The sequence below is a fragment of the Papaver somniferum genome, chromosome 1, assembly GCF_003573695.1.
Source record: "Papaver somniferum cultivar HN1 chromosome 1, ASM357369v1, whole genome shotgun sequence".
Lineage (NCBI taxonomy): Eukaryota > Viridiplantae > Streptophyta > Magnoliopsida > Ranunculales > Papaveraceae > Papaver > Papaver somniferum.
Window position 1 is genome coordinate 169,683,779 of NC_039358.1, and position 72,089 is coordinate 169,755,867.

Here is a 72,089-nt window from a genome sequence, read left to right on the forward strand (position 1 = left end):
GTAGCATGATTTGGCTTGGTTGGCATCGCAACTTCGCCTAAATTAGGGTTTGGCAATGCCGAAACCCTAATTAGTGCGTGTGGCATGCGGCCGCGGCATGGTAACGCTTTTTGTGCAAACGGCGCCATACTCATGCCAAAGGAACTATAGTAAGGCCATAATGTGGAAACGTCCACAGGAGCAAGAATTGCTATGAGAGACTATGATATGGCGCCATTCCTAGGGTTTCCTGGGTCCCGCATGGCTCGTGGCATGTTGTGGGGCCCAAAGTGGCGTAACTTGAGCTACAGTTGGAAATTATGGTTTTTGTTAATGCACCTAAAGCAGAGTCGTGCTTCTGACTAGAAAACCCTAATTTAAGCACATCATGGCGTTGGCCACGAACAGGAGGTAGGTTAGTACGTAGGGCCCTATTCACAACACGTTGGAATGTTTCGGCATGTTGCACGTTTGGCGTGGCAGAGTGGTATGTTGGCATGCCGTTCAGTCTATTGGCGCAACATGGCACGTTTGGCATGTTGGCTCGGTTTTTGGAAAACCAATGGCTTTGTGACCATTTGGCGTAGTTTGCCTCTTTTAACATTGTGGCAAATTTGGAGCAACCTGATTGGTTAATATAAGAGAGGCCGTCCAAGCATGGGCGTGGCCACACTTCTGGTGTGTGTGTGGCGGATTTAAAGCGACCTGATTGGTCGATGGGAAATAGGGCCTGCAAGTATGGGCCCAGCCAGCGTGTGGCGGGTTTAAGGCGACCTGATTGGTCGAAGGCAAATAGGGCCAGTTGGGCAGCATGGGGCGTGCCTAAAGCATGGCCACACCTACCTTTGTTGCTGCTCCTATTCTGCAGCTCCTTTCTGATTTTGGGTAGGATTTTGCACCTACTAATCCATGGCGGATTAATTGCTTAGTTCGCTTAAGCTTAATTTCGACCAACGGGGTCTAATATATTGTGCAAGGCGCAAAACCCTAATTTTTGCAAATTAGTCAGGGTAATATTCGAATCTTGTGAATTATCACAGAATTGATTGAATTATATGTGTTGACACAGAGTTCTTTAAGTTTATTGCTAGAAAGCAGTAGGCTTTCTGATTGAGTACTTTATGTAAGGACCTTAACCTTGATACTTGGAAATTCGTGTTACTCTGCTGCGAGTGAATACAAATTGTCATGCCATATCAATATTAAGGGTTCGGCAGGGGAACATAACACAGAAAGCATTCAAAGAAACTTATAATAAAGGCAAGGCAAGGTGCCAAAATTTGCAGAATCTCTGGGATTGTTGCTAGATGCACCATTCTGGATAAATTTCATTTGAAAATATTGAATTGCTCAATAAATGCGCCAGTGAAGAGGTTGAATCACTCATCACTTTTATAAGGCTATGTTTCTTTGCAGAGTGACGACATATTAAATGCAAGGTTTACAATTTTAACCCTGAACTAAAAACCACCATCAACAGCTGCGAATCCATGTCTGTCTAAAAATTGTTCATGCTTATCATGATCTTCCAAAAATAGGTTTTATTTAGAATTTTCGAATTTTAATAAACCTTCCAGCATGAGAAGTTCATACAAAGGAAAGAAAATATATTCTTGTAATATTTCAGAATTCCCTGATATTTTCGGTCCGAGAGTTGTCTCTTCTTAAAAGAGAAACTATCTCTTGCCTGTATTTTGAAAACCTGATCAATCCTTATTTAAATAACCAAGCATGCCTCCAATAACTCGCAGTATCACAAAGGCTAATAAGGAGAAAGCTCAAAAGGTTAAGGATTGTCAAGGAATCAATACAGAAAGGAAGAAGAAAACCATATCAAAAATCATGTCTGATTATGATTATGATAGTTCAGTTGGATCACAAGATGAGTCATGTCTGTTGGCTTACAATTTACAAGATCCAACCAAAACCAAGTGGATTCGTTCTGATAGTATGATTGACTATATCCAAGGTTTTGAAGAACTAAGAACTAACCTCGTAATGATGGTTCGAAATCAAGATTGGCTCAAAGATAAAATTGAGGAGACAAAAGTTGATCTTGCTGATATGAAGGTTCAAGTTGAAAAACTTGAGAAACAAGAAGTGGTTGCAGACAAGTCTCTTGAGACATGATTCAAAAGTTTGAACACTGAAGAAACCTCAGTGAACAACGAGAGCACCACTAGAGATTAAGTTATATGCTGTAACACTTAATCAAAGATAATAGACATCCGCTTTTTATTTCTTTCAATAATTGTATAAGGTCTATTTTGAATAAAACTATCTTATTTATGAATAAAATTATTACTTTATAATTTTTCTTGTGATTGTTTTTGATTACATAGCATGTGCTTGAATGCTTTTGTTGATGGTGGTTTTTCGCTCGGGGTCAAAATTGTAAAACCCTGTATTTGAATACGTTGTCGTCCTGCAAAGGAACAAAAGCCATTTGAGAGTGATGAGTGCACAAACCCTTGTTATTTACATATGTACTGAGAAATTCAACATATTTATGAAATTTATTCAGAATGGTGCATGAATCCCAGATATTCTGTAAATTTTAACATACTGCATTACTCACTAATGCATTGACCTGCCTGATATTTTCCTATGCTATGTTCCCAGCCGAACTCCCAATATTGACATGACATGAAGATTAAATGTTCACTCTCAGCAGAGTAGCATGAATCTCCCGAAGTGTCAATATTGAGAATCTGCATGAAAATACTCACATAGGCTCCATCGTCCTCTGACGAAGATATTTTTATGTCGATGCACTTTTAATTGAAAGATAGAGCGATCGAACACGTCCAAATTCCTTAAGGAAAATCTAGACTGTTCATGTCAGTCTCAAAGATAATCACGGCCACACAATTTGGCCGCACGATTCAACAAGCATAACCTACCCCTAGCAGAACTAGGTAATCACCGTAGTGACCATCGGCGGGCCCACTAATTCCCTAGTCGATCGAGTCCTATTCCCCTCATTCACAAGTGCTTCGAACGCCGACCCAAACATGGGCGTTCGCGCTACTTAAAAAATAGCTCGAATGAGATGAGATCGACAAAGAGGGTCTCAAAACGCATCACGTTCGTCCAACTTAGCCGACCTAGTTGGACGGCTTGGATCGCATTTCGAGCGATCAAAGAGATGCCGACGCGTTCACCGTTGGCCCAACTCCTCCCTTGGTCGATCGACCTGTCCACGGCAAAACCCGAGCGTATCAAATCACTTGCTCAAAGTAGGGTGAACGCACTGTTCTGAAAACCCTAAAATTGCGTTTGCGGCAACGCCCTATTGTCGCAAACCGATCACAACCTTCCATCTTCACTGGCCTAGTTGAAGGGCTTAGATTTAATTTCAGGCGGTCCCGAAGATGTCAACGTGATCACTGTCGGCTCACCTTTACACGTGACCGACCGTCCTACTCGAGATAACGCCTGATGCCTCGAATCGCTCTCCCAAAGAGGGTTGGCCGCGCGACCCCCTAAACCCTAAAGTTGCGTCAACAGCAGTATACAACTGCCGCAAATCATCTTGACCATCCAACTTCGCTAGCCTAGTTTGATGATGTAGATTTATTTTTTTCAAACACTAACAAAGCAGCATCGTGATCACCGGACATTCTTCCTCCACATGGAGTGATCGACCAAGTCATAGCACATCCATAGGGTCCTCAAACGATCACCCAAAGATGGTCGGTCGTGCTACTTTTAAGACGTTCAATCCGTGACTGATTCGATCGGGCTCAAAAACAGCGATGCTTCTAACACATCGATTATTTTCAGCTGCTTATTCGAAAGCGATGTTTTACATACATCGATTATAAGCAATGCTTTATAAATATTGGTTTCACAAGTAATTTATTATTTAACCTAAAAGCACTATGTGCTGATTTTAGCGGCAAGTCACATGACTTGACCCTTTCACTCGAGACATCAAACATGTCACAAACTAGGGGATGCTCACTGGGGGTATTGGTCTAGCAGTTTACAGCGTGCGACATGCAACGCGCCCATTACGAGAAAGTGTCAGGAAATACTGATGGTTAATGAGAGTAGTGGGTGAACGTGTGATTAGTCTTCCCTCATAACGGAAACACGATGATCACCACCTTCCGCACAAACCCACTTCTCCACTACTTAACTTCCTCCACTTCCTATGAGATCAGGGTGCTCTCAATGACTTGTATAAATAGGTTTTCAATCTATTTCGACAAAGAGAGAACACAAGTGTTATCAACACAAGTATACAGAAACCACATTCTGATACAAGTCATAAACAACCACACCTTCATTATTCAACATTCTGATCTCAAACACCTTCTTCGCTTCCCTCCCTAGGATAAACCCTTCTCCTTCACTTTGTGACCGAATTGAATCTGGAACGACCATTTCTTGATTTAGGCTAAAGTCTTACAAATTAATCTCTCGAACTCAAAAGTACTCATGTGCAGTACATTTATTTAGGGTTTGAATTCGTTTCTCATCAACACACCCAAATTTACCAAAAACTGAAGAATCAGTTTTTACGCCAAAAAAACTGGCGACCACGGTGGGAGATTAATCTCTAGGTTGCAAGATCAATTTTCAATTTCATTTCAATTTTCTCAAATTCAATATGGTTGGTTTTAGGATCAATTCAAATCCAAACTCCGAACGGAATCCTTCAAATGATGATGCCCCTCCTTCCAACGTTCTATCTGATTGCACAACCAATGGAGAAATTCCGACCCTGAGGGAATTAGCTCGAGTACAGGAAATACATATGAGGAACATGGACGTGATAAAAGAGACAATAGAGAATATACTCAATTTCCTCATCAATCTGACATCGTATTTGAGCGGCTACTCCGCTCCGGAGATTCCAACAACGAGGACTAAATTTTCAACCGATGATCGTCCTCAAATCAATAGCTTTACCACCAACCGACGTCCAGTAGACCAGGAGGTGGATTCTTTAGTGGAAAGTTTGTGTGATCTTCTACACCTCGCAAAGGATCAACGAGCGGAGACGTTTGCTGCAACCAATCAGATAGCTCTAGACGCACGTTTGGCTCCTTCCCACAATCAAGCCTTAAAAGCATCAGAGATGTCCATAAATAATGTCACGTTCACTAAAGATGACATGATGGTAGAGGAAGGTAACAACAGAGCCCTGCATGTAACTGCACGCATCAAGGGTTCAGAATTCAAAAGGGCTCTTATTGACACATGAGCGTCCTCGAATGTCATTACTCTTAAAACTCTCAAGGCAGCCAGGGTTCGACCAGACAAAATCATACGGCAGCCTACCATGATGACGGACTTCGAATAAAACCAGACCAGCACATACGGGTATGTTAATTTGAATATATCAATAGGACCTGTCCAGTCAAAAGTAAAATTCGAAGTGATAGAAAAGGAGCCAGACTACCATATGATACTAGGGAGTCTGTGGCTTCATGATAATAAGATTATCCCCTCAACGTATCACCAATGCCTGAAAACCATGTTGGATGAAGAAGTCGTTCGCATCCCTGCGTCATTGTCTCCTTATGCACCGATTTGCGGCGTGCAACTATTTGAGCCAAAGAAGAATCCAGAAGGTTCATCAAGCAAGGTTTACTGCACTCCGCTCCCCACATGGACATCGATCGAGGAGGAAGACCGACTCACATCACTGAACAGAGAGACTAAGTCTTGCGATGCGCTTCCACTAACAGGACGCACCAACTCTTCTTCGTCAAACGAAGGTTCAACCCATCTCCTTACTAAGAGGGAACGTACCTTTATGGAAAGTCGTGATCAGAAAGGGAAGACTATATACCGTCGTCGCTGTTAGCAATTAGCAGGGGAGACTATCACTCAGTCTCTCCGCCCAATAAAATGCAACAACAACGACAGGCTGCAAGAAGAAGTACCAGATACTCCGCGACAGTTATAGGACGTCAGTGACTCCACAACCGATGAACTCAAAGTCATCAACGTCGGGGATGAAGAATCTCCAAGACTTATCTCCATCAGTTCAACTGTAGGTGCGGGCGCACAAAGCTCGTGAATCTTCTCAGGAAGTATCAAGACATATTTGCATGGACATACGAGGAAATGCCCGGCTTAGATGAAAAATTGGTCACTCATCATCTACATATAATACCTGGATTCAAACCGATCAAACAATCTCCAATGCAGTTCAGGCACGATGTATATGAGCAGATCAAGACCGAGATTCAGAAGTTGCTGACTGCTGGCTTCATCAAGCCTATTCACCATCCTACCTGGCTATCCAACGTAGTTCCTGTAAATAAGAAAAATGGCCAAATTAGGTGTTGTGTTGGTTTCAGAGATTTGAACAAATGCTGCCCAAAAGACGATTTTCCCCTTCCCAACATTGACATGCTAGTAGATGCTACCAACGGACATGGCATGTTCTCTTTCATGGATGGGTACAGCGGCTACAACCAGATAAAAATGTATGAACATGATGCGAGTAAGACAACCTTTTGAAGTCCTCTTGGAAACTTTTACCATACTATGATGCCTTTTGGTTTAAAAAATGCTGGTGCTACCTATCAACGCGCCATGACTGTAATTTTTTATGATATGGTGCACAAGCAAGTTGAAGATTACGTAGATGACATGGTGGTCAATTCAAAGACTCGAGAAGCCTATATGGACGTCCTGCGGCAAGTGTTTGAAAGGTGTCGCGAGTACAAATTGAAGATGAATCCTCTGAAATGCGCTTTCGGAGTCTCTTCCGGTAAATTTTTGGGATTCCAAGTCACCTCTGAAGGAATCAAGGTCGATCCAACCAAAATCCAAGCTATCCTCACGATGCCTCCTCCGCAAACTGTGAAACAACTCCAGAGCTTCATGGGCAAGGTAAACTACATCCGACGTTTTATACCTGGTTTAGCTCAGATTATCGCTTTGTTCACCCCCCCTGCTGAAGAAGGGAGAAAGTTTTATTTGGAGCACAAAGCAACAAGAGGCGTTTCGAAAGATCCAGTAAATATTGTCATCACCCGCTGTTATGAAATCTCCCATGCAAGGAAGACTGTTATGCCTCTACATTGCCTATAGTGATGTTGCTGTCAGGACCCTCCTTGTCCAAGAGGATGATGAGGGGATTGAACACCCTATATACTACTTCAGCCGTACTTTCATAGATGCTGAACTCAGATACCCCAAAGCATAGAAAGCATGCTTAGCCCTAGTTCACGCTGTGCAGAAATTCAGACATTATCTACTGTCAAACAAAGTGGTGTTAATATCCAGACTTGACCCTATCAAGTTCTTACTCTCAAAACCGACCTTGATATGCAGACCGCCCAAATGGATTCTCCAAACGTCAGAGTTTGATATAACGTGCACTCCTCCAAAAGCTATCAAAGGGTAGGCGGTGACAGATCTGCTAGCGTCATTCCCAGAAGAAGGAACTACTGCATTGCATGAAGACCTTCCTGGGGAATTTCAGAAATCTATTTTGTTGAAGAGGAGGCATGGCTATTATATTTTGACGGTTCTGCTACTCATAACAATAATACTGGAGGAGCGGGTATAGTTCTAGTGTCTCCAACGGGCGAAGTCTTTTCACATTCTTTCAAGATGGACTTTCAATGCACTAATAATTCGGCAGAATATGAAGCTTTCCTAATAACATTGTCACTAGACAAACAAGCAGGAGCCATACCCTAGAAGTAAGAAGCGACTCTAAATTGCTGGTCAATCAGATGAATGGAGTATACTCACTCAAGGAGGTGACGCTGACCCCCTACAGATCCGAGACACAAAAGTTATTGAACTACTTTGTTGATGCGACCATAACCCATATTGGCCGCAATAACAACAAACACGCAGATTTCCTAGCCACGTTAGCCTCGAAGCTGCAATTCAAAAGCTCGAAAGAAACTTTGACCGTAAGGACACGGACTGTGGCGTCAACATGGCTCTCACAATCTAAGGATGATGAAACTAATGACTAGAGAACTCCAATTTTTCATGAACTAAACAGTTCACTCTCCCAAGGAAAGGTCAGTCTCAAAACCCTGCAAAGCTTTTTCATGCTTCATGGAGTGTTATACCACCAGAATCCAGGTGGGTCTTTGTCGAGGTGTCTTGGAGACAAGGAGGCAAAACTACAACTTAACCGTGTTCACAGCGAGATCTGCGGACAAACGTTGGTAGTAACGCTTTACCGACGTCTTCAATGCCTTGGATACTACTGGCCGGATATGGAGACTCAATCCCGATCGCTCCAAGGTTCTTGCTCTAGTTGCCAGTCGCCACCACATCAATTGGAGGTCTTTAATGCTGGCTATGCTGGGGAATGGCGAGAACCATACATCAATTATCTTCTCGATGGTGTGTTTCCTACTGTTAGAGCATAGCTCGGTCTACATCGCATGCGTTGCTATCTCAAGCATGTTTGTCAATATTAGTGATGAAAACTATGAGTCTTGATTTCTAGCCTACATAGCTAAGTCTCGGACTAGGATAGAAAAGTGTAGTTGAGCTCACGGACTTAATGGCGATTCATCATACAATGATGAAGATCTATTCAAGGAACCGTGGAACTTCATCAACAAAAATGTATGTGGAGACTTGAACTTATCTATCACTCAAAAGCCTATCTCTTATATCTCCTACTTCTTATGAGACAAAAGTCGTATGCTATATAGACTGGATCATACACATTTGATATTTCGAGCCGAGTATATCTCGCCTATCTATATCTCGAAATCATGTGTTGGTAAAGCGTTTCGCTTTGATCAAGTTTATCTTCACCTAGTGACGAAAGTCATGAAAAGTTTCAATTACTTTGAGAATTTCTCTGACGCGAAACGATTTGTGGATAACGGCTATATAACGTCCTCTGAGAATGTCTCAATGATTGAAATGAGAGTTTAGATTACCTAACCATGTATTCATTAATCCGAAGTTTTCGAACTTTGTTGATTGAGAGAAACCGGAGGAATCGGCTTTGTCAAGTCAGCGAACCCAGTCCGCGAAGTCCACGAACTGACGGAAGTACTTGTACCGAGAATTTCTTCTGGGATTTTCCAAAAACTCGTTTGCGTGTAAGTCCGCGAACTTAGTCCGCGAACTGGCGAAAGTCTCTTTGCCAAGATTTTCTGCTGAGTTTGGAAAACTCCACCGGTTGTCTTAAGTCCGCGAACTTGTTTGTGAGCTTAAGAGGTTATGATCTAAAGATGTGCTCTGAACATGAAACTTAAATTACTAAGGAATGCTTTATGCAAACCATGGCTATAAAGTTCATGAGCTTCAATCGAATCGAATCATCTTTGTTTCAATTGTGTTTTGTGCAGTTACATAAGATCTCATAGCAATTGAACAACTCTCTAACTAGTTCATTTGAGTCAATTGAACTAGTTATGGTGAAGAAGAAAAAGGTTAATATGAAATGCTCATATGGTTAACCTTTTAGGTTACTATGTTGAACCAACATACACGTACACGTTTGGGCATGGTTTTCACAAACCCAGTAAACGTCTACCCAAGTGTGTGTGACAAGCTAAGTTTTCGATCTAACGGTTGAGAAATATTAGCTTGAATCTAAATTAGGTTTTCATCTAACGGTGAATATGGATTGCTTTGTAACTAAGGCAAAACCCTGATTTGAAGGCTATATAAAGGAGACATGCATTGTGCAAAACTAATCCCCACACGTCTGTGTGATACTAGTGCGCTCGCTAGAGTCAATTTTCCTTTAACCTTTGGTTTTCTTCTCTAAAACCAGGTTAATGACTTAAAGACTTCATTGGGATTGTGAAGCCAGACCGATACTACTTTTATCGTAGTTGTGTGATCTGATCTTGCATCTTCTATCGTACGAGTACAATCTTTGATTGGCTTGAGATCGTGAGAGTTCTCCGATAGGAAAGATAAAGAAGTCACAAACATCTTCGTCTCACTGTTTGTGATTCCTCGACAAACCGCCTGTGTAGTCAGGAAGGATTGTAGAGAGGTGATTGATTAATCTAGGATGTTATTCGGGAATATAAGACCGGATTATCAATTGGTTCATGTTCACCTTGATTTCATATCTTAAGACGGAACAAAAACCTAGGGTTTATCTGTGGGAGACAAATTTATCCTTTGATAGACTTTTCAGTGTGAGATAGATTTGCTTATTATCAAGTCTGCGATTTTGGGTTGCAGCAACTCTTGGTTGTGGGTGAGATCAGCTAAGGGAATCAAGTGCGGAGTATCCTGCTAGGATCAGAGGCGTAGGAGTACAACTGTACCTTGGATCGGTGAGAGACTGATTTGGGTTCAAATATAGTCCATTCTGAAGTTAGCTTGGAGTAGGCTAGTGTCTGTAGCGGCTTAATACAGTGTGTATTCAATCTGGACTAGATCTCGGGGTTTTTCTGCATTTGCGGTTTCCTCGTTAACAAAAATTCTGGTGTTTGTGTTATTTCATTTCCGCATTATATTTTATATAATTGAAATAATACAGGTTGTGCGTTGGTGATCATCAATTGGAAATCCAACCTTTGGTTGTTGATTGATATTGATTGATCCTTGGACATTGGTCTTTGGTACCGTCCAAGTTATTCCTTGTATTTGATAAAGACTCGTTATTGATTTTAGCTTGAGTAAAAATAAAATCAAGAGAGAGATATTAACTCCTTGAGATACTTTTATCTGGATTGAGTCTGACTGTCTAGTTGATTCTCTAGCAAAGTATTTTGGAGTTATTTCATACAGATTGCTAAGCGAAATATTGGGTGTTGTTGTTAGACCCCCGCTTTTTCAATTGGTATCAGAGCAGGCAAACACGTTTAAGACCTCAAAAGTTTGTGTTTGTAGCGATCTGACTATATGGACCATAAAGTCTCAATTAACGCTTTACCAGGTTTGGAAAACAACCGCAATAAAATGTCTGATAAACTGGTTACTCTTCAAAAGAGATTGGAAGAAAAAATCCGGATCTATTCTGGTCTTGTTGCAGAAATTGCAATTCTTAAGGATTTGATATCCAGTAAGAGTCTCTCATTGAATCCGAGAGAATCCAGTTGTTCTTTTCCAAAGAATTGTCACCATTCAGATAATGTTCAACGATCGCTTGTTGAGAAAACTGATGTGACTAATCAGACAAATGTCAAGGGTCTGGGTCATATGGATGCTCATCGAATCATCCTCAACAAGCTTGTATGTCTTCTTTAAGGAGTCTGGAGGCTGCAAGTAATCCTTGCAAGAATACTTTGCAACCTTGTGTTACTCAAAAAGGACATACAATTCTGACAAGAAATTCCAAACAGAAAAATACTAGTAATATGAGTAACCTTTCCCTGTGTTCTACCTCTTACCTTCAATGGTGTAGTGACAGTCGTTGTGGTCTTTTTATACATGTGCTAAGCGATTCTCCACTTTGTGTGTTGTCTATCGCTTCTAAAAGAGGAGTAGACTCTACAATCAGAACAATTCGGTTGGTTGTTATTCTTCTCAATTAGAACCAGAAAATGTTGATACAACTCTAAACAATCTCTCTTGGAAAAAGATAATGGATGATGATTTAGATCAACTTCACAGACAAGTTTTGTGGAATCTTGTACCGTGCAAGTCCAAAGTCTATAATATTGATTATAATTGTGTTTCCAGGAATAAGGGAGATTATTTAGACAGTTTTAGAGATAATCTCAGGCTCATTCCTCAAGGACACCCACAAGTTGAAAAATTGGAATCTAAAAAAACGTTTGTTACTATGGAATGCTCGTTGTCCTTTCCTACTTATAACTGTAGCAAGTCCTATGTGACAAGCGCTTCCAGGAACAAAAGAAGAAGAATCTCTACTCATAAAAAGTCACTATGGGATAAACAAGGGGAGATTTTTGGTCCCATCTTGTCTACCTAACCCTAGACATTCGCGTCCCATGTTTGTCTTGGGAAAATGGGGATTTGCATCTTTTTAGCTCAAGAAGTGTATTTTTGGTTATTTTTGCTTATATCTATATAAATCTCTAAAAATAGAAAAGATTTTATTTATCCAGGGTTTTAGTCGTTCGCAAATGGGAGTCTCAAAAGTTCTGTTCCATGGCACCTGTTACTAGATGCAGCACAAGCAGGAATGCAACTCTGGCAGCTAACATACGTCGGTGTACTGGAATTCCCTCCTCAAGATTGAAGAAAGTGAAGGCTACAATTAATGGTAAAAATTCTTCCTTGAATTGGTTCTTGACTTCTTTTCAAAGTAATGAAAACTTCAGAGACCTGGTAAAGGATTTCATCAGCAAGAGAAACAACTTAAAGTCTCGGATTACTGCATCCTTAGAAGATATTGTTCACTATGAGCGAATGCTGTCTCAATCCACAAACACTGTACGAGAACTAGAAAAAGAACTTAGTAAGTTGACAGTGTTTTCAAAAGATTTGGAGGAGTTGAATGATCCCTTTGTCAATGGACTCTTCAATAACGTGAAAGAGTTCTCTGAAGAAATTTTGGAAAAGTTCATTATTGCCTAGTATGTCTTCTTTTTGGATTAGTTGGAAGAATAACTAGTGCTTTGAATAACGATGATTGTGACTACACATAGCTATTTTTGTTTTCATATTCTTATGTTATTTTTTAGGTTTATTGGTTTTTAAATTCTAAAAATATTTGGAGGATGATGTTATTGCAGTATTGATCGTCATGATTTTGTGATATTGCAATTTGATTATAGGATATGTATTGTTTGCGTCCGTGAACTTGAAGGTCCCGTATGCTGTCAAAAGTAAAGTCGTTCATGAATTGGTATTCGTATTAATGAAAGGACGAATGGATTTTTGACAATTACAAAAGTTATGCCTATGCAGTCATGTATTTGATGGAAAATAGGATAAAATCTTTTGTTTGACAAGGATAAAGTCTATTATGTCGTTATGATGGAAAATAGAATAGATCCTTGTATGTTATCCACGGTATTGATATTCATTGATCCATTTTGTTATGTTTTACCGTGAAGGCTCCATTGTGTGTATTATGTTGAGCACGATACAACTAAGTCGATTATTCTTATTGGCTTTGTTGGTTGTTCATAAGATGCTATATGTTGAGCATTATGAACTAAATTAATCATCTTGGTTGGTTATTTAGTTATTTGCTCCGAAAATCTTCTTTTGTCGAGCAAATCCTTTGACAATTAAATTGATTACTTTTGTGATTAGTTTGGTTGTTTGTATTCCAATTAGATTAATTATATTTCACTTGTAATTAGTATAGTTGAGTTTTCTTATATTCCACAAGTTCTTGTGTTGAGTATATGAACGGCTATACAAATCATGTTCTATTGGTTGATGTAGTCGTATATTCCGTAAGGTTTTTCCTTATGTTGAGTATGTGAACGATTAAGTTAGTCGTCTCCGTATGATTACCTTAGTCGTAGCTCCGTAAGTTTACTTATGTTGAGCACCTTCAACTAAATTGATCACTTTTGTGGTTTGATTTAGTATTCCAATTAAATTAATCATGGGTTTTCTTGTGATTAATTTGGTTGAGTTTTGGATATAGAAAATCATTTCTATGGTTTTTTGGTGTCCAATTTAAAAATCCTTCTTTTCTTTCGAAATTAAGGTCGCTCTTGTTGTTCTTTCGGGAATGACATCAAATGGGGGAGAGTTCTTTTGAACTTGTGCTTAATGGTAATATGTTGCTAGGTGTGCGGCTGTGGAATTTTATAGGGGTTATCTTGTATCTTAAAACTCCTTGATGAATGCATTTAGCTTCAGCTTTATGATTGCATATAAATTAAGTTGGTATGTATTTTTCTTTTAGTCTATGAAATGTCTCTTGTGGAAATTTCATTATGATCTCGTTCTTGTACCTTTGCCAATTTTTATTGACAAAAAGGGGGAGAAATATTGTAGTTTACACTACAAATACATATGGTTTTTGGATCATTGTGTAAGGGGGAGTGGTTTCCATGATCGAGATTGAGTATTGACTAAGGGGGAATGATACATATCACCATAGTATTATTTTTAAAGTCGTGATACAATTGGACTTTGATGTTACATAATAATACTATGACATTGTATAATAATGATCGAGAATCTCGATTTCTCTCATTGTTATAGCTACGGATCTTCAACAACGGTGATGCTAAACTTACAACCTTTGGGATCATTGGAGTACTTGGAAGTAGGGGTGTAAGTAATACCCGAAAATACTCAGCCTGCCTGTACCCGCCCGAGCCCGCCTGTACCCGAAGTAGCCCAAAGCCTGTTATGGCCCGTCATGGGCCACCCGGCCTGGCCTGGATTAATTTATTGGGCGGTCCCGTACTTTGCAATTAATTATGATGCCCCGCCTGATACCCGGCCTGAAAGCCTTCTATGTGCCATTAATCATTTAATATCCTCTTAAAAAGACTTAAACGTTAATATTTTATAATTGTCAATTTTGTGTCAAGAAAAATAAAGTATATAGTTGTTTTTACTTATAATTAACCTTTTCAAAACATTAATGGTAATATATTTTCTTATTATAGAAAGTTTACTGTACTCTAATTAATTAATTATTATTGGCTAAAATTTAAAATTTGTCATTGTAATTTAAATATAAAATAATACTATCACTTACGGTATGCAATGTTAGAAAGGAAAGGATATCGTATTAAAAGTAAATAAATTTAATATCGTTCATTTGAAAATTTAAACTGAAAAAAAAATAGTGGCATGTCCGGCCCGATCTGGCCTGCCCGTATAAAAAGCGGGCTTTGGGCGGTCTTTGGGTAGCAAATTATCTACTTTTGCCCGGCCTGCCCGGCCTGAAATTGTTTACGGGATCATAAATATTAAGTCTGGCCTGCCCGTCCTGTCTTAGTTTTTGGGCCGGGCGGCCCGGCCTGCCCGAATTTACACCCCTACTTGGAAGGACGAAGATTTCAGGGAACGTTGAAGATTAGACTATGGAATAGGAGCCACTAAAGTTTATATTTTTTGTATTCCATATGTATTAATAGGTTTGTCACTAAAATTGACAAAGGGGGAGATTGTTAGAGCATAGCTCGGTCGACCTCGCATGCGTTGCTATCTCAAGCATGTTTGTCAATGTTAGTGATCAAAACTATGAGTCTTGATTTCTAGCCTACATAACTAAGTCTCGGACTAGGATAGAAAAGTGTAGTTGAGCTCAAGGACTTCATGGTGATTCATCATACAACGACGAAGATCTACTCAAGGAACCGTAGAACTTTATCAACAAAAAGGTATGTGGAGACTTGAACTTATTTATCACTCAAAAGTATATCTCTTCTATCTCATACTTCTTATGAGACAAAAGTCGTATACTATATATACTGGATCATACACATTTGATATTTCGAGCCGGGTATATCTCGCCTATCTATGTCTCGAAATCATGTGTTGGTAAAGCGTTTCGCTTTGATCAAGTTCATCTTCACCTAGTGACGAAAGTCATGAAAAGTTTCAATTAATTTGAGAATTGCTCTGACGCGAAACAGTCTGTGAATAACGGCTATATAACGTCCTCTGAGAATGTCTCAATGATTGAAATGAGAGTTTAGATTACATAATCATGTATTCCTTAATCCGAAGTTTTCGAACTTTGTTGATTGGGAAGAATTGGATTTGCCAAGTACGCGAATCCAGTCAGCGAACTGACGGAAGTTCTTGTACCGAGAATTTCTGCTGGGATTTTCCAAAAAGTCGTTTGCGTGTAAGTCCGTGAACTGGTGAAAGTCCCTTTGCCGAGATTTTTTGCTGAGTTTGGAAAACTCCATCGGTTGTCTTAAGTCCGCGAACTTGTTTGTGAGATTAAGAGGTTATGATCTAAAGATGTGCTCTGAACATGAAACTTAAATTACCAAAGAATGCTTTATGCAAACCGTGGCTATAAAGTTCATGAGCCGATTTAATCGAATCGAATCATCTTTGTTTCAATTGTGTCTTGTGTAGTTACATAAGATCTCATAGCAATTGAACAACTCTCTAACTAGTTCATTTGAGTCAATTGAACTAGTTATGGTGAAGAAGAACAAGGTTAATATGAAATGCTCATATGGTTAACCTTTTGGGTTACTATGTTGAACCAACATACACGTACACGTTTGGGCATGGTTTTCACAAACCCAGTAAACGTCTACCCAAGTGTGTGTCACAAGCAAAGTTTTCGATCTAACGGTTGAGAAATATTAGCTTGAATCTAAATTAGGTTTTCATCTAACGGTGAATATGGATTGCTTTGTAACTAATGCAAAACCCTGATTTGAAGGTTATATAAAGGAGACATTTAGCATTGTGCAAAACTAATCCCCACACGTCTGTGTGATACTAGTGCGCTCGCTAGAGTCGATTTTCCTTTAACCTTTGGTTTTCTTCTCTAAAACCAGGTTAACGACTTAAAGACTTCAATGGGATTGTGAAGCCAGACCGATACTACTTTTATCGTAGTTGTGTGATCTGATCTTGTATCTTCTATCGTACGAGTACAATCTTTGATTGGCTTGAGATCGTGAGAGTTCTCCGATAGGCAAGATAAAGAAGTCACAAACATCTTCGTCTCACTGTTTGTAATTCCTCGACAAACCGCCTGTGTAGTCAGGAAGGATTGTAGAGAGGTGATTGATTAAGCTAGGATGTTCTTCGGGAATATAAGACCGGATTATCAATTGGTTCCTGTTCACCTTGATTTCATATCTTAAGACGGAACAAAACCTAGGGTTTATCTGTGGGAGACAAATTTATCCTTTGATAGACTTTTCTGTGTGAGACAGATTTGTTTATTATCAAGTCTGCGATTTTGGGTTGCAGCAACTCTTGGTTGTGGGTGAGATCAGCTAAGGGAATCAAGTGCGAAGTATCCTGCTGGGATCAGAGGCGTAGGAGTACAACTGTACCTTGGATCGGTGGGAGACTGATTGGGGTTCAACTATAGTCCAGTCCGAAGTTAGCTTGGAGTAGGCTAGTGTCTGTAGCGGCTTAATACAGTGTGTATTCAATCTGAACTAGGTCTAGGGGTTTTTCTGCATTTGCGGTTTCCTCATTAACAAAATTTATGGTGTCTGTGTTATTTCTTTTCCGCATTATATTTTCTATAATTGAAATAATACAGGTTGTGCGTTCGTGATCATCAATTGGAAATCCAACCTTTGGTTGTTGATTGATATTGATTGATCCTTGGACATTGGTCTTGGGTACCGTCCAAGTTATTCCTTGTATTTGATAAAGACTCGCTATTGATTTTAGATTGAGTAAAAATCAAATCAAGAGAGAGATGTTAACTCCTTGAGATACTTTTATCTAGATTGAGTCTGACTGTCTAGTTGATTCTCTAGCAAAGTATTTCGGAGTTAGTCCATACAGATTGCTAAGCGAAATATTGGGTGGTGTTGTTAGACCCCCGCTTTTTCACCTTGTATTTGATAAAGACTCGCTATTGATTTTAGCTTGAGTAAAAATCAAATCAAGAGAGAGATATTAACTCCTTGAGATACTTTTATATTGATTGAGTCTGACCGTCTAGTTGATTCTCTAGCAAAGTATTTCGAAGTTAGTCGATACAGATTGCTAAGCGAAATATTGGGTGGTGTTGTTAGACCCTCGCATTTTCACCTACCTACAAGAAAGATGCAGCCGAGTTGAAACAGAAATCCAAAAGATTCGTATTTCATGAGGAAATCCTATACCGCAAAAAGTTTTGGAGGCAATCTTCTACGATGTTTGGCAAAATCTGAAATCCCAATTATGTTAAAGGAAACGCATGAAGGCGAACACCAAGGAAAGAAGAAGTTGTTCCTCCAAGTACATGAAAGATATTACTGGCCAATTATGGAGGATGATGCAGCGACGTTTGTTAGAAATGCCGCAAATGCCAGACTCACGGAAATCTTATACACGTGCCTTGCACCTCGCTTCACTCAGTAAGTAGTCCATGGCCTTTCGACAACTGGGGACTTGATATTATTGGGAAAATCAATCCAGCATCTTCAAAACAGCATGAATATATCATAACCGCGACGGAATACTTCACCAAATGGGTTGAAGCTATTCCTCTTCGAGGAACCACTAGAGCGACAATTGCAGCATTTATTAAAGAATACATCATTTACCGGTTTGGCGTACCTAAGCACATCATTACTGATAACGGTACCCCCTTTTCCAACAAGCAAGTGCAAGAGCTGCTTGAAGAATATGGAGTTAAACAGGTCTTCTCTACTCGTTACTACCCTCAAGGGAATGGACAAGCCGAAAGCACTAACAAGACTCTGATCTGAATTCTCAGTCGAACGGTGCACGATAATCCCAGGACATGGCACGAACAACAACCAATGGTGTTGTGGGCGTATCGAACAGCGCCTAGGAGCTCTACACGCGTCTCTCCTTATTCACTTGTCTATGGCGCGGACGCGATCCTCCCGGCAGAGATCAAAATCCTGTCAGCTAGAATTGCAGCTGCAAGTGGAGTTCAATGGAATGAAATCGAAGCATCGAATTCCATGATTGCGGAATTATATACTTTGGACTCCAGGAGAGTTAAAGCAGAAGAACATGCTCGAGCATACAGGAGCAGGAGCTCGAGAGCCTATGATAAAACTGTAAAGCCACGAGTTTTTAAAGTAGAGAATCTGGTGTTGAAGACTGCTAAACACATCCAACAAGACATATCCTCACCAAAGTTTTCTCCAAAATGGGAAGGTCCCTACGTGATCACCAAGGCTTATAACAGCGGTTACTACAAGATTGTCAAAGAGGATGGGGGTAGATTGGAAGAAGTCATCAACGGTAAGTGGCTCAAGGCATAATACGTCTGATCATCATTCTATTCCTCGTTGCCCCACTATGCAACAATCAGGCATTTTCATTCTTCTCATATCTTAGTTATCAAATTTCCCATTAGTTAAAGCGTATTAATGTAATCTCCATTCGCTTAACAAAACCCAATGCAATTCATTTTCCAAAGCAAGGTTAAAAATCCCCCCCCCCCCCCCCCCCCAAAAAAAAAGAAAAGAAAAGAGAGACAATCAAAACGTCATTGTGCCCACTTCTTCAAAACAAAAATAAAAGTACGACTCAGAAAAGGCCATCCAACAAGTTGTAGTTCCTTGAAAGCATCATTTTCAGCCTCTCCTGATACCTTTCAGTATGGCTTTCGAAGCAGGAACGACATTGGTAATGATACCGGCTCGATCAACTTTGATAATATCAAAGCGCTGCCGCAACCAGCCCACGTTGAACTCCATGGATTCGCAGGTAGATATCATTTCTTCCCACTTTTCAATATTTGATTCAGCAACATCACGTATGGATGTACCTTCTATCTTGGCAATCATGGGTAGGAGACAGTTCACCGTGGTAACTAAAGCAGACGAGCAGTGCCGCACCACGTTCCTGGTTGCAATGTGGTCGCACCTCCTCCATATTTTTATATACAAGGGTATGGACTCCTTCCTCACTAGAAAACCGCCAACATCCCGGTAACTAGAAGATAAGCATCTCATATGAACATCGAAACGCAAGCCTGCGTCGGGATATTCGTAGGAGGAGATGCCCAAATCAGCGTCTTCCAGATCAGCGACAGACGTGGTTGAACTTGAAGGGAGAGGAGTGGTTAAATCATCGTCGTCAACCACTGTTACACACGTCCCAGAAGGGTACCTCAACAAAAAAAAAAGAGGGGAAGTTTGCATCACCGACTAGCCATGGCAGACAGTTACATATTCCCAAGTGGGAAATATAACGGTATAATCTTCTTGACTCGCATGATTTGGACAGGAGAATCGTCACAAGGCTCGGGGATTCGACTTCTCTAAAAGAAAATAATGATTAGATTCCAAAAGAAATAGAAGAACTACTACTTAAAAATCAAAAAATACTTAAAATCATACTCTGGATACAAGCCACTTGCGTTTAGCAGAAGAATCTGGCTGAGTCGAAGAAGATGATCCACTTCTATCTGGCATGATGAAAGCAGAGAGTTTCAGCAAGAGAAAATTTATCTCGGCACGATAAGGGTGTTTTAGCTTTCCTGTATATATATACACGACAAAAACCCTAAAATGAGACTGAATCTTTGTAACAAGATTCATCCGATAAACGAGGATTCAACACCAACCAAGTCATGCGGAAGGGACCCTTGGATGGTCAAAGAAAGAATGTGTCCAAATTCCGAGCCCTAGTCAGCATATCTAGAGGATACAAGTTCGTTGTCCCAAATTCAAAGCAGCCGCCACTTCCCTGCTACAACAATGGAGGGAAACACAACAAGGAGCACCAGCTGCTGAAATAAAATACACAGACGGACGAGCAAATAATAAAGAGGGAAGACGACCCCCCCCCCCTTTTTATACACACGATGTTTTTGGAATTCGAAGGGCTCCTTTTGAACCATGCACGGAGGAAGGAAGCTGAGCCCGTGAGCATCAATGCTCCGGACTCACCATGCAGCAGTGCCGCTCATACTTACTGCAAGAGTCGATCAAGTGTTTCCTGGTAATCCTTCCATGCCTTGCGTTTTCAATTTGTTCTTGTAATATTTTCGGAATTCCCTGATATTTTCGGTCCGAGAGTTGTCTCTTCTTAAAAGAGAAACTATCTCTTGCCTATATTTTGAAAACTTGATCAATCCTTATTTAAATAACCGAGCATGCCTCCAATAACTCGCAGTATCACAAAGGCTAATAAGGAAAAAGCTCAAAAGGATAAGGATTGTCAAGGAATCAATACATAAAGGAAGAAGAAAAACATATCAAAAATCATGTCTGATTATAATTATGATAGTTCAGTTGGATCACAAGATGAGTCATGTCTGTTGGCTTACAATTTACAAGATCCAACCAAAACCAAGTGGATTCGTTCTGATAGTATAATTGACTATATCCAAGGTTTTGAAGAACTAAGAACCAACCTCGTAATGACGGTTCGAAATCAAGATTAGTTCAAAGATAAAATTTAGGAGACAAAAGCTGACCTTGCTGATATGAAGGTTCAAGTTGAAAAACTTGAGAAACAAGAAGTGGTTGCAGACAAGTCTCTTGAGACATGCTTCAAAAGTTTGAACACTGAAGAAACCTCAGTGAACAACGAGAGCACCACTAGAGATTAAGTTATATGCTGTAACATTTAATCAAATAAAATAGACATCAGTTTTTGATTTCTTTCAGTAATTGTATAAGGTCTATTTTGAATAAAACTATCTTATTTATGAATAAAATTATTACTTTATAATTTTTCTTGTGATAGTTTTTGATTACATAACCTGTGCTTGAATGCTTTTGTTGATGGTGGTTTATTGCTCGGGGTCAAAATTGTAAAACCCTGTATTTTAATACATTGTCGTCCTGCAAAGGAACAAAAGCCATTTGAGAGTGATGAGTGAACAAACCCTTGTCATTTACATATGTACTGAGCAATTCAACATATTTATGAAATTTATTCAGAATGGTGCATGAATCCCAGATATTTAACATACTGCATTACTCACTAATGCATTGACCTGCCTCCTATGATATGTTCCCAGCCTAACTCCCAATATTGACATGACATGACGATTAAATGTTCACTCTCAGCAGAGTAGCGTGAATCTCCTGAAGTGTCAATATTGAGAATCTGCATGAAAATACTCGCATAGGCTCCATCGTCCTCTGACAAAGAGATTTTTGTGTCGATGCACTTTAAATTGAAAGATAGCGTGATCGAACACGTCCAAATTCCTTAAGAAAAATCTAGACTGTTCATGTCAGTCTCAAAGATAATCACGGCCACACAATTTGGCCGCACGATTCAACAAGCATAGCCTACCCCTAGCAGAACTAGGCAATCACCGTAGTGACCACCGGCGGACCCACTAGTGCCCTAGTCGATCGAGTCTTATTCCCTTCATTCACAAGTGCTTCGAACGCCGACCCAAACATAGGGGTTCGCGCTACTTAAAAAATAGCTCGAACGAGCTGAGACCGACAAAGAGGGTCTCAAAACGCATCACGTCCGTCCAACTTAGTCGGCCTAGTTGAATGGCTTGGATCGGATTTCGAGCGATCAAAGAGATGCCGATGCGTTCACCGTTGGCCCAACTCCTCCCTTGGTCGATCGACCTGTCCACGGCAAAACCCGAGCGTATCAAATCACTTGCTCAAAGTAGGGTGAACGTACTGTTCTGAAAACCCTAAAATTGCGTTTGCGGCAACGCCCTACTGTCGCAAACCGATCACAACCATCCATCTTCGCCGGCCTAGTTGAAAGGCTTAGATTTAATTTCAGGCGGCCCCGAATATATCAACGTGATCACCGTCGGCTCACATTTACACGTAACCGATCGGCCTAGTCGAGCTAACGCCCGATGCCTCGAATCGCTCGCCCAAAGAGGGTTGGATGCGTGGCCCCCTAAACCCTAAAGTTGCGTCAACAGCAGTATACAACTGCCGCAAATCATCTCGACCATCCAACTTCGCCATCCTAGTTGGATGGTGTAGATTTTTATTTTTTTCAAACACTAACAAAGCAGCATCGTGATCACCGGCCATTCTTCCTCCACATGGAGTGATCGACCAAATCATAGCACATCCATAGGGTCCTCAAACGATCACCCAAAGATGGCCGGTCGTGCTACTTTTAAGACGCTCAATCCATGACTGGTTCGATCGAGCTCAAAAACAGCGATGCTTCTAACACATCGAATATTTTCAGCTGCTTTGTCGAAAGCGATGCTTTACATACATCGACTATAAGCAATGCTTAATAAATATTGGTTTCACAAATAATTTATTATTTAACCTAAAAGCACTATGTGCTGATTTTAGCGGCAAGTCACATGACTTGACCCATTCACTCGAGACATCAAACATGTAACAAACTAGGGGATTCTCACTGGGGTATTGGTCTGGCGGTTTACAGAGTGTGGCGTGCAACACGCCCATTACGAGAAAACGTCAGGAAAGACGGACGGTTAATGAGAGTAGTGGGTGAACGTGTGATTATTCTTCCCTCATAACGGAAACACGATGATCACCACCTTCCGCACAAACCCACTTCTCCACTACTTAACTTCCTCCACTTCCTATGAGATCAGGGTGCGCTCCATGACTTGTATAAATAGGTTTTCAATCTATTTCGACAAAGAGAGAACACAAGTTTTATCAACACAAGTATCCAGAAACCACATTCTGATACAAGTCATAAACAGCCACACCTTCATAATTCAACATTCTGATCTCAAACACATTCTTCGCTTCCCTCCCTAAGATCAACCCTTCTCCTTCACTTTGTGACCGAATTGAATCTGGAACGACCATTTCTTGGTTTAGGCCAGAGTCTTACAGATTGATCTCTCGGACTCAAAAGTACTCCTGTTTAGTACATTTGTTTAGGGTTTGAATTCGTTTCTCATCAACACACCCAAATTTACCAAAAATAGCAGAATCAGTTTTTACCCCAAAACAGCTTTATCTTATTGCTATGTATGTTTATGGGATGTTTGATTTCGGTTTTCATGAGCTTAATGTTGGATCTCATATGTGTGAACCCTTATGGTTTGGGTGACTTTTTGATTTAGCGGGATTAAGTTCTAGCCCATGTTGGTAGGATTTATCAAAGGATCATGATGGGTTTTGATTGAAACAATATGTGAAAAAGTCACAATATGTTGAATCGCTTGGTTTAGCATAAAAGCATATGTGTTTCAGGGTTTCAACTTTTGCATTGTATTAGTTAAAACTGGTTTTCAACCTTTCTCTGGTAAAGGTTGGTTGTTGTTGTTCTTTTGTTCTTGCAAGAGGATGACAACATGATGATATCCGCCCCCGGAAAGATATGAAAAAAAATGAGAAGAGGATGCAGAACTTGAGGTAACTAATTTGTTAGTTAATCGTGTTCCTGTTTAAGAAAAGCCTGATTTTATTGCATATATTTATTGCTTTTGCTTAACAAAATTTCGGTACAATTGATGTTTATTCCATTGTTTGTGTATGGATGTGTGTGTGATTCAATTGTTTATGGTTAATAAAAACTATTGTTATTTTGCTTTATTGTTTGGTATCAATCGTTTAGGCTTACAAAATTTCGGTGCAATTGCGGTACTTTAATGTCTATGTTGTTTCAATTGCTTCCGGTTGAGGTAAATAATTATGCAAGGTTTGTATGAATTTTTTATGGCTTAACAAAAGAAAAGGTTTTCGGGATGAATTGTTAGTCCAATTCGATTCCGGATAAGAGAAACTAAGTTAATTCTGATCTTAGTTAGACTTATCAAAGTGGAGGTTTTGGTTATTCAAGTCTAATCGAATGCCTTAATAAGAAATGCTAGTTAACTAACCTAGTACTTGTCTTGTTTAAAAGTGAAAGGTCTAAGTTATTATTTGAATAATTAGAACCTGATGAGAAAAATAGAGTTAATTATAATCTTTATTTTGGTCTTATCGAACAAGCGATTGTATTTGTACAATCGGTTTAGCAAAAGAACTAAGATGCTAGTCGATTATTGGTTTGCTAAACTATTATGGAAAATTGCTTCGGGCAATTGTTTCCTTGGTAACATATCAAAACAAAATTACTTTGTAGTTTCGGTTTTGATATTGGTTATCTAAAATGGAGTGTGGAACCCTCGTGCTTAACTCTTGTAGGTTGCAAGTCTCTTTGTAAGATTTGTAAGATCCTTTCGGTTTGTCCTTAATTTGCTCGTACCTTTGTCATTTTGTGACAAAAAGGGGGAGAAATATATGGAGTAAACAAGTGACTTGATATTGATTTGGTATCACTAATGGAAAGGACTATGGTGCTCAAACGTTATATCTAACGAAAGAGTAAAGCATAGACTAGGGGGGTAGCATATCATATTGATACCTGTGGTTATCTTAAATACAAAGGGAATGAAAATGACGTGCGTATTGAAAATCTACATATCTTACCTTTAGGGGGAGTATTAGCTTTGTTATTATAATGTCAACAGGGGCATTTAAATGATTGAATGTGTACAGGTTATTGTGTTATTAAAACTTGGAATCAAGCGTACGTGTAATGAATTCTTGTAATTTGTTTATCCATATGATGTAAGAGTTTTGTCACTAAAATTGACAAAGGGGGAGATTGTTAGAGCATAGCTCGGTTGAACCCACCAAGCGTTGGTATGTCAAGTTTGGTTGTCAGATTTTAGTGAACCAAAACTCATTTAAAGAGTCGCTTGATTATTTACTAGAGTCAACTTCATATAGGTTAGCTTGAAAGTATTAGGATATGAGATATTACAAGTATTACGTGACTTGAAGAATGTGAAGAAGTAAGGAGCTACAACGACGACATCATCCTTCCACTTGAGGTTAGTAATATTTGACTTGAACTATTGTATTCCCTAATGTATCTTTCAAGTCGTGCATATTGAAAACATAACTGCGAAGCTGTAAATATTATACTCTAGTTAGACATAGTATTAAGGAATTACAATACGAAGTATAACGTCTATCTTTTGAACTTCGCATATAAGACATCGACATAATCGTATGAATGCTATTGTGATTATGTATGGGTATGGGTGAAGATTTCGTCCCAACAAACAATGTTTTACATTCGTTTAAAGGAAGTAAATTCATAAACTTGTTTTGTTAATAGAAAGGGAAATCGCTAGGCTTATTGGTATTGTTATTCATTGCAAATCTTTTGAATTACCAATATGTGTGTTTAGTATAACCGCTCATAACTTGTTTATGTATCTTGGTAAAACTATTCACAAGGCCTGATTTTTGTATTGGTATGACTTTTATTAGTGAAACCGATCTTAAGTAATCACCTGAGATGGTATGATCGATATTTGTAATTGGTGTGACCATTCCTAGTCATTGGGTAACCGATCCTAGAACTTGGTTGGGACTAATCACAAAATGTGTAATCGATCCTTGTAGTAGGTTAACAAGTTTTAGTAAGTTGGTGTAACCGATCCTATAACTTGGTCAACCGATCACAAGTTTTACCATAAGAAGTAGTAACTGATCCTAGTACTTAGTTTTTATGGTAACTAGTGTAACCGATCCTAGTACCCACTTGGAGGTAGAACCGAAACTTTATGTTGAGGTAGAACCGTGAAACCAATTAATGGTGATTTGATAGGATAATCAATCACATAGTTCTTGGAGGTCGGAAGTGTGGCAAATCGGTTCCAAGATTGTAAATATGAAAAAGGATTTACAAAGTAAAGATGTCGACATACTTTGAACATGTGCAATTACTCTTATCTGTTATTGTTCAAAGATATTCCTTAATAGCTAAAGGAGAATCCCGGATCGAAATAAATTGAGAATCTTTTAATTAAGGTTTTTAGTTTTATATGCTTTTAATTTCCAGCAATTAAAATGCATATCTTTAGAAAATAAAAATTAGTAATGTGCATTTACTAGTTGGAGATTTTCTACTGAGATTTTGGTCAATATTTGGACAAAGCATTTCTAGGAATTATGAAAACCGATTTTGCCCTTATTGCATATCTTTGGGAATATTCGGTTTTGGAAACTCCTTGGTGTCCAAACTTGCTTGTCTATAAATACTGAAGTTTGCATTTCAAGCAAACTAATCCTCAGAGCCAGCAAAACTACCTAGTTGTGTTGTTACTGGTGGAGCCGTCTGTTCGGAGAGGAAAGTACCATAATTAGGCGAAATCTCTTACGACCGCTCGTTTTAAAGACTTCTTTGGGATTGGGAGATCTACGAGTACCGTTGGTGGGAAACTAGATAATTGCAGTTTATTATTAGTTTTCGATTGATTTGATTGACTAACGGTTGTTGAACTTTGATTGCACCTAATTTGTTTATGCTTGAGAATCTTTCTTATGATATAAGATTCACTCAAACTAGATGGAAGTTTCGACGGGGATCTTTAGACTGTTTGTAGATCTAAAGACGTCTTGTGATAATCCATTGCTAACAGACTCCGTTCTGTGTGTGATTGATCACAAGAGATTCAGGTTGATTGTGTGCAGGTGTTTATTGAAGATCAAAGAAGATTTGAAGACGAAGAAAATTTCTGATTTGGGTTCATAATCTTTGGTGTGCAAAAAACTTGATCGGCTGGGGATCCAACTATAATCGGTTTATCTTTGTGATATATTGGATTGATTAGTTGAGTAGATCGATATCAATACGTTTCTTTGTGATTCAAAATATTGATTGCGTAATCTTAACAATTACTTTGGTAGTTGTTGAAAAGATAGATCTAAGGACCCGACAAAGGAGTTTATTGGGATAAACGGAAGAGCCTTTTGTCAAACTCATATCACTTGTTTGAAAAGAGTTGTTACCAAACAGATTTGTTGTTCCTTTACTGTTTGGAATACGAACCAAAGGAATTTTTCCAAGTGCGTGACTTATTGCAAGTTGGAGGCGCAGGGATACCGAAGGAACTAGGTGAACTATAGGTTTAGTTTCTTGGTCTCAACTATACGAAGTTGGTTTAGATTTTGTATAGCGGCTTAATCCTGAGAGTATTCAATTCTGGACAAGGTCCCGGGGTTTTCTGCATTTGCGGTTTCCTCGTTGAAAAAGTCTTGTTGTGTTATTTACTTTATTTTCCGCAATTATGATTGTTGTTATTATAATTTAAAGTAAATTACACAAACGTTAATTCCTATTTACTTGATAGCAATCCTATTGTGTTTGGTTAAGTCCGAACCAATTATCAAGTAAACATACTTCGTAGTTGTATTGTCTCGATCTCGTATCCATAAACGATCACACGAAGTGTGAAACGATTAGTTGTACTGTCTCGACTCAGTCTATAGACAATCAGTTTCGGAGAAAGGACTTATAGGTGGAAAAGTTTTAGATTGAGGTATATTTGGATACCCTCGTCTTTTCAAAGAATTAGGTCAGCTACTGACGATGATAACTTCAGTAAATAGTAAATACATATGCAAAAAAAAATGTGTGGAAAAGAATATCTTGAGTTTATCTTTATTATAAATTGCCTCTCATTGAAACCATATTCGAAAAATTCGACCAGCTCAATCACAATTTATCGCATGGTTTTGGAAGTCGGAAAGAAATAATCGATACACGAGTAGGAATAATGAGGAGAATGTGGTAGTTGGAAGTGATTAAATACAAGAGTATTACCAATTAATATCTTGATCTAACCAAAACCCTTAGGTTGTGATATATCTCCTAAAGAATAAAACAAATTAGGTTTATATCACAGACCCGTAACTTGTTAACACAATGATAACTCTCTTAATTATAATGCAGAAATCCAGAAGTAGTTGACACATAGATTTGTTAAGGACAAAACTACAAATAGTAGAAAACCTCTATCACTCAGTCTATAAAAACACTAAACATACGACACAACTATAATTATTAACTAACTTATTATGCAACTTCGAACTCTTCAGTGAAAGTAAAACGAATCAACCAACTAGTTATCGCGTTGCAACAGTGCTTCTTATGCCTTCAACCTTTTTATTTAAGGAACGCAAATCTCCTAACACTAGTCTATTAGTCTTAAGAGTTAACTTCTTGGTCTCTTTCTAACTGAGCAATATCTTTCTTCATACTTGGTATAACATCTCTTAAGTTTTGTAAAGAACACAAGTTTGGAATCTTTTTATAGCTCCCAATAACAAAGGATTTGAACATTTTTAGCTTTTAAAAACTAGGAATCAATATATTTAGGCCAACCTAGATTAAATAGTGATTCCAGAGAAAACTTCTCTAAAGACTGTCCAATGTTCCAAAAACTTCTTTAAAAAGAATCTATCGATTTCCTTAATAATTATATACCAAAAGACCATGAAATAATGTATGGTAAAACTAAGTCAAGATCACAAAAACGTGAAGTTCCTTAGTTCAATAGTCAAGGTTCTTTCATTCAATAGTTGAACTCCTTGATTCCCGGTCTACAAGTCAATCAGTGTAATCAGACAGATACTTGTAATCATTCACTAATTTCTCAGTTTGAGATATGGAAAAAACAACTGCGGGAGTTCTATCTTCATATTCCAAAAAAACTCCCTCCGTTTTATTATGTTTGTCCTCTATTTCATTTTCGTCAGTTCCGAAACTGTGTCCAACTTCTATTTATATATTTATTTATTCCAATAAACTCTCGAGTATATGCTAATTCCATATATTTGGCTCTAAAAATTAAATTCCTAATAACGTTTATACTCTATAAGTATAAAGATCTTTTTTATTTCACAATTTAAGTTTTAGAATATTTGTTCCTTTATTCATTGGTTACGTTTTCAAATTTTGGATATGTTTTAACGTTCCTTTTTTATTTCCTATTTACAATCTTCATGACAATTTGAGATAGTTTTTAATACTTACATTTTTAGCAAAACAAAATAGGTAAATGGTTGAAGGTGGTATGGTAAAATATTATGGTCTCCTGAATGTTTTGACAAGTCAAAGCGTACTTAAATAACAAATGGACGGAGTATACAAAGTAATCTCAATAAATTTTTTGGGTGGCAGTTGAATAAGAATAATGAAAGTAATGTAAAGAATTTTAAAGTTCAAATCACATATTTAAACCCCACGCGCATGTGAAAAATGCACATGATCACTGGTAATTTGACGGTGTTGTTAAGCATGCTCGGACACCATATTATTCATGAATTTTATGGTAATATATAACATATTGTTTGCATTTTATTTGCTTTACTTGTTACTTAATTCAACACATGTGATACACCTCCAAATGTCATGATATTTTGAAGATAATTTTGTTCCGTGTGAATGTGTAGTTTAGATTTTCTTATTTTAGATATTCCCTTGAAATGAAATCAGTAGAAAATATTGAAGTTCTATTAGGGCTAAATTGAAGAAGAAATTGCACGGTTTTATTGGTGTTTTTCTTGTTTTGTAGAAGATAGAAAACAACAACAAATAAACCACGTTTCCTTTACCAGACAGTAAAATTTTAGCCTTCATAGGATCCCTCATTGTGTAGTCTTTGTTTTGTTTCTAGGACTACCTAATTTTTCGATTCTAAACCTGGTACGAAACACATGAACCATGATGAAAATAACAAGGAATGAAGAGGTTGAGGCAGTTTAAGATAGTAACGAAGAAAGAGTTCGAAGGGACAAGAAAGAAAGTTGTTGATGGAAAGTTAGTGATGGACGAGGACAAGATACTTCTGGAAATAAGGTAGTCCAATTATCTGCAGCTTTTGGAGGACCTTGATGCGAGCAATAACTATTCTTAGGAGTTAGGACCCTAATAAAGTCTTCCTAATCGAAGTGTTCTTCGTGTTCTTGAATTCCTAAACTTTGGTTTATAAAATTAGGTTTGAATTTTTTTTCTCCTAACCGAACTTCTGTCTGTAACTTCTTATTTTTCACCTTATTTTGATGATTACTATTCAAAGCTGTCAATCAAAGAAGAATCAAAATTGATGGGCTTGTGTGAAAATACTTGCAAATGTACATACATTGCTACAATTAGGTAGATTTACAACCGCTAAAATGCTCGGATTTACTACCGCATTCTTTGTGATTTCTTATGAGAGGCCGTTCATAATAATTGACTAAACGGCAATAAAAATGTTATAAATCGATGATTATCAGCGACGAGCAAGTAATAGTTATGGAGTGCAGGAGGGAAGATGAGAAAATTTTCAAAATGTAGAAAATCGACTATCAAAAATCGTTTTTTCTTTTTTTTTTTGTTAATGAATTACATTAGATTGATTACGATAAAATTTTAAATTAAGTTAAAGGGTGAATTAATCATTTTAAACTTTGGGACACCCCTTATAAGTTTAGGCAGATTCCTGAATAATTGGTCTAAACATTCTATAGTCCAAACTAAACTGGATTAATATTAGCCGTCGAATTCCTTTCTCAATCGTATCTTTTATTTTTCAACTTTATATTCCTAAAAAAAGAAAGATAGAAAGGAAACATTCGATTCTAGTAGGGTTTCGGAATCAGTTCCATAGACAGAGAAGGGAAACGCCATCATAGGAGTGAGGAATTCATACCAATCCCTTCCCATTGCCATTAAAGAAGAGAAATTCTCCTCTTCTATTACGAACAATTTCATATTGTTAGGGTTTTAACTGTTGATTTGAACTTCTTCGAGAAAGAGAGATGGGAAGAGGAAAGTTTAAGGGTAAACCTACTGGAAGGAGACACTTCTCTACCCCGGAAGAGATGCGTAAGTACACTCTCTCTCTATCTCTCCCTATTCGTATTCATATTTTCAATTGAATTTTTTAGGGTTTTTGTTTTTCTTCTTACGATTAAGTAGTTTTCGAGTAATATCTTTAATAGATCTATTGTTAGTAGTTTATGTGAGCTTGGTTTACAACAAAAATTGTATAGTTTTTTTGATTGACTCTGACCAAAAATTAAGTGAATGAATCTCAAAATCTATATCTCGTGTGGAATAGGTGAGTTACTAAGTGGTGATAAATTATTAAATTTTATACTCGTGAGATTTTTTATTTTTTTTTACAGTAGTTTCTTGACTCATAGTCTTTAGTAAACCAAGAAAAGGTGAGAGTAATAGTACTGGTCTAAGAAAAGGTGTGGGTAAGGCTAAGTGGATGGTTTGGTAGTAAGAAAATTCTTTCATGTACACACAGCCAAAGATTAAAATAGCGAAAGCGTAAAGGGATGCACTCTCTTAGTAAAGCATAAAGCGCCTATAAATGCATTAGTAAAGCGCTGCGTCGCAAAATATGAAATACTTATAAATGTATAAGAAACTTCCTAACACAAAACTATAAAATCCATATGAAACTAAGAAGCTGTCGACATGAAAATAGGAGACGAAATAAGATGAATAGATGGTGATCACATAAGAGGAGAAACATGGTTTGATGAGTAAAGGATGATGAGGCATAAGAAAAGAAAAATAGAAGAATAGGAACGGCAAATAATAGGAGAAGAAGAAACGTTTTACAAAACAGTTTAGGTTTTTTTTGGTTTATGTACATAGAAAACAGACTCTAGGGCCTGTAAACTTGGCTTACTAGGCTTCAAAGCCTAACCAAATCACAAAGCGCTTCACAAAATGTCCGGGGCGCAAAAAACCGCTCCCTGGTATGCGCCCCAGATCGCTTTTTGAAACCATGCACGCAGCGATCAGAAAGACAGGATCTATATAAATTGAAGGGTTGAAGTATGATGCATGTTACTCGTCCAAATTTAGGATGTGGTCATGCTAATTCCATGTTTTCACTGTTTTAAATGCCACTAACTTTTTGGCATCAATCTTAACTGCTAGGTAAATAAGAACTGCCCATTTTGTTGTACATGACTAGTAAAGGGGAAACTCTGACTAGTAACTCAGATACGTTTTGTTGTACATGCCTCTTCCCATTTGAATATCAGCAAAGTTTGTTCGGTAATGCAGAAAATGTGGCTTTGTGGATATAATAATGCGTATCTTTCAGAGAATTAAAGAGATCTTTTGTGCATAAATTGTTTAGGTTATTTGAATATTGTTGTCTAGAAAAGATGCAACTGCAGCATGACAAGGGGACAGACCTTGCTGATGTTATCGGATCAAGTGAAAACTTTAGATGTCTCTTTAGCTGTTGAGAATGTTAGGAAGTCCCTGATGGCATTTGGGTGTTCAGTTTCTGTATCTTTTGGTACATTTTTTTAGTCAAACGGATGCTATTTCTTGCTTGAAGGAACTTAGGTTAATCTGTTGGAGTATTCTATGAAGTAAATATTTTTTTTAATGTCGGAACAATCAACTGCTGGATTTAATGATGATTTTTGGATGCTTTGAATTATTTCAGTTGCTGGCACCTCTTCTCGTCCTCGCACTTTCAGACAAGTACGTTTCTCTGTCTCTCCCTTTATCATTCATTACTTTTATGTTGCATGTCGTAGTGTTACGCAGTTTATTTCACTTTGATAAGAGTTTATTTGTCTATGTTAGCATTTTTATTGTTATCTGTTGCCGCCTTTATCCGTGAAGATTTTCTTTGGGAAAACAAGTAACCATTTAGAAAGATGTTTGTAGACTGTCTTTGGGTGCTGATGAGTTTTTCTTTGCACTGAGTTATGAAAGATTTGTCTAGACGAATATTCACTACTTGTGCAGTGATTGAACTCCAGCAGTTTCCATCATTCCATCACAAGCTTCATAATTGTAGTGAGCTGCTATTGATACCAAGCATGAAGCATGTAACATAAGTAGGCCAAAGTATTAATGGATAACTCTGGTCGTATCAGGCACAGATAAAATTTTACTGCAACTGCTGGTTACTATAATTAGTTTAACATATTTTCTTAAAATGGATACTTGTCCTACTAGTAGTTACCCCGGCCTTACAGTAGATCCTGATTTATAGGTTTTACAAGCTGCTGATATTCGCCTATCGTTGTCTGTTTCCCTCTTCAATTCGATTGTATTGATGATAAATGCGATCTAATTGATAATACCAGGAGGAGGCTGAAGAGGTAGAAGAAGAAATAGAATCAGAATCTGAAGAGGAGTCTGGAGATGAATCCGAGGTCTGTATTTGTCTGGGGCAATTATCTTCTTCTTATATGAAATATGAAATATATCGCCAGTGTATACTTTGGATCTGAAATATACCAATAATCTAATTTGTAACTATATTATCACCTCCTTTTTTTTTGCAGAAGCGGAAGGGCACTGAGGGAGTTATCGAGATTTCAAATCCCAATATTGTAAAGAAGAAGAATCTGAAAGCTAGAGATGTTGATGTAAGTATTTCACATGCAATAGATCATAAATTTCTCGAGGATTTTCTTTGCATTATGAGAAGCTTATATTTGGCGTTCTTGTGATTTTCATTTTGCAGCTCGAGAAAACGACTGAACTCTCAAGGCGTGAAAGGTTTGTAAATTCTCGTTACCTCCTCCACGCAACTGTTCTACAGCAATAGGAAAAGAAACAACTATTCTAGCAGAACGTAATAAATAAAGTTCTTAGCAGACACTCAAAAATCTAATACAATTATAACAAAAGCTATTTTCAAAAGAATTTCATAAGCTAATATATACTGACGTATTAACGACCTACTAAAACGATTAGAAAAACTAAGTTATCGCTCTGTGTTGCTGCTATGTGCATGTGACATAAATGAGGGTGAGGCTTTTACCTTGGCCCAAAGAAATTTTCCAGTAGTAGCTTGAGGAATTGTCTAGTTCGTTCTTCTTTACCTATTATCTTGTCAGATTACGGAAGTGTATATTTGGTGACCTCTGATTCTTTGTCAAAGTTGTGGATTTCAGTTATGTTTATCGCCAAATTGCTGCGCTTGAGCAGCTGTAAATTTAATCTAGCAAAGTTGTGGATTTCAGTTATGTTTATCGCCAAATTGCTGCGCTTGAGTAGCTGTAAATTTAATCTAGCACAGTAGTTCGTTCTTCTTTACGTATGATCTTGTCAGATTCCATACAAGAAAATGCTTCAGCGTATTCTAAATATTTAGTGACCTCTGAATTCTCTGCCAATAGATTTCAGTTATTATTGCCATATTTGCTGCTCATGAGCAGCTGTAAATTTTATTTAGCACAGTTTAGCGAGTGGCCTTGATGTTGTTTGAGTGGCATTATTGCTTATACTTTCGCTAGTTGTGAAACATACGAATTAAACCTGTCGGAGCCTAATCCATTTAATAGTTTAGCAGTCCGATGTTTGCCAAGAAGAAACAATTATAGGTAAAATATATGTACCGATATCAAGCATTCTGTCTAAATGAACGATCTCTTATACTTAAGTGAATAAGTATGGGAAACAAGAGCCACAAAATGGTATTATTTGTTTTCTTTTCTGTAAAAGTAGTTCTTGTTGAGTGTTCTAAGTTCTGCAAAATGACAGGTACGTAAACTTTCTAAGTTGAAAGTCCCTGACAAGGCTGTACCATCTTTGGACTTGCTATGATCCTGTTTATATACTCAAATGAAGATTATCATTTATCATTTTCAAAATGTGTTTGATTGTAAAAATAGGATTGTCATTTTTATCACACTTTCACCAATGTTTGTTTTCAGGGAAGAGATAGAAAAACAGAAATCTCATGAACGATGGATGAAGATGCAGGAACAGGGGAAAACAGAGTCAGCGAAAAAAGACCTGGGTAAGCTTGTGGAAAGTTGTAACCTTTTTCGTTCTGTATTCCGAGTAGTTTATGTCGTTAGGTGGTCTCTAGGTGACCAAGGGGTGCGAATGTCTAGAAGGACTAGTGGGCTTGGGTTTTCTTTTGGCCGCCTACGCGGGAGACCCTTTAGCTACAGATGCTGTACTCTCATCTGTTTCTCTGCTATGCATATTGCTTACTGACTCGTCTTTCAGTCTGTTGGTCATTAGCAGGTTCCCATACTCTTCTGTATTCCGAGTAGTTTCTTTATACTTCCCTTTTTTGTTTTTGTTTTGCAGAGCGTTTGGAACTGATACGACAACAAAGGGCAGAGGCTGCTAAGAAACGAGAAGAAGAGAAAGCTGGTGAGTTGGTCAATCCCCTAATTCATCATTGGTTTTATTGTAGTTTTCCACATTTGTTCTCTAAAACTGACCGGATTTCATCACTTTCTCTTTCAGCAAAAGAGTCGAAGAAGGTTGAAGCTGGCAAATAAAATCTTATATATAGCGCTGCCACTAAAACTTTGTTGGGAGCAGCTGTCCTTCATCCCTTCTCGTGGAAGCAAAAATCAAAAAAAAAAAAAAAGAGAAAATCCATGACCCTCAGCATATTTTTAAGTTCTTTCTCAAAACTAGTTACACAAATGTTCAGTTATGTCCTAGTTATGGTTGTGTTTGATTTGAAAAATCGATCTTATTACTTAAAATATTGGGCGTTGTTATGGTGATAATTAAAATTGTCAGACTTTTATGACAGACGCGGGCGGGCTGTACCGATTTTGTTTTTGAGGTAGGATGATATGTGATGATTTTATTTTTGAGGTAGGATGATATACAATGATTTTATTTTTGAGGTAGGATAATATATACATCTATACTAGGTTGCCAACTGGTATCGAACTACCCCTCACCATTGGCAACAGTGGCAAGATATGTAGGATTTGATGATACAGTAGAACCTCTCTATATTAATACTTTTGGGCATCCACAAAATTATTAATATAAGGAGGTTATTAATACAGAGAGGTACCAATAGAAAATGTGAAATTTAAGGTCAATGTATGTGCAATGTATTTGTAGTTGTATTTAGATGATGTATATACATTTTTATAATTCCAATATACAAATGCATGTATATATCTCGGGATTTGTAGTTTCAAGAAACTTGCAAGTTTTAAACATTCTCGGCAAGTTGGAAATATTTTAGCTTCAGCAAGAAGATGTCTATGTTGATGAGATATTACGCATCCACAAGTTAAAAGATGTCGTAGTAATCAAAAAAATTATTTCTTTTTCCCAAACAACTATAGATAAGTATTTTGTTTAATCATAAATTTAATGCAACTATATATATATAATACTAGGTATCACCCCGGCCTACGGCCAGGACTCAACCTTTTTTCGATTTTTGTTTGTTGTTTGGTCGGATGGTCAGTATCCTCCCACAAAACTTTGGCCAACCTGTAATTGTTGGGATATTTAATTAATCAGTGGGTCATAGTTGTCGGGGCCTGCGACCCCGACCATTAAGGACGTTCCCGATATTTTAGTTAGTCTTGTCTTGGTATAGTGTGTTAGTTAGTCGGGTCATAGTAGCGTGTTTTGTTGGTTGGATCAGATTAGTTAGGGATATGGGTAGGAAATCTAGAGGCTTAGCACGTAAATATTTTGTTGGTTAAATCAGTCGGGGTCGTAATCTAAGATCAATTGTGGTCTCCACATTAAAATTGCTCGTGAGTCCATAAGTTAGATAGGACCTGCAACTCCAATGTTTTTTGGCAATGAATTGAAATTATTAAATTAATCATAATTAGGTTGAAATTCAAAGATCGAGCCCATAAATCTGTCATAGCATATGGCCCGCTGTTTTTGGTAATCGGGTCAAATTAGTCGGGACTTACCGCTCGCCTGTGGGCCCATAAATTTTATTGGAGTAATAGATAACAGTTGTGCCCATATTGGTGGTCATTCTTTATTTCACATTTTTATCACCGAAGAATCGATGATAGTGATTCTTTTATATGCTCCTACCGGTTGGAAAGCTAGAGATTTTTCCTATCAATACTTTGTAGGTTTGGTCAAATCGGTCAGGGTACCCAACCGTAAAACATTTAAAAATCCTTCAAACGTAATCCCCGCATCTTAAAATTATACTAAGCACATGAATCATGTAATTGCTTTAACGACGGAAGTGACAGATTAACAACTCAATGATAGTTAATTTGTATATGGCGGCATTGGTTGCATGTGCCAACTTACAATTTTTTTTTTGTTGTTGTTGTTTTCTTTTGCTAGTGATATGAGATTTGTCTTAATAGTGAATGAGGTGGAGTATAATCCACATGGAATAGAAGGGGTAGTCATTACAGATTGAATTCAAACGGGTATGACATGAGATGCAGTGGAAAAGCCTTAACAAATAAGACGTAGTGGGAGTTCGATTCTGGGATTGTCTACCATAAGATACAACAGGACCCACGCATGGTGACACAGATGTGAAGCCTTCTTTACACAGAAACGGGTCGCCGCATAATCAAATCCGTTTAAACCCAAGCATGTCTTTATAGAACATGTCAGGAAACCAATTTATTAATGGAGGCGTACCTAGATCAGGAAACTTGATCCGATGCTCGAAAATATTCCATCCCCAACTTTCAATTCGGGTCTTAGGATGACGAAATTGATGGTCGGATTTGTCAGTCTACACAAACACCACTTCTTTGCATGTCTGTATAGAACATGTCAGGAAACAAATTTATTAATGGAAGCGTACCAAAATCAGGAAACTTGATCCGATGCTCGAAAATATCCCTGCCCCAACTCTCGGTCTGGACCTTAGGATGACGAAATTGATGGTCGGATTTGTCATTCTACACAAGCACCACTTTTTTTATAATATAAGATTGGTTATTACTATTTGGAGGTAAATTCTTTAAGGCAGAACTAGAAAAAATCATTAATATTAAACTGAAGAGGTTATTACTATTTCTCACCGGCCCAAGTTGGGACCATAAATTTTTATTAATATGTAGAGGTTATTAATATATGGAGTATCAATATATAGAGGTTCTACTGCATGTAGGATTTGATGACACTTGAAGTATGTTTGCATGTTATAAAGCAGTTTGGGATAAATTGATGGACATTGGCTTGGTGAAATCGAATTGGTCGTGATTTTTTTTTTTTTGAAAGGCTGGTTTCGGAGCTTGCCAAACAGGTCGTAACCCGACCGGTTGGAAGCAATTTTTTTTTTTTTTGGTATATCACAGTTGGCTTATCCATTTTTAGCAACTGCAGATGTACCACACCCTCTCCTTTCATCCTGGCCGTGATGTGCTTTCGTGCCGTCGGCAACAACATTGTTTATTTTGTCGCAAACGCCAATTAAGCTCCCACTTTTACCGTTTATTCCCCAGGTGATCAGAATTGCTTGTATTACCTTTAAAATGCCTAAAACAATATTATTAGCAACTAACGAGACCTAGTTACTGAAAATATGGGTATAATTGTGTCGCACTTGCGTGCTTATCAAATTTCCCCACACTTAAATTTTGCTTGTTCTCGAGCAAAACAAGAAATAAAAATACTCAAAAACAAAATGAAATCCTAATCTAATCACTTTCGTACTAATCATGGCTGGACTTAGCATGTGTAACAAGCCTTTCAACCCGTAGGTGACCCTATCGGACGAGTTATAGTTTGGTGAGGGTTTACCAGAGGTATACCTACAAGACCTTTACTCCAAAACGAGCAAAGCAAGAAATAAAAAATACTCAAAAACAGAACGAAATGAAATCATAATCTAATGACTTTCGTACTAATCACGATTGGGATTAGCATGTGCAATAAGCCTTTGAACCCATAGGTGATCCTATCAGACGAGTTATACTCTCGTGAGGGTTTACAAGAGGTATTCCTACAAGACCTTTACTCCAAAATGAGCAAAACAAGAAATAAAAATACTCAAAAACAAAACACAATGAGATCATAATCTAATGACTTTCGTACTAATCACGGTTGGACTTAGCATGTGCAACAAGCCTTTGAACCCATAGATGACCATATCGGGCGAGTTATAATCTCGTGAGGGTTTACAAGAAGTATACCTACAAGACCTTTACTCCAAAACCTTGCTACATGCGAAGAATCTAGGAACGACACTAAACAACCTCCTTAGTTAGCATGCTCTACTCAGATAGTCGCATAATGGACATTAATATACGGAATCAAAGAGATAGATGATTTGCGATGTTGACTTAGGTGAAGGGCGTTTCTCACAATATTTGTTTGATCGTCAACGCCAAGATAAATCCTATGAATCCTAATGGATTGAGATACTGGTCTAAACTCTAATATCAACACAATTGATATATACAAGGGTCCCAACGATCGGTAATTCTAATTCTAGATCAACTGTGCTGGTATATAAAAAGGTCTCAACAGTCGATTTATTTTTGTAACTCAATCGTTTATTTTTAGTATTATTCCGATTGGTCTAATTGGTCTATTTTTTTTTGTCTTTTTCTTTTGTAACTCAATCACTCTACTTCATCCTAGTGGAAATCAAGGGGATACTAGTGCCCCACCAAATCATTTAGAGATTTGCAAAAATAAAAACAGAAAGCGGTATGACCACTACGAGATAAGGTGGCAACTACCATGTTATTTCTAACACATGAGCTCTGTCCTTTTATGAATAGATTCTTACTTTGGGTCCCTCAACTCCTACAAACAGGATGTTTCCATCCACTTAGATTGGTTAGTGTTATCCTGAATTGGTACAAGTTTCTAGGCTCTGGAGTTTATCGTGCAATTATTATTATTATTATTTATTTATTATTATTATTGTTTTTTTAAATCCTACAAAAGTGAGTTGGTGTAGTTTTGAAGTGGTAAGTAAAGTTCGTTCAACTCGGACTTGTGTAGACTCGATTCTAGACTTAAATACTAATTCTAATAAATATATACAAAAATATGGTAGCAGTATCGGGAGAAACTTGGACTTAGGATTCCACCAAACTCACAACATAAGGTTCAAATATTAATTCTTTTAACAATTATAGATCAATAAAGACATGGACTCTTATTTTCGCCAAGGCAGATTCCCAAAACATTAGTTGTAAATCCTAAGCATGGGACATCAAAACATCTAAGCAAGCATGACCCGTCAAACGAGATGACAACTAATTAATCAAAATCATAATTCAATTTTAATTAGTGCAAAAGTCATATAAGAATTAGATATAATTACCCAAGTATGATATTAGGCTTCCTCCGTCATCCCAGTGGTGAGGTTTAGCTCTTCATGGTGAAAACACGCTCAAAATAATAAATCATGGCTCAAAAGGTGTTTTTATTGAAGAAATTATATGACTCGGCGAATCTGCAACGCTGTACTGGCGTTACAGAGTTCACTGTTACAGAAGGTGTAGCTAACTGAAGATATGCGTGGCTATTCGACTGTTACAGAACTGTTTAAATATGAGACACTGATTGCGACTGTTCTGTGCAACTTAATGTTCTTCAGATTAGGGTTCTTGAGAACGACACTTCTGATATGTCGTCTGCAACTCTTCTTCTTCCTCTTCTCTGCTGCTACTGCAGAATCGCTCTGCATTGATTTCTGTTGCTCTAAACCTACTCCAAACTCTCGACCAGCCATTTGTTCTTCTCCGGTCTCTATTTATATGTATGCAACAACCAAAAATCTCCTGGGAATATCTTCTTTTTCTTTTCTTCTCTTCCACGGAAAATATTTCTTCGGGAATCATTTATTTCCTTTTTCTCTTCTCCTACGCATTTTTTGTTGCAGTCCAAAACTCGTAAAGATAGAATGAATTCTTCAGAGAAGATATCTTTCTTTGTTCACAACGATATTTCCAAATGTTTAACCCAAACCCGATATTCTTTCTTTGTTCTTTCACCGGAAGGTATGGAAATATCTTTACGCGGCTGCTGGATTCTCCAAACTCAAAACGAATCCAACAGAGATGATCTTCTCATATTATACATCTGGCTAAAACCCAGGTAACTTCCAAACTTACAATAAACTATCGAGAATTTCTCTTTTCCCCTGTTTAGCCGAGATACTGTGGAATCATCCTGTTTTTACGTTCACAACACCACTAACATCCCTGTTGAATCAAAATAGGCCCAAAACAAACCATACCCACGAAAATATCCAACAAAATCGCACCCAAATCCTTCCCTGAAATTCATGCAGCTGACAGGTTCTTTTCCCGCCAAAACCTGGTTTTCTGAAAATGAAGAAGGTGCGACCCCTAACCAGAGTAGGGGTGCACTAAGTCGTGGGGTGGAAATAGTAGCTCCAGGGTGCAAATAGTGGTGGATGCCCCTTATCACTAGGGTTCCCCTTATCCAAAATGGGGGTCCGAATAGCAAGTGTCCTCCGGAGGTTCCTTTAGCAACTTTTCAAGACGATTTCTCTAAAAGACGTTTATTGCCCAAAAATACCTACAAACACATAAAACAACATAATAAATACGAAATTGAGTGCCAACAATATATAGTATTGAGATAAATTTAGACACAAAAATGTGTCTATCAAATACCCCCAAACTTATTATTTGCTCGTCCTCGAGTAAATCTAATAAAATCCTAACTCACTGTCGCAGGCATCGCGATTGCACTTAGCATGTGCAACAAGCCTTTAAACCCCTAGGTGGCCCTAGTGGCGAGTTATAGTCTCGGGAGGGCTTACAAGAGATATACCCACAAAACCTTTACTCCAGACCCTAGCTATCTATGTAGAAACTTGGAAGGCACTAAAGAATCTCCTTGGTTGGCATACTTATTGACTATAGGAGGAAGTACCCTGATGCGAAATTCCAATTGATGTACACGAGTTTGCACTCAAGCATACTAAAATTCATATATAAGTGACAAAGCTCTACTCAGATAGTTGCACTATGGATATTAATATTCGGAGTCAATAAATCACATGGAAGATTGAGAGATGGATATAGAGAAAAACATAGATGGTTTTGATGTTGACTAAGGTGAACGGTGTTTCCCATATCTGTCTGAAGGCTACTGCAAAAATGAACCTATCCTAATGGACTGAGATACTAGTCTAACTAATATCAACACAACTGGCATATACAAGAGAACCAGTGGTCGATAATCCTAACTATAGGTCAACACAACTGGCATATACAAGGGTACCAGTGGTCGACTTTATTGACTTTATTCCGGTTGGTCTGGTGGTCTGCTCTCAAATTTTTTTTTAGTAACTCAATCACTCTTTTTCACCCTAGCAGTGGTAACAACTTGATTCGTGAGCTGATGAGTGCTAAAAAGTGCATATTTCTATATATTTTTCTTGGCATTTAACTCATCTTTTGTGCATTAATTCTACATTTTATCCCATATTCTGTATTTTCATTGTTTTCAAGAATAAATATTTTTATTAATTAATTTTGTATTTTTAGGTACTAAATAAAGCTTGGATGAATTACGGAGCAAAAAGAGCAGGATCAACTAGAAGTGGGCTTGAAGAGGAAGAATTGTTCTTAAAGAAGATATGGGCTTGGCATACCCAAGGCCCAAAACCCTTACCCAAATCCATTTCCATTATCCATACCCATTTCCATGAGAGCCGTCATATTGGATCCATCTTGTCATCCAATGGTCGCTTCATCATTGTGCATCAAAGTCTGAACCTCCTGTCAAACACTATAGCACCTAACTCTCATCTGGATCGTCAGAATCGTTGTATCAAGAATCCAACGGTCGCTTAGAGCCTTCTTCTATCTTGCTGTTATATCCAATCTGAAGTTGATGATCCAATGCCTTCCACTCGTTGTTCATCAAACTCCACTGAACCCGCCCAACACCGTATCATCAAATATCCCATCACCTACACCAGTCGAGCCAAACATTCGTTTTCACCCAAAAACCCTTCTTTCCCCGACCATTGCAGAGCCCAACAATTTCTCCTTCTCGAGCTCCTGTACCTCTTCACCATCTCGAGCCTCTCCAACCACACAACCACTCTACCACCCTTCCCCCATAAACATCACTCACCACTCTACTTCTCTCACCTCTATCTCATTCACCCTATGAGATACATCTAAGAGAACTAGGGTTTGAGTACAAATGGCAGACGGCTTTCAGAGACACAAGAAATTGATGGGTTCGTAGCATAGACAAATTCAGAGCATGGGTTGGCGTCAATTTTCATAGGGGACAACAATTCAGAGAAGTATGGTGAGATTGTTTTGACCTAAATTTCCAAAACCCTAATTCTGAAATTAGGGATTTCTTTGAGATAAATTGTAACTATAAGTAGCTTGATGTAGGTGTGTGTAGAATTATGCCTGGGCTAGCCAGAGCTTCACTCAAGAGGACTGGACTAGCCAGTTCCTCAACTGTGTTATCTTCAGTTCATGTTTTGTTTGAATGCAATGTTGTTTCAAGTTTAATTTCCATGTTCTAAGCTCATAACTAGGGTGATGAGGAAACCCTTTGATCCATTGCTAAGTTTCATTCAGTTATAAACATAATTATTGTTGTGCTTGAAATGTTTAGGATAGTCTTAATCAAAGCACTTTACATTTTGCTCTCACAGTGCATATCATGTATGCATTGTAGTTAGAACACCACTATGTGATTGTGCCACAGCTCATGCTTAATTGTCTGTTATGAATCCTCTGACTAGTTGTACTCTAAATCAGACAATTAGTACTTAGGATGAATACTTTAGTTGTGATTAGAACATCCTTTAGGTTGTTAAAACACCTAAGTGGCTTCTATGTGGGTAGTTGCAGTGTGAGAGCCCCAACTACTACTAGGATTAGAATTATCTTAGTGCCTTTAGCTTCCTTTCTAACCCAACCCTTTGATGAGCAGCAGGCATAGAACCTCCACTGCCATCTAGTTAGTCAGTTGAGCCAAGAAGCTCACTGATAACTATACAAGGGAAAAGATTTATGTGGAACTAGGATAACTTAGTCTAGGTGAAATGGTGGAATCTAATCCCTAGTATTCACCCAAAATCCCTCTTTCCTTTACTGTTTCTTGTTTTTATTTGATTCCCTTTACTTCCTTGATGTCACTTCACTGCCTTAGGCTCATTGCCTTTGTTTCATTAGCTCACTGCCACTGCTACACTTAGAGATCTAGCTTAGCTAGGAAACCTTCAATCACACACACCTAGTCTCTGTGGTTCGACCCTGACTTGCACACATCTACTACAACAGACCCTGTGCACTTGCAGGTATAACAAGTAGGCTTATTTCTTGCTCTTATTTTACACTCTTAAAAGCCTACCAAGTTTTTGGCGCCGCTGCGGGGGACTGGTGCTGTGTTGAAGTTGTTTTCTTGCTTACATTCCTGCATCATAACTTGCATATTCATCTTTGCATTGCATTCCTGCATGAGCATTTAGTGTAGCATCTAGTGTAATTTTCCTGTTCTTTGTAGCTTGCTCTTAACTGATAACTCTGTTGAGTAACAGGTGCCTTCTCCAACTGAACTGTTGCTTGCCAAGGACCTGTTGCTGCTTTACCTGCTGCTGCCTGTGGTGCTGCTGCCAACAGATGCTTTTGCTGAAGTTGTTGCCCCTGCTGTTGCTGAAGCTGTTGCCCCTGCTGTTGTTGCTGTGACCTTGTTGTGAGGGCCACAAACTGACCTGGTGCTGCTGCTGTTTCCTGCCAGGCCAAGCCTGTTGCTGTTGCTGAGTTGATCTGGTGTTGTTGTCTGCTGCTGCTGTAGCTAGACCAAAACACAACTGGGCTACACAAGCTAAGGAAAAGAACAAGGCCCAACTGGGCTGTGCAACTAAAAACAGAGCAGCTGGGCTGTGCTTAAGCAAGTAAGCCCAACCCACTAAGAGAACCCAACCTGTGGGCTTCCATTTTTAATTTGTGGGCTTGTAATAATTTTTTCCATTTTTTTGTTGGGCTTGTAATTTAAGTTAACTTTTGGGTTTGTATTTAAGCTTAACTGTGGGATTGTCCCTATCAAAATTTTGGGTTTCAAAAACCCAACAAACAACCTAAACAAGTTTAACTGAACCTACCAACTCAGCTGGGCTTCGTTAGTTTCCGGGCTTGCTGAAGTCGTTAGTGGGCCGTGTACCCAAACTCTAGGCCGAGAGTTGGGCTCTGTTTCACAACAATTTTTCCAAAACCCAACAGTGGGCTTGGCCTTTTATCCCATAAAACCAAAGTTTTCAAAACCCAATAAACCAAAGTGTTTTCTTTTCCCATTAAGTCCAAATTTTCTAAAACACATTAAAAACCAAATTTCTTTTTCAAACCCGACAAAACCAAATGTTACCCATAAAAACCAAATTTTTCCCAAAAATCCAAACCCATTAAAAACCAAATTTTGGGCTTTGTAACATAGTTACTTAGCTTTTGAGCCCAATCATGTCTAGATCTTGGTCTACAGTTGGGGAATACAACAAATCCCTTAGAGAACTTGCGTATGGACATACTTCACGTCATGAGACTCCCATAGACCATGATGTCAATAGTTATAGGAATTATTATGGACATTTTCAAAGTCTCGAGCCTCAATACATGAACCCTAATAACTATTCACACATGCATCATTCGCCACAACGTGAAAATGAACATTTTGCTAGTGCGTCACTCACACAATCATCTCTTGTGGATCAATTAGAAGCTCGAATCGCAGCTTTAGAAATGCAATCACATAAGGAATCTGTCACATCTAATTTTCTTAGGCAACCTGAAATCTATGCATGTCCCGCATGTGGTAGTTTAGACCACCCTGTTGAGAATTGTCATATTTTGCATAATTTTAGGCAATCTAGAGAAAATCCAAGGTATGAAATGCCCATAAATTGTGAGGCTGGTAGTCATTGGACCATAATCAAACCTTTGAGGGTTGCGATCAATCTTTTATAAACCCTAATGACCATGCACACATGTACCAATCACCACAATTTGAACATGAAGAATTTTGTACTCCCATGAATTTAGACTCCACCATAGAAGCACTCAGTGAGCAAAACTTCGATAGATCTACATCACGAATTCAGGCATGTTTAGATCAGATTTTGCTTCACCTACAAAAGGAGGAAATTCATGAGGAAATGTATGTTGTCCCCAATGAAGTGTCTAGTCCCATTCATGTAAATGATGTTGAATATGAACCTAATTTAGAGGAACATGAATCGACTAATGACACCACCACTGTTAATGAGGACCAATATGCATGCTACCATGATGATGATTTTGATGATATGTTAGAAGAACATGAAAATATTGTGGAACATGTTGGTTCAATAACATATGGCTTCTCGCCCTCGACCTTCATGAATGTTGTTTTTTCTAATACTCATTGTAATTCATATGATTTTGATATTGACATGGGATTCGTACAATTATTCTGTGAAGATGAGCATGACATAGGAATAGTTGAATCTTCTGTAGACACTAATGTTATTATGCATGAAAATATATTTGATGTGTCTGATTCTCTACCTAGGTCACATTGTGATATTTCTCCTGATTTGCCGATGCATGAGAATAAATATGTTGATGATGTTGATTCTGATTGTGGACTTGCTAATTTATTTGATGAATGTGAGCATGTTGTGACACTTGTAGAAGACTTAGGAGATATTGATTTGATTAATAATGATGTGCCTATCGTCCTGCCTGAGTCACAATCTAATGGCCTTCCACCCAACCTAGATTTGGTTTGTACCGATATTGTCAAACCAACTTTTCTGAAAATTCCCAACCTAGGTTTGGAACTGTGTGCTTCCCAAGTCATTTTGGACTATTTTTCATCTAAGTATAATATCTTTGAGGAGCCACAGTTGGAATTAGCATGTTTGCCCGTCCCTAGCAAAGTTCATTTCGAGCTAGACCTTGTGCATGATGAACCCCCAAAACTGCGAGATTTTGTATCCAAAATTTTATATGTTGAAAAATCCAGGTTTGGGGGTAGCTCATTTTGTTTCACAGCTTCACTTGCATGCCTATCATATTATTATTGTGTGGATCTGTTGAAATGTCTACATTTCGTCTTTTGGGTTGATCCTCAACTCTTTAGATTGTTAGTGTATGGTGAATTTTTTGTATATAATCCAGTAGATAAAAATTTTAAAAACCCTTTTGTTCCTTTTATATATATTTTGCTAATCCAATATGATCTCGGCTGAAATATGTTGGATTTTTGCCTTGAATAATGGAGTTCAAAACTTGCTTTCGCCAATATCCGGTAATCTCTTTCCTTTTTCTACACTTAGCATCGTTCTCATGGTATCTGTTATAATCATGTTTATCATTAGAAACATTGAGGACAATGTTTAGTTTAGGTTTGGGGGTGAAAAGTAGATACTTTGATAACATGCTATAATCGAAAAATAGAACTCTTTCTTTTTGGAAAAAAAAAATGAAAAATTAAAAATGAAAAATTAAAAAAATTGAAAAAACATAAAAATGGAGCTCATTTACCTTGAAATGTTGACTCTTGTGCATGTATGTAAACATAAGGATTCTTAGTCTAGATATTTAGGCACCCTGATTCTAGCACAATTCACATGTGATAAGAAACTTGCACGCGCACGATCTACCAATACATGTATAGCCTCGATCTTCAAGGTGTTTGATCGGAAGTTTTAGTTGCCAATCACTTTAGAATACTGAATGAGACTTGACTAGCTTGTTCTTTGGTTGGCTGGGATAGAAGTTGGAGGATACGTTAAGAAAAGCAACCATAGAATTTGACTGGGTGCATCAAAAAGGGCTACCTCTTGCAAAGTGTCATGTAATTTTTTGTTTCTTTTTGTTATGTATCAAAAGAGCTACCATATGTAAAAATCAATTCCTTCTTCAAAAAAATAAATAAATTAATATCAGAAAAAAAATTAAAAAAAAATCAAGTATTTATCAATTCCATCCTCTCTTGTTCCAAAAATAAAAGAGAGTAGTCAATGTAAATAAGAGTCATGTAAAGAGTCATCTTTTATTGTTTTATTGTAATAAGCAAGGAAGGGTGTATGCCATTTATGTACAACGCGAGTAATTGTGAAATACCTCCAACTCATTCACAATTCTCGTAAAGTCCGGACAGCTAGCTAGATTTTGACCTCGGTTCTTAGCCTGAGAAACTATCTCTTGGTGATTAGTAGTCATAACATCCGATCTTTCTTTACACATGTGTAGATACACTTTACACTCTTATCACGTGTCTTTAGTTGTTATCAGTGCTAGGATTGTGCCTTAGATAGCTAGATTGACATCTCCATTTTGCTGTGAGCTTAAACTGTCTTGCACATGTCACATTTGATGGAATATGAGCTTATATTTTGTCCTAGAACTTTGTAGGTACGTTCTAACCAAACCTTCACGAGACTTCACTCGTCCACTAGGGACACTTAGTGGTTTAAAAGGCTTATTGCATACGCTAAATGCATTAGAGAGACCAGCGACAGTGGTATAGGTAGGATTTCCATAGTTTTGTTTTACTTGAGGACAAGTAAAATTCAGGTTTGGGGGTATTTGATGAGTGCTAAAAAGTGCATATTTCTATATATTTTTCTTGGCATTTAACTCATCTTTTGTGCATTAACTCTACATTTTATCCCATATTCTGTATTTTCATTGTTTTCAAGAATAAATATTTTTGTTAATTAATTTTGTATTTTTAGGTACTAAATAAAGCTTGGATGAATTACGGAGCAAAAAGAGCAGGATCAACTAGAAGTGGGCTTGAAGAGGAAGAATTGTTCTTAAAGAAGATATGGGCTTGGCATACCCAAGGCCCAAAACCCTTACCCAAATCCATTTCCATTATCCATACCCATTTCCATGAGAGCCGTCATATTGGATCCATCTTGTCATCCAATGGTCGCTTCATCATTGTGCATCAAAGTCTGAACCTCCTGTCAAACACTATAGCACCTAACTCTCATCTGGATCGTCAGAATCGTTGTATCAAGAATCCAACGGTCGCTTAGAGCCTTCTTCTATCTTGCTGTTATATCCAATCTGAAGTTGATGATCCAACGCCTTCCACTCGTTGTTCATCAAACTCCACTGAACCCGCCCAACACCGTATCATCAAATATCCCATCACCTACACCAGTCGAGCCAAACATTCGTTTTCACCCAAAAACCCTTCTTTCCCCGACCATTGCAGAGCCCAGCAATTTCTCCTTCTCGAGCTCCTGTACCTCTTCACCATCTCGAGCCTCTCCAACCACACAACCACTCTACCACCCTTCCCCCATAAACATCACTCACCACTCTACTTCTCTCACCTCTATCTCATTCACCCTATGAGATACATCTAAGAGAACTAGGGTTTGAGTACAAATGGCAGACGGCTTTCAGAGACACAAGAAATTGATGGGTTCGTAGCATAGACAAATTCAGAGCATTGGTTGGCGTCAATTTTCATAGGGGACAACAATTCAGAGAAGTATGTTGAGATTGTTTTGACCTAAATTTCCAAAACCCTAATTCTGAAATTAGGGATTTCTTTGAGATAAATTGTAACTATAAGTAGCTTGATGTGGGTGTGTGTAGAATTATGCCTGGGCTAGCCAGAGCTTCACTCAAGAGGACTGGACTAGCCAGTTCCTCAACTGTGTTATCTTCAGTTCATGTTTTGTTTGAATGAAATGTTGTTTCAAGTTTAATTTCCATGTTCTAAGCTCATAACTAGGGTGATGAGGAAACCCTTTGATCCATTGCTAAGTTTCATTCAGTTATAAACATAATTATTGTTGTGCTTGAAATGTTTAGGATAGTCTTAATCAAAGCACTTTACATTTTGCTCTCACAGTGCATATCATGTATGCATTGTAGTTAGAACACCACTATGTGATTGTGCCACAGCTCATGCTTAATTGTCTGTTATGAATCCTCTGACTAGTTGTACTCTAAATCAGACAATTAGTACTTAGGATGAATACTTTAGTTGTGATTAGAACATCCTTTAGGTTGTTAAAACACCTAAGTGGCTTCTATGTGGGTAGTTGCAGTGTGAGAGCCCCAACTACTACTAGGATTAGAATTATCTTAGTGCCTTTAGCTTCCTTTCTAACCCAACCCTTTGATGAGCAGCAGGCATAGAACCTCCACTGCCATCTAGTTAGTCAGTTGAGCCAAGAAGCTCACTGATAACTATACAAGGGACAAGATTTATGTGGAACTAGGATAACTTAGTCTAGGTGAAATGGTGGAATCTAATCCCTAGTATTCACCCAAAATCCCTCTTTCCTTTACTGTTTCTTGTTTTTATTTGATTCCCTTTACTTCCTTGATGTCACTTCACTGCCTTAGGCTCATTGCCTTTGTTTCATTAGCTCACTGCCACTGCTACACTTAGAGATCTAGCTTAGCTAGGAAACCTTCAATCACACACATCTAGTCTATGTGGTTCGACCCTGACTTGCACACATCTACTACAACAGACCCTGTGCACTTGCAGGTATAACAAGTAGGCTTCTTTCTTGCTTTTATTTTACTCTTTTAAAATCCTACCATGAGCCCCACCTAATCACTTAGAGAAACATATTTTAAACATAAAACAAAATAAAAACAGAAGTGAAAAGGACTCAACGAGATATGGAGAAACTACCATGTTATTTCTAACACCTAAGCTTTGTGCTTTTATGAATAGACTCTTTAGATGTTTCCATCGAATCAGATTGGTTCCTCAACTCCTACAACCAAGATGCTTCCATCCACTTGAATTGGTTAGTGCAATCCTTCATGAGCATAAATTTCTAGGCTCTGGAGTTTATTAATGCAACTAAAAAGTTTCTCCCATACCCCCAAAATTAAATATAACATTGTCCTCAATGTTCTAAAGATGAAATTAAAAGCATGAACAAGGAGAAACTGTTACCATTTGAAGCAAAAGAGTTAAGAAAAGATATTACCGTGTTGCATGACCATGGATTACCTCCCAAGAAGTGCTAAGTTTAACTTCTTCAGCCAGACATAAGAAAGAATTAATCACCTCATATCATAAAGCAATAACCGGAACAACTATGGGTCATCTGCATCAAAAAGTGTTATCACAGACAAAAGGAAACTGGAACAAACCAAGAAAGTTAACGAATAAAGCACACCCTTGCCTAATTTCCTGTTTAAGACAACTACATATAGTTGTGGTTCAGGTTCAGGTTCAATAAAGGGGTCTAAATAAAATATTTTCATGGGTTGCACCTCCTCATAAGTAAGATCCGAAAGATCAGGTTCTAAGGTCTGGAAAAATTTAGAAGCACATAATAGTAACCTGAATAATTGAGGATCGTCTAAGTCAATCAAATTTGACTCACAGAGTTGACCAAAATGAAAGTGGTGGTCATTCTTAAGCAAATGTGTCGTTTATATTCTCCTAAAGTACTTAAGCTTAGTCTCAAAACTTAATAACTGACACATTTCAAATTCAAACGTTCCCACAATTGGTTGAAAAATATTTGGTGGGAAAACAAAGTCAATTTTGGTATTATCGCCTGGGTAAACCACATCAACCAGAGGATGGGTTTCTAACAACTGAACTTCTTCCTGTACATCATTAGGTTCAGGGAAACGTGTATGAAGATAATCTTTTTAAATGGTTGAGGCACATATGTCGAGTCCCAAGTGAGGGATCTCTGTAAGAGCTAAAGGTAAGGCACATGGAGAATGATAATCACCCCCAAACTTAGAGTTTTTAGTGTCTCTAGATAGACTAGTCACAATCTCTTTAATTTCTAGGTCTTCAGATTCCTGAAAATGGTCAATTGATTCTTCTAAGTTATAATCGGAAGGTGCATCCTCACTCATCATATTTGAAATCTCTACGAGTTCATCTTTTTTGTCTAAGACTAATGTTTCTAAATCCTTGGACTCTAAAACAGTATTTTCAGAATAAGCTCGTTCCTCTAAACCATTATCGGCCTCATAATCAAAAGGAAATACTACATTGTCTAAAAAAGGGGTATCTCTAGTCAAATCGTCGTCCTTTTGAATAGGTGAATAATTATTAAAATTATTTGGATTTGAACTAGAAATAACATTATCATTATAAAGCTCAATTGGAGTAACAAATTCCTGATCACTATGCCTACATATTTCAGATTCTTCATCATCACTATCCTCATCATAATCATCATTATAATAACATGAAAATGGTTGAACCTCATCTAAACAAGTAGTGTTACCAATTTTAACCTCGTCATCTTGATTATGCAAATAACTATCCTCATTTTCAAGGGTACTATTGGAAATTAAGACTATCTTGAGCCATTTTTTCCACAATCCTATTTGTATTCTCAGTAAATCGCTTGAGAGACTCTTCTAGAGACATCTTTGACTGATCTAGGGACTCGTCTGGAATATTAAAGGTTTCCTTCATAAATAAGAAATGACTCTTGAGAGCCTCTTCTAGAGAAATAGAAGGATTGTTTTGCTCATACGACTGGTGGGTGTGTGGATAGTAATTGGGCTCACCATGGTATGAACCATAACCTTGAAAAAATTGGCAACCACTATTCACACTATGGCCATAATAAGATTGGCTATTACAATACCAGTTCGACATACTTTTGTGTACGTGCAAATGCAGGGTCGACTAAAATTGGGTAAGCTCAGGTTACCTTTAGCAAAATATACCTACAGTCAAGGACTGGTCAAAGGTACAAGGCTAAGGCTTGTGGTGTTTCGGATGATAACGCCCAGAGGGTTCACCGTACTAAACCACGTGTTTTCCTAATTACCGGTAATCTGACGATGCAATTGGTGTGTGCACGTGTTATATCACAAAAGAAAACCCACTAACAGGGGATTCGTGGGTGGATAGAGTCTTACCTCCCGTACCGGACGGGCGATGAACTGTTGAAGTCGACTCAGGCCACCGACTCCTATGTCAGTGTACGAACCTGAGAGCCGAGACAGTATCGTAACTTTCGTCCTTCCCAGCAAACAATTTATATTTAATTTTTAACCCTTCCTTAGGGTTTTAAAAATAGTAATGTCCAATGTCCCAAAAATAAAGTTCATAAAGTCCAAAAATAAAACCCTATTTACAGTTTTTAAATATAAAATAACTATATAAAAAATCTTCTTCTTCACTCCTTTTGGATTCCTCTTTTCATTCCTTTTTTGGCTTCGCTTTTCTTTTCACCACTTTCTCTCTTTTTCTTTAGCTCAACTACAAATCTGAAAGCAAACAAGAAATACCAAAACGCGTAAAAAAGAACAAAAATAATAAAAATAAAACCTAAAAACAAATCTATAAAGTCCGCGTCGGCGGCGCCAAAAATTGATGTAATTTTGAAGTGGTAAGTAAAGTTCGTTCAACTCGGACTCGTGTAGACTCGATTCTAGACTTAAATACTAATTCTAATAAATATATACAAAAATATGGTAGCAGTATCGGGAGAAACAAGGACTTAGGATTCCACCAAACTCACAACATAAGGTTCAAATATTAATTCTTTTAACAATTATAGATCAATAAAGACATGGACTCTTATTTTCGCCAAGGCAGATTCTCAAAACATTAGTTGTAAATCCTAAGCATGGGACATCAAAACATCTAAGCAAGCATGACCCGTCAAACGAGATGACAACTAATTAATCAAAATCATAATACAATTTTAATTAGTGCAAAAGTCATATAAGAATTAAATATAATTATGATATTAGGCTTCCTCCGTCATCCCAGTGGTGAGGTTTAGCTCTTCATGGTGAAAACACGCTCAAAATAATAAATCATGGCTCAAAAGGTGTTTTTATTGAAGAAATTATATGACTCAGCGAATCTGCAACGCTGTAGTGGCGTTACAGAGTTCACTGTTACAGAAGGTGTGGCTAACTGAAGATATGCGTGGCTATTCGACTGTTACAGAACTGTTTAAATATGAGACACTGATTGCGACTGTTCTTTGCAACTTAATGTTCTTCAGATTAGGGTTCTTGAGAACGACACTTCTGATATGTCGTCTGCAACTCTTCTTCTTCCTCTCCCTGCTGCTACTGCAGAATCGCTCTGCATCGATTTCTGTTGCTCTAAACCTACTCCAAACTCTCGACCAACCATTTGTTCTTCTCCGGTCTCTATTTATATGTATGCAGCAACCCAAAATCTCCCGGGAATATCTTCTTTTTCTTTTCTTCTCTTCCACGGAAAATATTTCTTCGGGAATCATTTATTTCCTTTTTCTCTTCTCCTACGCATTTTTGTTGCAATCCAAAACTCGTAAAGATAGAATGAATTCTTCAGAGAAGATATCTTCCTTTTTTCACAACGATATTTCCAAATGTTTAACCCAAACCCGATATTCTTTCTTTGTTCTTTCACCGGAAGTTATGGCAATATCTTTACGCAGCTGCTGGATTCTCCAAACTCAAAACGATTCCAACAGAGATGATCTTCTCATATTATACACCTGGCTAAAACCCATGTAACTTCCAAACTTACAATAAACTATCGAGAATTTCTCTTTTCCCCTGTTTAGCCGAGATACTGTGGAATCATCCTGTTTTTACGTTCACAACACCACTAACATCCCTGTTGAATCAAAATAGGCCCAAAACAAACCATACCCACGAAAATATCCAACAAAATCGCACCCAAATCCTTCCCTGAAATTCATGCAGCTGACATGTTCTTTTCCCGCCAAAACCTGGTTTTCTGAAAATGAAGAAGGTGCGCCCCCTAGCCAGAGTAGGGTTGCACTTAGTCGTGGGGTGGAAATAGTAGCTCCAGGGTGAAAATAGCGGTGGATGCCCCTCATCACTAGGGTTCCCCTTATCCAAAATGGGGGTCCGAATAGCAAGTGTCCTCCGGAGGTGCCTTTAGCAACTTTTCGAGCCGATTTCTCTAAAAAACGTTTATTGCCCAAAAATACCTACAAACACATAAAACAACATAATAAATACGAAATCGAGTGTCAATAATATATAGTATTGAGATCAATTTAGACACAAAAATGTGTCTATCATGAGTACCTACAAAAAACCTATATGCTTAACAACTGCCCCACACTTAAACCTTACATTGTCTTCAATGTAAACTTAGTCATTCAAAATAAAATTCAAGGTGGGAAATTCCTACTATATAATGCAAGAAGCAAACAAATGAAAATAAAAGATAAAGTAAAACAAATCTGGTGGGTTGACTCCCACGAAGCAAAATCCAATGGGTTGATTCCCATGAAGCAAAATCATATGGGTTGACTACCATAAAGAATATATTTTTGTATCCCTGCAAAAAAAAAAAAAACAAGCAAAAGATAAAAAGGAACAAAAAATATCTACTAATATACAACAACAATGATCCAAAATAGTTTTAGTCTTGATAGATCGGATCTTCAAGGAGGACAGTTTCCACCTCGGCGTTTCCGAGCTCCAGAAATGGCTTCACTCGTTGTCCATTCACCTTAAACACATTACCAGATTCTATATTCTCATGTTCGACAGCCCCATGAGGGAAAACTTCTTTGACATAACAAGGACCTGTCCAACGAGATCTCAATTTGCCCGAAAATAAATGCAACCTAGAATTATACAAGAGAACTTTCTGTCCAGGTTCAAATGACTTACGACTAATCGACTTATCATTAAATACTTTAGTTTTCTCTTTGTAAAGCTTTGCATTCTCATATGCATCATTCTTAATTTATTCTAAATCGTTGAGTTGAAGTTTACGATGATTCCCAGCTGTAGACAAATCAACATTAAAAGTCTTAATTGCCCAATAGGCCTTATGTTCTAACTCAACTAGTAAATGACATGCCTTTCCATCGACAAGTCGATACGGAGACATACCAATGGGTGTCTTATAAGCGGTTCTGTAAGCCAAAGTGCATCCAATAATCATGCAAACCAATCATTACGATTCGGATTCACCGTTTTCTCTAATATTTGCTTAATTTGTCAGTTAAAAACTTCGACTTGAACACAAGTCTAGAGGTGACATAGTGTAGAGACTTTATCAGTAATGGAGTACTAGTTAAAAGTGTCTTAAAATAATTATTGCAAAAATGTGACCCTCCATCACTAATAATGGCTCTAGGAGTACCAAATCGAGAAAATATGTGCTCTCTAATGAACTTGATGACAAAGTTGATATCATTTGTCTTGGTAGGTATAACCTCTACCCATTTAGACACATAATCAACCGCTAAAAAGATGTATACATTACCATTCTAAGTAGGGAAAGGTGCCATGAAGTATATTCCCCATACATCAAATATTTCTACTGTCAATATGGAGTTCAGCGGCATCATGTTGCGCCGAGTAATCCTTTCTATCTTTTGACACCCGTCACAACTTCGACAAAACTCATGAGTATCATGAAACAAAGTAGGCCAATAAAATCCACAGTACATAATTTTCGCAGCTGTTTTCTTAAAGCTAAAATGGCCACCAAGCATAAAAATAGCAAAAAGTGATTGTAAATGGTGAAATTTGGATAAAAGGAAAAAGTGTCATTTCAAGATCATAGGACTAAACTCAACTCTCACGGTAGAGATTAAGACCTTGGCCCTTAAGGTACCCATAACCACGATTTCTAGTATACGTTCCCACGAGACACTGCTGGTCGTGATACCGTGATTTCTAGCGCACATCCTCGACGAGATACTGGTGGTCACGTAGGTTCTGTAGAGCGTAAAATGTCCCCGACAGACTTATGAACCAGAACAACCACAATTCCAGCATGTCTTCGCGAGACGCAACTGGTTGTGATTCCATGATTCTTATTATACATCCTCGACGAGATACTGTTGGTCATGTAGGCTCTGTAGATACGTAAAAACGTCCCCGACGGACTTATGACCCATAGCAGAGATATACATCTCTCTTGTAAGCACCACTCACCCTATTTGAGACCAAGTACCGATTCCTAGTACATCATCGCGAGATACACTGGTCATGTCTACCTAGGTTCTGACTCGACTTACTGCTTCCGAATAATTCCAAGAACATCCCCGCGAGATACGCTGGTTATTCTGCCTCTGGGACCTTTCGACAGACTCCTGGGACATCCTTTCGAGATATACTGGTCATGTCGGCCCCACAATACAAATACAATTGACTCCTAGCACATCTCTGCAAGATACGCTGGTCAAAGACAAGTGAGCTCAAGTCTCGTAGAGACATTATTAGGCGTGCGAGCCTTCATTTCTCTCCCAAACATGTCCTATATGATTTTAGAGAGACTCAATCGCGTCATCCAAATCTCAGACGGCCTCAGTCGCGTCAACCAAGTCTCAAACAACCTCATTCACGTCGGTTAAATCTCAGACAACCTTAGTCGTGTCAGCCAAGCCTTAGATGGCCTTATCCGAGCTGAGCCATCTCGTTTGAAGAGTCTTATACAAGCGTAAGACTTAGGCACAAGCCTCAACTAGGGATCAATCCTATTTCTTACGGTCTCAAACACACTCACGTCTAGTAAATTGGGCCTGAATTGTATATGTCTATCCAAAACATGGATAAGCTCCTTTGAGCTCTGCATGCTCAACAAAGGGACCCACAATAAAAAAAATAATACGGTCTTCACGTGACATATGTGACCGGCCATGTAAAGAAGGAGCTCAACCTCAGTTTCTCTCACACTCTACACACGGTTGCTGAGGCATTCCATGTCTTTCACGTGACTCATCCTAGTCATTCTCATAAATCAGAGAATATCTCTCTATCTTCGCCAACTCGCATATATAGAATATTTATCTCTCTCAACACATCATCACAAAGGCTGACTCATCTTCACACAAATGGGAGGATATCAATTAGAGTTTTGGTATGGCGGTCTACGACCAGTGTGAGAAATAACCGGCTTATTTCTCACCGCAGAAGAGAGTAAAGGCGGTGGAATAAAGAGATAAACTCAGCCTAGCTTATCTCTATATATTCCTGAAGAGACGGGAGAAGCGCTCCGCACGGCAAGCAATCCCTATCTTCACCAACCTGAGATTAGAGAATTTAGCTATAAATATGTCCTCTATTTCTCCAAGCTAACACATTTTTCTCATAAAACTCTCAGAGCAATTCTTCTTAAAACCCTAAAATTCTCTAATCTCCCTCTTCATCTGCTTCACCCCCTAAGACCATCTGTAACCTCTCATGTGACTGAAGTAGCCTTTGAACGGACACTGTGCGTGGTTTAGGCGAAGACTGTTGAAAATAGCACAGATGGGATCCAGTCTGTCTGCAGTCGACCTCACAGGATAACATGAAGCTCGTAACGAACATGATAAAGTAAAGGATTGACCGCCCAACCATATAACTGGACTTATCACTCGAGTACCATATGATGATATAAACTTGAAGATTCCGACGAATATTTGGTCAAAAATTCGTTTAGGTCAAGGGCCCTCAACCTGATCACAAGGGACTCGGGAAGTTTACTTCACTTCACTATTTTACTCATAACTCTTTCATTATGTATCCGGTTAACCTCGTTATTTTTCCAATGTATTCTTATTTTCATCATCTACATGATAAATTTAGCAAACACTTGGAAAACCTCCAAAAATTACGTGTCGACCTAGTCAAAAGCGGTGCAAAGCCACAAACGGTCATAAACTGCCAGCCCAGATACAGCTTGTCACTTTTCCTATTTCAGAGGATCCTGACCAGAACGGGACAAAGTATAAGATGATAATAGCTTCCAAGATGATGCTCAGACGAATATCATACTTATCCTAAGATGCAAATCCTCCGGCTGATATGTTATCTCAACATTCGTTCTGTCTGAAAGAAGAGTAACTAGGCTTAGCAACTGTGCAACCAAGTCTCGATGAGCCTTCAGCTCAACATCACCAGCGAATATACAAATTTATTTGACGATCGAATCTCAGTTCACCAAGAAGGAGAAGAAGAATATCTTCGCACCCGAACCTATCAAGGGAAAAGAAATCTGTAGTCATACCCGTGAGGTCAAATGTTCAGATAAAGACTCCACTATTGGACGTATAACCATAACCATCCATTGTCTCTCTGAAGTAAACAAGGGAAGGATCCGAGACCATAGCTCCAGGTCACACACTGCTCACCCAGAAGCTTGCTTGGAATTCCTCAGTCAAAGCCTCCTCTCTCAAAAATATAGGCTCGACAGTCTATCCCATGAGTCAGAGTCAAACGAGATTGTTAGATCATAGCTCGGTTGAACCCACCAAGCGTTGGTATGTCAAGTTTGGTTATCATATTTTAGTGAATCAAAACTCATTTAAAGAGTCGTTTGATTATTTACTGGAGTCAACTTCGTATAGGTTAGCTAGAAAGTTACTAGGATATGAGACTTACAAGTATTACATGAAGACTTGAAGAATGTGAAGAAGTAAAGAGATACAACGACGGCATCATCCTTCCACTTGAGGTTAGTAATATTTGACTTGAATTGTTTCATTCCTAACATATCTTTCAAGTCGTGCATACTGAAAACATAACTGCGAAGCTGTGAATGATTATACTCTAGTTAGACATAGTATTAAGGAATTAGAATACGAAGTATAACGTCTATCTTTTGAACTTCGTATATAAGACATCGACATAATCGTGTGAATGCTCTTGTGATTATGTGTATGGGTATGGGTGAAGATTTTGTCCTAGAAAACAATGTTTTACATTCGTTTCAAGGAAGTACAATTCATAAACTTGTTTTATGAATCAAAAGGGAAATCGCTAGGCTTATTGGAATTGTTATTCATTGAAAATATTTAGATTACCAATATGTGTGTTTAGTCTAACCACTCATAACTTGTTTATGTATCTTGGTAAAACTATTCACAATGCCTGACTTTTGTATTAGCATGACTTTTATTAGTGAAACTGATCTTAAGTAATCACCTGAGATGGTATGATCGATATTTGTAATTGGTGTGACCATTCCTAGTCATTGGGTAACCGATCCTAGAACTTGGTTGGGACTAATCACAAGATGTGTAATCGATCCTTATAGTAGGTTAACAAGTTTTAGTAATTGGTGTGACCGATCATATAACTTGTGCAACCGATCACAAGTAAGTACCTTAAATAAGTGGCAACCGATCCTGGTACTTAGTTAACAATGTTTTGGAAACTAATGTGACCGATACTAGTAGCCACTTAGAGGTAAAACCGAAACTTGTTTTGGTAGAACCTTTAAACCCATGAACGGTGATTGAATGTTTTTGATCAATCACATAGTTCTTGGAAATTAGATGAACCAATTCTAAACTCGTTTGGAAGTGTGGCAAATCGGTTCCAAGATTGTAAATATGAAAAAGGATTTACAGATTTGTTTATTAAAGTCTTCGACTTTGGGTCGTAGCAACTCTTAGTTGTGGGAAAGATCAGCTAAGGGAATCAAGTACGTAGTATCCTGCTGGGATCAGAGACGTAAGGAGCGCAACTGTACCTTGTGTTAGAGCATAGCTCGGTCTACCTCGCATGCGTTGCTATCTCAAACATGTTTGTCAATGTTAGTGATCAAAACTATGAGTCTTGATTTCTAGCCTACATAGCTAAGTCTCGGACTAGGATAAAAAAAGTGTAGTTGAGCTCAAGGAATCCATGGAGATTCATCATACAACGACGAAGATCTACTCAAGGAACCGTGGAACTTCATCAAAAAAAAGATATGTGGAGACTTGAACTTATCTATCACTCAAAAGTCTATGTCTTCTATCTCCTACTTCTTATGAGACAAAAGTCGTATGCTATATAGACTGGATCACACACATTTGATATTTCGAGCCGAGTATATCTCTCCTATCTATATCTCGAAATCATGTGTTGGTAAAGCGTTTCGCTTTGATTAAGTTTATCTTCACCTAGTGACGAAAGTCATGAAAAGTTTCAATTACTTTGAGATTGCTCTGACGCGAAACGGTCTGTGAATAACGGCTATATAATGTCCTCTGAGAATGTCTCAATGATTGGAATGAGAGTTTAGATTACATAACCATGTATTCCTTAATCCTAAGTTTTTCGAACTTTGTTGATTGAGAGAAACCGGAGGAATTGGCTTTGCCAAGTCCGCGAACCCAATCCGCGAACTGACGGAAGTTCTTGTACCGAGAATTTCTGCTGGGATTTTCCAAAAACTCGTTTGCGTGTAAGTCCGCGAACCTAGTCCGCGAACTGGCGAAAGTCTCTTTGCCGAGATTTTCTGTTGAGTTTGGAAAACTCCACCGGTTGTCTTAATTCCGCGAACTTGTTTGTGAGCTTAAGAGGTTATGATCTAAAGATGTGCTCTGAACATGAAACTTAAATTACTAAGGAATGCTTTATGCAAACCGTGGCTATAAAGTTCATGAGCCGATTCAATCGAATTGAATCATCTTTGTTTCAATTGTGTCTTTTGTAGTTACATAAGATCTCATAGCAATTGGACAACTCTCTAACTAGTTCATTTGAGTCAATTAAACTGGTTATGGTGAAGAAGAACAAGGTTAATATGAAATGCTCATATGGTTAACCTTTTGGGTTACTATGTTGAACCAACATACACGTACACGTTTGGGCATGGTTTTCACAAACCCAGTAAACGTCTACCCAAGTGTGTGTGACAAGCTAAGTTTTCGATCTAACGGTTGATAAATATTAGCTTGAATCTAAATCAGGTTTTCATCTAACGGTGAATATGGGTTGCTTTTTAACTAAGGCAAAACCCTGATTTGAAGGCTATATAAAGGAGACATCTAGCGTTGTGCAAAACAATCCCCACACGTCTGTGTGATACTAGTGCGCTCGCTAGAGTCGATTCTCCTTTAACCTTTGGTTTTTTTCTCTTAAACCAGGTTAACGACTTAAAGATTTCATTGGAATTGTGAAGCCAGACCGATACTACTTTTATCGTAGTTGTGTGATCTGATCTTGCATCTTCTATCGTACGAGTACAATCTTTGATTGGCTTGATATCGTGAGAGTTCTCCGAAAGGCAAGATAAAGAAGTCACAAACATCTTCGTCTCACTGTTTGTGATTCCTCGACAAACCGCCTGTGTAGTCAGGAGGGATTGTAGAGAGGTGATTGATTAATCTAGGTTGTTCTTCTGGAATATAAAACCGTATCATCAATTGGTTTCTGTTCACCTTGATTTCATATCTTAAGATGGAACAAAACCTAGGGTTTATCTGTGAGAGACAGATTTATCCTTTGATAGACTTTTCTGTGTGAGAAAGATTTGTTTATTATCAAGTCGGTGATTTTAGGTTGCAGCAACTCTTGGTTGTGGGTGAGATCAACTAAGGGAATCAAGTGCGCAGTATCCTGCTGGGATCATAGGCGTATGAGTACAACTGTACCTTGGATCGGTGGGAGACTGATTGGGGTTCAACTATAGTCCAGTCCGAAGTTAGCTTGGAGTAGGCTAGTGTCTGTAGCGGCTTAATACAATGTGTATTCAATATGGACTAGGTCCCGGGGTTTTTCTGCATTTGCGGTTTCCTCGTGAACAAAACTTCTGGTGTCTGTGTTATTTATTTTTCGTATTATATTTTATATAATTGAAATAATACAGGTTGTGCGTTCATGATCATCAATTGGAAATCAAACCTTTGGTTGTTGATTGATATTGATTGATCCTTGGACATTGGTCTTTGGTACCGTCCAAGTTATTCCTTGTATTTGATAAAGACTCGTTATTGATTTTAGCTTGGGTAAAAATCAAATCAAAAGAGAGATATTAACTCCTTGAGATACTTTTATCTAGATTGGGTCTGACTGTCTAGTTGATTCTCTAGCAAAGTATTTCGGAGTTAGTCCATACAGATTGCTAAGCGAAATATTGGGTGGTGTTATTAGACGCCCGCTTTTTCAATTGGTACCAGAGCAGGCAAACACGCTAAGACCTCATCAGTCTGTGTTTGTAGCGATCTGACTCTACGGACAAGAGTACTATCTCTGATAAACGCGTCACCAGTAATAAAGATTCTCTCTCGTCTAAATCTATTAAAGAGAAAAGTTCAACCTCGAGTATAGAGAAACCTTGTGGTTCGACGAGACAGACAGACAATGACATGAGTGTTCATGACTACCCTTCGAAAGAGACCATATCTTCTAATGAATGGGATACAACTGAAGAGAGTAAATTGATTCTAAATCTTGTTAGAATTCAAGCTGTTAGAGTAAATCAGTTAAAACACCGTGTCCATGTTCTTCTTGGTATTGTAAGAGATTGCAAAGTCCATGGTAACGCTGAAGATCAGTCTTCATGCTTGACTCTTGGGGCTAGCCTCGAAAAGGATGCCTTGTATATTGAACGCCGCTTGAATAAACTCTCCATTCAAGGATGTTCAAAGCAATCTAATGCACCAAGAGCTTCTGATGCTTTTCTTTCAGAAGTAAATACAGATGCTCCTAATATTTCCCCCAATCTTGAACTTAGGACATCCCGTAAAAGAGACAACTCTTATGATGATGTTATTAAGACTGCATCCTCCAATCATTCCTATGATCAAAAGGTATGTCTTGTTTGTGAGACCAAGTGTTCTGTTAGAAAAAAGAGAAACTCCAAGTTGAATAAAGCTCCTTAATTCAACTTCAACACACCCTAGATTTGAGTCTCAAAGGTGTGACTGACATCCGTATGATTGAGCCAATTGGTTTTCATACCTATCCTGCATATGCAACCAGGAAAGTCAGTACAGTGAGTTCCTCCAATGTTCAAAGGAAGAATAAACGTCTTAATAAACATTGTCCAAAGGAAGTTCAATGCTTTGTCTCTAAAAGCAACATTGTTCATGTTGATAAAGTCATTCCGGAAGGAAGGGAGATTGATAAGATAATAAAAGATATTAAAGAGCTTGTCAACAGATTATCTACTTCCTCATGTCAAGGCATTTCTGGTAAGAACTCTAACTATGTCTCTTATTTTGATGACAGTAAATTTTATGACAATTTCTCATGTCAAACAGGACCCCTCTATAAGACTAAGAGGAAAAACAAACTTAACCAAAGACATAAACCTCGTAATGAGCTTGAGGCTCGTACTTGTGCTAATTAATTACAAGGTTCGAGAACTTACTCATATAAAATTTTGTTGAGTAAGTTGTGTTAAAAACAGGTATACTTGTTGCTTGCATCTGTTAAGTTAAGCTATTTTCTTATCGTCCATAGCTAAACTCGTGTTGACATATCCGCTAAAATCAAGTATTGGTTAAGTCAAATTGTTGCATACTGCCTTAAAATTTGTTTTTAGGACCTGTTCTCATATGTTTGAAGGACTTTTGTTCTTGGGTATTTGTTGTACTCGAACGGATTCCATTCTGTCCCGAATCAACAGTTTATTTGAAACCCTAAATTGTTGTCCCCAAGGATAGTACTTTGGGGAAGCAAAACAACGGCTTGTTGATACTCTCAAAGGTCTTGATATGGTGAAAACTGAGTTGGAAAAGGTTGTGTCTGACCTTGGTCTCATAAAATCTCAAATCAATGATTTTCGTAAAGAGAATCATCTCTCTGAGGATGCAGAGAAGGTTGTCTTTCACAAGCTCGAAGACTCTAGGTCATGAGAGGATCTTGTACTGCCCACATCCCTATTTGTTGTCAGGGAAACAATGGAGTCTGACTCTTTCTAGCTTGTCTTTATTGTTGCCTAGTATATCTTCTTTTTGGATTAGTTGGAAGAATAACTAGTGCTTGCAATAGCGATGATTGTGACTACACATAGTTATTTTTGTTTTCATCTTCTTATGTTATTTTTTAGGTTTATTGGTTTCTAAATTCTAAAAATATTTGGAGGATGATGTTATTGCAGTATTGATCGTTATGATTTTGTGATATTGCAATTTGATTATGGGATATGTATTGTTTGCGTCCGTGAACTTGAAGGTCCCATATGCTGTCAAAAGAAAAGTCGTTCATGAATTGGTATTCGTATTAATGAAAGGACGAATGGACTTTTGACAATTACAAAAGTTATGCCTATGCAGTCATGTATTTGATGGAAAATAGGATAAAATCTTTTGTTTGACAAGGATAAAGTCTATCATGTCATTATGATGGAAAATAGAATAGATCCTTGTATGTTATCCACGGTATTGATCTTCATTGATCCATTTTGTTATGTTTTACCGTGAAGGCTCCATTGTGTGTCTTATGTTGAGCACGATACAACTAAGTCGATTATTCTTATTGGCTTTGTTGGTTGTTCCATGAGATGCTATATGTTGAGCATTATGACTTAGATTAATCATCTTGGTTGGTTATTTAGTTATTTGCTCCGAAAGTCTTCTTTTGTCGAGCAAATCCTTTGACAATCAAATTGATTACTTTTGCGATTAGTTTGGTTGCTTGTATTCCAATTAGATTAATTATAAGTTCTCTTGTAATTAGTCTAGTTGTGTTTTCATATATTCCACAAGTTCTTGTGTTGAGTATATGAACAGCTATACAAATCATGTTCTATTGGTTGATGTAGTCGTATATTCCGTAAGGTTTTTCCTTATGTTGAGTATGTGAACGATTAAGTTAGTCGTCTCCGTATGATTAACTTAGTCGTAGCTCCGTAAGTTTACTTATGTTGAGCACCTTCAACTAAATTGATCACTTTTGTGGTTTGATTTTGTTGCGTATTCCAATTAAATTAATCATGGGTTTTCTTGTGATTAATTTGGTTGAGTTTTGGATATAGAAAATCATTTCTATGGTTTTTTGGTGTCCAATTTAAAAATCCTTCTTTTCTTTCGAAAGTAAGGTCGCTCTTGTTGTTCTTTCGGGAATCACATAAAATGGGGGAGAGTTCTTTTGAACTTGTGCTTAATGGTAATATCTTGCGGGGTGTGCGGTTGTGGAATTTTATAGGAGTTATCTTGCATCTTAAAACTCCTTGATGAATGCATTTAGCTTCGGCTTTATGATTGCATCTAAATTAAGTTGGTATGTATTTTTCTTTTAGTCTATGAAATGTCTCTTGTGGAAATTTCATTATGATCCTGTTCTTGTACCTTTGCCAATTTTATTGACAAAAAGGGGGAGAAATATTGTAGTTCACACTACAAATACATATGGTTTTTGGATCATTGTGTAAGGGGGAGTGGTTTCCATGATCAAGATGGAGTATTGACTAAGGGGGAGTGTCACATATCACCATAGTATTATTGTTAAAGTCGTGATACAATTGGACTTTGATGTTACATAATAATACTATGACACTGTATAATAATGATCGAGAATCTCGATTTCTCTCATTGTTATAGCTACGGATCTTCAACAACGGTGATGCTAAACTTACAACCTTTGGGACCGTTGGAGTACTTGGAAGGACGAAGATTTCAGGGAACGTTGAAGATTAGACTATGGAATAGGAGCCACTAAAGTTTATCTTTTTTGTATTCCATATGTATTAATAGATTTGTCACTAAAATTGACAAAAGGGGGAGATTGTTAGAGCATAGCTCGGTCGACCTCGCATGCGTTGCTATCTCAAGCAAGTTTGTCAATGTTAGTGATCAAAACTATGAGTCTTGATTTCTAGCCTACATAGCTAAGTCTCGGACTAGGATAGAAAAGTGTAGTTGAGCTCAAGGAATTCATGGCGATTCATCATACAACGACGAAGATCTACTCAAGGAACCGTGGAACTTTATCAACAAAAAGGTATGTGGAGACTTGAACTTATCTATCACTCAAAAGTCTATGTCTTCTATCTCCTACTTCTTATGAGACAAAAGTCGTATGCTATATATACTGGATCATGCACATTTGATATTTCGAGCCGAGTATATCTCGCCTATCTATATCTCGAAACTATGTGTTGGTAAAGCGTTTCGCCTTGATCAAGTTTATCTTCACCTAGTGACGAAAGTCATGAAAAGTTTCAATTACTTTGAGAATTGCTCTGACGCGAAAAGGTCTGTGAATAACGGCTATATAACGTCCTATGAGAATGCCTCAATGATTGGAATGAGAGTTTAGATTATATAACCATGTATTCCTTAATCCGAAGTTTTTCGAACTTTGTTGATTGAGAGAAACCGGAGGAATTGTCTTTGCCAAGTCCGCGAACCCAGTCCGTGAACTGACGGAAGTTCTTGTACCGAGAATTTCCGTTGGGATTTTCCAAAAACTCGTTTGCGTGTAAGTCCGTGAACTGGCGAAAGTCTTTTTGCCGAGATTTTCTGTTGAGTTTGGAAAACTCTACCGGTTGTCGTAAGTCCGCGAACTTGTTTGTGAGATTAAGAGGTTATGATCTAAAGATGTGCTATGAACATGAAACTTAAATTACTAAGGAATGCTTTATGCAAACCGTGGCTATAAAGTTCATGAGCCGATTCAATCGAATCGAATCATCTTTGTTTCAATTGTGTCTTGTGTAGCTACATAAGATCTCATAGCAATTGGACAACTCTCTAACTAGTTCATTTGAGTCAATTTAACTAGTTATGGTGAAGAAGAACAAGGTTAATATGAAATGCTCATATGGTTAACCTTTTGGGTTACTATGTTGGACCAACATACACGTACACGTTTGGGCATGGTTTTCACAAACCCAGTAAATGTCTACCCAAGTGTGTGTCACAAGCTAAGTTTTCGATCTAACGGTTGAGAAATATTATCTTGAATCTAAATCAGGTTTTCATCTAACGGTGAATATGGATTGCTTTGTAACTAAGGAAAAATCCTGATTTGAAGACTATATAAAGGAGACATCTAGCATTGTGCAAAACCAATCCCCACACGTCTGTGTGATACTAGTGCGCTCGCTAGAGTCGATTCTCCTTTAACCTTTGGTTTTATTCTCTAAAACCAGGTTAACGACTTAAAGACTTCATTGGGATTGTGAAGCCAGACCGATACTACTTTTATCGTAGTTGTGTGATCTGATCTTGCATCTTCTATCATACGAGTACAATCTTTGATTGGCTTGAGATCATGAGAGTTCTCTGATAGGAAAGATAAAGAAGTCACAAACATCTTCGTCTCACTGTTTGTGATTCCTCGAAAAACCGTCTGTGTAGTCAGGAAGGATTGTAGAGAGGTGATTGATTAATCTAGGCTGTTCTTCGGGAATATAAGACCAGATTATCAATTGGTTCCTGTTCACCTTGATTTCATATCTTAAGACGGAACAAAACCTAGGGTTTATCTGTGGGAGACAGATTTATCCTTTGATAGACTTTTCTGTGTGAGACAGATTTGTTTATTATCAAGTCTGCGATTTTGGGTTGCAGCAACTCTTGTTGTGGGTGAGATCAGCTAAGGGAATCAAGTGCGCAGTATCCTGCTGGGATCAGAGACGTAGGAGTACAACTGTATCTTGGATCGGTGGGATAAGTCCTTCATTAATTTTTATTAAAACCCATAAAATCCTTTTTTATTATTAAGTCCTTTATTAACCAAACTCTTTCTGTTATTAGGGTTCATCAAGTGCTAGAGCCTAGAGGTAAGTTTTTGATTTAAAACTCTGGCTAATTAAACTTTGATATTAGATTACTTGATTTTTAGTAAGTGAAACTATTTGATTTTGCTTCTTTACCACTCGGGAGTAGTAATGGATGATTGCATCAGACATGTATATAGTCTGTGGTGTTTTAATTAGTTTTCTGCAACTAATGATAGTTCAGTATGACAGTACTTACCACAAATGCATCAATGTGCAGATCATGGCTTAGAATCTCCGTTTGCAGAGTGTCGGACTGCAAAAAAAAAAATTGTTTCAGAAGAACGAAAAATGCATTAAAGTTGTAACAAAATCTCAGGAACCAAATAAATATGATCGAATTACTTCTTCTGTTTCGTTTTGATCAAAACACTTAAGAACATCATTAAACGAAAAATAAAATTAAACTTCAAAGACCTATTTTTGGCAACACAACTTTGTTAGCTGTATAATTAATATTTTTTCCCTTTTAACGGATTGCCAAAATATTCTTTCTGTCTTTAAGGTTACCATTAATTTAGGAGAACATAGATAAGCAGTTAATAAAATTATCGAGATTTTAAAGGAAGGGTAATTCAGGAGTTTAAGATCTTAACTGAAATTCGTTGGAAAATGCCTAAAATGGAAGAACAAATGTAGGCTTCTTATTGGTCTCCCTTGCCCCCTTCGGATTTTCCCCCATCAAAAATTTTCTCAAGACTTCATTGGGATTGTGAAGCCAGACCCAACTATTTTCTCAGTAGTTGCGTGTTCTGATCTTGATGTTTTCTATCGTGATTGAGTACTATCTTCTCTAAGATTTGCTCGAGATTTAATCTCCGACAGGCAAGATAAAAATTAGTCACAAACATCTTCGTCTCATCGTTTGTGATTCCACAATATCTTGTTTCGCTACCATACGATTAAGATTCTTGTGAGGTGATTGATATTACTAGGCTGTTCTTCGGGAATATAAGTCTGGTTATCAATTGGTTCATGTTCACCCTGATTTATCAAAAGACGGAACAAAACTCATAGGTATATCTGTGGGAGACAGATTTATCTATTCAATAGTCTTTTCTGCGTGAGACAGATTGGTTTATCAAGTCTTCGACTTTGGGTCGTAGCAACTCTTAGTTGTGGGTCAGATCAGCTAAGGGAATCAACTGCGCAGAATCCGGCGTGGTTCTAGAAGTGTAAGGAACACAACTGTATATACCTTGATCAGTGTGAGATTGGTTATGGCTCAATTACATTTCAGTCCGAAGTTAACTTGGAGTAGGCTAGTGTCTATAGCGGCCTAATACAGTGTGGTGTTCAAATCTGGACTAAGTCTCGGGGTTTTTCTGCATTTGCGGTTTCCTCGTTAACAAAATTTCTGGTGTCTGTGTTATTTCTTTTCTACATTATATTTGTTTATATAATTGAAATATCACAGGTTTTGCATAAGTTCAATCAATTATGAATCCAACCTTTGGTTATTGATTATATTGATTGACACTTGGATATTGGTTTTTGATACCGTCCAAGTTATTTCTTATATTCAATAGGGCTCGCAAATTCCTATTTGTTTGATTGCAGATTGAATTGAGAAATAGAGATATAACTCTTGGATGTACTTTTCTTAAGATTGAGTCTGACTGTCTAGTTGATTCTCTTGAAAGTATATTGGAGTTAGTACATACAGATTGCTAAGCGAAATATTGGGTGTGATTGTTTGACCCCCGCTTTTACAGAGGATGATGGTATGAAGACATCTAGAAAAAAAGGTCAATTGGAAATCGGATGAGAAAGTTACGACCAAAATGGCGAGAAAAAAAAAGTGTACAGGAAGAATTACGACCACCTTCAAGGGAATCGAAGCTAACCGTAATTCTGGGAGTTTTGACAAGATTTTATTGTTAGAGTTACGGTTGGGTTGGGTTGGAGCCAACCGTAACTGGGGTATTTTTACACACATTTGGCCTTCTAAATAAAGGGAAACACGGTTCCGGACGAATTCTAAGCCCCAATTTTAGTAGCACTATCTAAGGAGACCTCCAACACATCAAGAAGAGGCTTCAACACCCGGGAAACACATCTACCTCTCATATTACATCTTTTACATCAAAATCTAGGGTTTACTCCTTTAGAAGGTGTCCATTCTTCTTTGTAACTGTGAGTAGCTAATCCTTTGTTGATTAAGGATGAATTCAGTGTTTTAGACATGAAACTTAATTAGTTATACAAGTTTTTTGGAGTTATTATCATCATTATCTGTTTTCACTGTATTTACGGTTTATGATTGATTTCTTAGATTTTTTGGGGTGCATGCTAGATTAATCTATTGATCATTCTAATGCTAGTACACAATTGAGCGATACGTAACTGTCGATCATATCCTATACAAGTAGAGAACATGAGACCTTGCATAGGGATTATTTTATGCAATCGTGTGTGAAGAAAATGAGCTGAGCATGCTGAGTTTAACTGTTGGGATCAACCTAAACTCACAAACCTTAAAGCATTCGACCGAGTTACTCCTTGTAAGCGAACCTCAAAGTGGCTTAGTTGGATAGAATCCGGTGACTAAGCGTACATGTTATCCGCCGTACAAGGTGTTTTGGGGATAGCTAAGCGTACATGTTATCCTACGGTTGGTGATGAATGGTTCTTACAAAAGATTGGTAAGTATACTGATGGAATCAATATTTAGTAAACGGCGAAAGATTTCTTAATCTCTTTTTTTTTTCTTATTGTTCTTTTTGTTTGTTATAATTAAACCAATCCCCTTAGCTATTTTCTTTTATTCAATTACACAGTTGTTTATGGAAACGATTTTTATTATCGCTATATTAGTAGGTAGTTAGTGAGAAATATTTTGAGCAATTTGATGCATGCATCAGTATCTTAAAAGTCTTAATCAAGTTATCAGAAGGAAATAAGATAACATATTTAAGCAATTGTGTGCGCCATAGGAAAATAACCTAGCATATTTGTATATATGGTAGTTTTTGTTCCACTCTCCCACCGGGATAAAACAAGTAGGTCTTTCAGAGTCAAACTTTCATAAACTTAATTATGGGCTAGACTACATTACATCTCAATTAATTAGTTTAAAAAATAATTACTATAGATTTGTAGCAAACCCTCTAATTCATGTTATATTTGATAATGAATCCTTTAGCCTTGTTAGAGCTATACAACAATCTCGCACATGATATTCATGAATAACCCATGACATACCAATTCTTGCTTGGCAGCACCATTCCACTTATTTGATGTCTTACATCCTCGACCACTACGTGGGCCGAACAAACATTATTAATCTGATAATTAGTCATACAATTTAAATAATCATTGGCCAGTTTATGATAATAATTAACGACATGTAATGCAAGAAAATACCATAATTTACAGACTTCATACTGAGTCATGTAATCTCAATATATTATCACAACTATCCATCTCGTCCAAAATATTAGATCACACATGGTGTTTACAACCTCACTCGTTATCGAGACAAAATGAAGATGACACACATCATGTACACAAGTATTTTTTGTTTACTAACGGCCGGCATAGTAGAAGAGTTTATAATCATATTTATTCACTAAACTATGAGTCTAGGCTCGATAAACAGTTATATATGGATTATGTTGTTTTACGTATATTGGTATCTGTTCTAGCAAAACTGAAATCGCCAGTAACTCCAACATCAAGTTCACCTTAGAGTTGTTTTATATTCTCCCTGGTTGTGTGTGTGGACCTCGAAAACACGGTTGATGTATTATGCTACATATGAAACACGGTGTAGTTTACACCGTTAGGTGTATTGT

General features: G+C 37.8%; 1 protein-coding gene across 1 annotated transcript; it reads left to right on the forward strand.

Moving 5' to 3' along the window:
• Positions 1-30,723: 30,723 nt before the first annotated feature.
• LOC113307739 (28 kDa heat- and acid-stable phosphoprotein-like) lies at positions 30,724-35,783 on the forward strand. Its single transcript, XM_026556188.1, has 8 exons — positions 30,724-31,059; positions 32,657-32,694; positions 33,309-33,377; positions 33,510-33,593; positions 33,692-33,726; positions 34,887-34,972; positions 35,272-35,337; positions 35,434-35,783. Exons 1-8 carry the CDS (start codon positions 30,993-30,995, stop codon positions 35,466-35,468), a joined length of 480 nt encoding a protein of 159 aa, XP_026411973.1. The 5' UTR covers positions 30,724-30,992; the 3' UTR covers positions 35,469-35,783.
• Positions 35,784-72,089: the final 36,306 nt, after the last annotated feature.

Excerpts from the sequence above, each read along its gene's own strand:
- LOC113307739 (XM_026556188.1), top strand. The coding sequence starts at position 30,993 with ATGGGAAGAGGAAAGTTTAAGGGTAAACCTACTGGAAGGAGACACTTC. Across the intron at positions 31,060-32,656 it reads CTCTACCCCGGAAGAGATGC|TTGCTGGCACCTCTTCTCGT; the intron begins GTAAGTACACTC and ends GAATTATTTCAG. Across the intron at positions 33,378-33,509 it reads AGTCTGGAGATGAATCCGAG|AAGCGGAAGGGCACTGAGGG; the intron begins GTCTGTATTTGT and ends TTTTTTTTGCAG.